General features: G+C 39.7%; 1 long non-coding RNA gene across 2 annotated transcripts; it reads left to right on the top strand.

Annotated features, from left to right (window-relative positions):
- The first annotated feature begins 20,304 nt into the window (after positions 1 to 20,304).
- Positions 20,305 to 44,938, top strand: LOC141798434 (uncharacterized). 2 transcript variants are annotated; one of them, XR_012599156.1, is made up of 5 exons: positions 20,305 to 20,474; positions 43,438 to 43,472; positions 43,731 to 43,787; positions 44,637 to 44,702; positions 44,783 to 44,938. It is a non-coding gene; the product is annotated as an uncharacterized LOC141798434 (long non-coding RNA). The 2 variants fall into 2 exon arrangements; XR_012599157.1 differs by having other exon boundaries at positions 44,761 to 44,938.
- The last annotated feature ends 27,151 nt before the right edge of the window (positions 44,939 to 72,089 follow it).

Below are 72,089 nucleotides of genomic sequence, written 5' to 3'. Positions count from 1 at the left end.
TGCAGCTCAGGAGGAAGAAAATCCACCTCGACACAGATCATCTCAGGGCGCTTCAGTGTGGTGAGTCAAACCGGTAATGTAACATGTATAGTTTATACGTGGAAATATAGGCAGACTTCACCAATAAACCATTTCTATAACAGGGCTCCATCCTGCTCCTTCACTTTTCTCTGTTTTATCCATCATGCTGAAAGTGTAGTCTAAAGATCGCCTCTACCGTCAGTTCCTCACTATGTTAGCACTCAGTCAAGTTAGCCAGAGCTAGTAGGGAGCTTTATTTATACTCGGCTCTTGGTGGGTGTATCCCTCGGTGGCGGTTGTGTGACTAACTGACATCACAGAGGAGGAGCTGCTTTATCAGATTACTCCAATAAAAAGAGAGGATCCTCGTGTCGTTACGAAGGTCGAAATCTCGAAGCCAAATGTCAATGACCTATTTTCAGAGGCATCAAATCTCGTTCTAGGATATCAGAAAAAATACAATATCTCATTTTTGGAAAATTCAGGGGGTGAAAGGTCTTGTCTTCAACTTTATTATTTTATATGTAAGTATTATATCAAGGATCGGCATATGTCCCCTTTAAGAACTCAGGGTTTTTGTTGTATTCCAGTGCTTTTTCACAGCAACTCATGGGTCACGTGAGTCTTGTGCATCATGTGATTTAATCATGGTGGAGCAGTCAGTCGAGCTGGCATTGGGGCTGTATTGGGCTGCAGCACATGTAGTATGGAACCAAAATGACGGGGTCGGGTTTGTCACCCTGTGTTGGCCGGGTTTTTTCCCTTCCCTGGGAATAAATGAACCAGTGAATTTTGATGGCGAGCCTTCCAGATCCAGAACTGTGAAAGACAATCATAATCATGATCATCTTCTTCTCTACCTGTGCAGTAGGAGGTATGGAGCTCATGCCCCCATTGCACTCATTTTACACCCACACTCTGATGAACTCTTATACAGACTCTTGAACAAAAGGCTGACACTCACTCACACCTCTCCCCCTGGTGGGCCATATGAACTCTATGACCTCTATAAACACTGAGAGGGATTATTTATTTGATTGTGCTTTTCATCTGTCCTCGGTTGTTGCTCTGCTAATTTTGGTTTTGTGTCCATGTGCCAATTTTATGATCATGACCAGTTGTATGTATGTAAATATCTGCTGACTGCACCCCATATAATAAAATATATCTTGCTTGCATACACTTTGATCTTGTTTTGTGTTTATAATACTGATCCTAAACCTCCCTGAGCAAACTCCAAGTTTCTGACTCCAGCCCAAATTCATATTAATACTTGTACAAATTATAACAAACACCCTAATTATAATTTGAAGTAATTGCTACACATGTTTGCAAGTTACAAATAATTTCAAATTTAGTTATTTCAGTTATACCTCTTTCTTTTTTTTTCTTTCAGCTATCTTCTGCCTTTATTCACAGAGGAAAGGTCAATGGGAAGAGCAGGAAACAGAGTGAGATGGGGGGTGACATGGGGGGAAAGAGTCTCTAAGTTGGATCTCAAACCCGGGACACCAACTTATGGTTGAAACTCATCGGCCACAATCTAAGCTTTTAGGCCACAAATGTGCACCATAATTTCAGTTTCTGCACCAGTCCTCAATCAGTACTTACTTTTTTAGGTTAACAGGCTTACAAAGAAATTTTTAAGTGAACTTAACTTATTTGTGGATAAAGGTTGGGTTTGCAGGAATTTTTGTTACTTGTTAGTAAACACAAATTCAAACTGGACTCCTCCTCCTTGGCTCAGTGCCAGCAGCAGCGCACACCCACAGCCTCCAACTGTGACTACTGGAACACACTTCCTAGCCTATCAACCACCTGCAGCATCAGCATTTCTTTGTTGGAGAGACTCGAGAGCCATGTATCCGATTTGGCATGTTAACACAAGCTAATCATGGATATTTGACACATACCTGTTCAGCAGAAAGCCAACTCAATTTTTTTTTTTTGTCCTGAGCTGCTCTCCAAGTGACCAAAAGTGAGTGAAAGTCGAGCCAAGTTTCACCCCCATCTAAGAAAAAGCTCTATCCGTTTAGCGCTTTACTTCATTTTGCTTCTGTTTTTCTTTCTCAATGCTACGTCCACTATCGTAGCAGCTCAGGATAGCTTCTTTCACTCACTAATCAACAAGCAAAGTCACTTGCGCACTGGCAATAGGCCTGTCACGATAACAAATTTTGCTAGACGATAATTTTCCAAAATATAATTGCTGATAAACAATATTATTGTAAGTATTATTTTGATTTTTTTGTCTATTTTTTTCATTGATGTAATTATGATAAATGGGATAATAAAGTGGGTACACCATATCAAAAGACAGAAACTTTAATTTCTTAAGAGTATTTAACTGTAATTCAAAGGTCAGGATCTTTTAAATAAAATAAATTAAACAAAAAATATAATAAATTTAACAAACAAGAAAGAGAAAAAAAATTCAATGAAAATGAAATGGACTCTCTAATAGAAAAAGATACATGTCAATGAAAATAATTAATAAAATTAATCAAAAACAATAAAACATAGACCCTGTCGCTAAAAAAAAAAAGCGAAACTCCAAAAAAAAAAACGCAACAATAAAAACCACAGCCTAAATAAAAGGGAGTTTATGCAGTTCCTGAATTGTTTGTAACATGTACTTTTTCCCAGTCAATCCGTACTGTATGTCAAACATTTTGAACATTTCTGGCTTTCAACCGTATTGAAGGGCTGCATTTCTTTGGCAATGTAGCTGTCTTTGAGTGCCCACCATTAGGTGCTTTTATTTCTATTTACTTTGCAGACCAAAAGCCTCAGTAAGAGCGGATTGTCAAAGAACAAGGCTCTGCTGCACCTCCCCTTCTCCTTCTTCTTCATCGCCACTTTTTTCAAACAAATGCGACATATCAGCTTGTTGGTGTTCATGAGCTCACACTTTGTTCATTCTGATAAAAAAACAAAATATTCCCACACTGGGACTGTGGCAGGCGGCTTAATAACCGAATCTTTTGTGCCATCACTCATGTTAGCGTGTGTTTCCTCCTTACCCCTCAGGACGCTCGCTTCAGCTCTCTCCGTGTGTACATGCCAGCAGCCCCGTCTTCACCCCAAAGATCGCATTTTGGACAGATGCTCACTCCGCTATAAATCTACTAAATCCACTATAGAACCTATGCACCCTGATGTTAGGAAAGATAGACGTGGTGAGCCATCTTCTCATTTAGCCTCTTTGGTCGAAAGAGAGAAGGAAAACAAGGTTTAAAGAATTATTTAAAAAGATTTAAAAAAAAAAAAAGAAATAATAAAAAAAATTCTTTAGTTTTGGGATGAGGGATTTTGGATCCTCTAAGCACCCATAGCACCAAAATTTGATGGATTCAGCTCTCTCATAGCTATGAATGATATTTTACAGCTGTTCTCACAGAATGAATGACAAATTAACTGAACTTCAAGTGTAAATTTGTTAAAGGCTCCCTACAGCAAAGAGCAAGCTGCCTCATTGTGTCTTTTATAGAAGTGTCCTCAAATAACTAGCAGCTGAAATATCAGCGAGCAGAGACTCTAAATCCCCTCTGGTTGCAATTATAAAAAAAAAGCCAACAGCATTAGCAAGAAATTCTGGTGAATAAATTTGTTTTTGTGTTCTTTTAGTATCCAGGACGTTGTTGTATTACAGGGAAGTTGTGGGTGTGTGTGCAAGCCCCTCATGAACACTCCTGGACCAGCTGTCATAGCACTTCATTTGACAGGGTGTAATACTCAGGAGTGTTAGCTACAGCACTTTAAATACAGGCCATGAATGAGATCACTTTTTGCTGCATAAACCTCAAGATGAAATTGTCAAAACAACTTAACTCCCTGCATTCTTCATGCATCTTTCTTTATAAAGTGTTAATGTCCACAGTTTATTTCAGGAGAAAAAGCCTATGAGAGAAAGAGAGTGAGGCCAATAAAATCATAGTAAGTGGGAGAAGAGACAGAGATAGAAAAGTCAAGTGTAGCTGCTTTTGTTCCTTGTGCTGTATTGTTTTCCCAGAATATCCTGAGAGAGAGCATACAACCTGCTTTTAGATTAATGAATCTGCATCTGAATGTCCCAGGATGGCCTGTATAAAAAAATAACCACCAACAATTTCTTTCCTCCTCCTCCTTCTCTCCCTCTTCTATATTTAGGGAAGCACACACACTTAAACACAGAGACGGACAGACACGGTTATTGACCAGCTTCACCTTTTCTCTCCCTCCTGCTCTGTCTTCCACTCCTGCTCACTCATGCAGAAAGCAGCACATCCCAGGAGGAGCGTTGCTGTAAAAGCCTTGAAGGAATTTCAGGGGACCTTTTTTGAGGACAGAACTTCTTCCAGAGGGGAGTGTGTTACCTCTTTAAGATTTTTGTTGCAAAGTTTCAGGTCAACCTCTTTAATCTTTTACTTGTAGTTGAGTGCACATGAGAAACCAGGTTACAGGTAAAAATAAGGTTAACATAGGACACCTGAGAATTTCTGGGACTTGTATCAAAACAAGTTATCAGTAGCGGTCACTAACTTGGCAACAGAATTTATAGCCAAACACCAAACTGCATCTATAAAGCATGTTTTTACCCTACATCTTTTGGACGAGAGGAATTTTTTGAGTGTTAGTGTATGGCATAAGGTCACCAGGAAACCAGCAGGTCTTCAACAGGCGAAGCAAGTTGATCAAGACATCTCTCCCCCCAGCAACATTTTCTAGCTCTTCCATCCCTTCAACAAGATTTGGAGGTGTTTCAAGGCAGGAAGATTGCTTAACTTCTGCAGTGAGCTCTAGATCAACCATGCCACCAAATACCAGATGCACAGAAGAGGTTTCAGTTTTAGGTCCAGTGGTAAATAGAAAGCTTCACCCTCAGCCTCGGCTCCCTCTTCATTACAATGAGCCAACAGATCCATGTATTTAAAGACTGAGGCCTCCCCTAGTCATAACCCTTCCTCTATCACAATCCTGCCCATGACAATCACTGGACAAAGAACTGGGCCTGTATTTACAAAGCTTCTTGGAGTCCTCTCAGAAAGCTCCTAACTTAGCTTTAAAATTTCTAGTGAGGAATCTCAACTTAAGAGTGATTCAGGAAGTTTCTGAAAGCAAGGAGGGGAGGGGGTTGACCTAGGTATGACACAGTCTTCTGAAAAGCTGTCATTAGTTGTTACAAAAATGGGAAAAAAGAATACTATACTTCTAGAAATGAATTGACAGTAGAATCAACCCATCACATAACTTGGACTGCATTTAGAAATGTGACCAGGCACTCCACTATGTGCTTTGGGCAGAACTTTTGCATCTCTGGCAGATCTCCTGTATGGTAGCCCTTTAAGCATAAAATTGATATCAGTGATATCAACCATAACTCAGCTCTACTAGTAATCATTTTTAGAATACATGTACTCAATTTTGGTTTACTAGTGCACATGTAGACTTTACTAGTTAAGCAAAAAGTGCCACTAGTACAGCAAGTGAACCGAAAAATGTTCACTAGTAGACTGTTTTAAGTCAACTAGATTACTATTGGACTTAAAATGATCAGTAGTACTACTAGGAAGCCTTATATGCTAACAAATGGGTGGGGAAATAAACAAATTCAGGCTTCCCATTGGCTTTTGAAACTATGACAACCAATCACGGTGCTGTATTCGTTAATAATCCCTCCTACTTCATTTGCATCAGTACTACTAGTGACTCTTTTGGCTTTATAATAATAATAATAATAATAATAATAATAATAATAATAATAATACATTTTATTTATAGAGCGCTTTTCAAGTTCTCAAAGTCGCTTTACAAGGTAAAAGCAGTGTAAAAAAAACAAGTTTAAAAACAGTTACAAAAACAATGAGATAACAGAAAAGAAAGACATGTATAGAAAAGAAGACGAGACAAAAACAATTCAAAGGTGTAGAGTAAAAGCAAGTTCAGTTACCAGGGGTTGTTAAATTAAAAGCTATGCGAAACAGGTGAGTTTTGAGTTTTGTTTTGAAGGCGGTGAGGTCAGCAGTATCACGGAGGTGTTGTGGGAGTGAGTTCCAAAGGGAGGGGGCAGCAACAGAGAAGGCTCTGTCCCCCCAGGTTCGGTGCTTGGTCCTGAGGACGGTGAGGAGGTTTGCTACTGAAGAACGAAGGGTGCAGGAAGGGGTGTAGGGGTGGAGCATGTCAGTAAGGTATGGAGGGGCCTGGTTACGGAGTGCTTTGTGAGTGAGAAGGAGGATTTTAAACTGGATACGGTAATAGACGGGGAGCCAGTGGAGATCTTGAAGAATGGGAGTTATGTGTTCACCGGAACGGGTACGGGTGAGGAGGCGGGCGGCAGAGTTTTGTATATACTGGAGTTTGTTGAGGTGGTTGTTGGTTGTGCCAAAAAGAATGCTATTGCAGTAATCGATTCGTGATGTGATGAAGGCGTGGATGAGGGTTTCAGCAGCAGAGAAGGAAAGAGAGGGGCGAAGGCGGGCGATGTTCTTAAGATGGAGGAAGGCTGTTTTTGTAATTGCTTTGATGTGATGAGAGAAGGTGAGGTTGTTGTCGAAGATGACTCCGAGGTTACGGCAATGGGAAGAAGGTAAGAGGGTGGAGTTTTGAACGGTGAGGTGGAAGTCATTGGCTGTAGAAGTAAGGGATTTTGGACCGATTAAAAGAATATCAGATTTTGAGAGGTTGAGTTTGAGAAAATTACTTTGTAGCCAGGAGCTGATGTCGGAGAGGCAGGTGGAGAGGGCGGACTGGGTCAGAGAGGTTATTGATTCGGTGGATATGTAAAGTTGAATGTCGTCGGCATAACAATGAAAGCGGAGACCATGACGTTGGATAATCTGACCAAGGGGAAGGAGGTAAAGGATGAAAAGGAGGGGACCGAGCACCGAACCCTGAGGGACACCTTGGGATAGGGGGGCAGTAGAAGAGGAGCAGTTGTTGATGAATATGAATTGTTTCCGGTCACTGAGGTACGAAGTTAGCCAAGTGAGGGCGTCGTCTGTGATGTGGAGGAGAGATTTAAGGCGGGAAAGCAGGATGGAATGGTTGATTGTGTCAAAAGCGGCGGTGAGGTCCAGGAGAATGAGGATGGAGAGAAGGCCAGAGTCAGAGGAGAGGAGGAGGTCATTTGTGACTTTAAGAAGGGCAGTTTCAGTGCTGTGGTGAGTGCGGAATCCAGACTGAAACTGTTCGTAGAGGGTGTTGTTGATAAGGTGGGTCTTGATTTGTGCAGCAACGGTACGTTCAAGGATCTTGGTGAGAAAGGGCAGGTTAGATATGGGGCGAAAGTTATTGGGATCGTCAGGATTCAGACCAGGTTTCTTGAGGATCGGAGTGATGGCAGCAAGTTTAAGAGACGGAGGGACAGTGGAGGAGGTAAGTGAGGCGTTGACAATTGTAGTGATGAAGGGGGAGATTGTAGGGAGGCATTGTTTAATGAGGGACGATGGGATAGGGTCTAAGATGCAGGTGGATGATTTCATGGAAGAGACCATTTTTGACAGCTTTACTAGTACTACAGGGTCTACATCTGCACTACTACACCAAAATGGAGTACATGTACTCTAAAACTGAGTACTAGTAGAGCTGAACTATGGTTAATATCACTGATATAATTTTAAGCTCAAACAGCTTTCTATACTCTTAGTTGTTAGATTTTTCTTAGTATAAGCAAAGCAACCATAATCTGAGAGTATCTGGTTAAGAATAAGAATGAATGTCTTTTTATCACTGAAAAAAAGAGACTCTTTTCTGCATCAAGATGTTTTCTTTAGCTGTTTTCACAGGCCTGTGTCCTTTGACACGATTCCTTGTGCTGGTATGATCCATGACCCAGGTTCAGAGTACGTCTTTCCTGTGTTTCCTATTGCTGGATACATAAGTTGACCCTTGTGACTTTTCATGACTTTTGAACCCGTTTATAAATGTTATTTACTTCACATTTGCTTGCACTAGATAACACATTTTCAAGAAAATCCTACAACAGTAAAAATAAATTGTGTCACAGTTTCTCTTGTGTACAAACCTTTACCATTGTTGTTGAAAAATATCATTTCAGAAGTCCCACACCGTTTTGTGTTTGATTGGTCGATGATCAAGCAGTGACTCTGGAGAGTACTGCAGTCTTGTTTTAAAAGTTGAACTATTTTCAGCAGAGCACACTGAGAGTACAGAAACCACAATTTACCAACACTCGGGGTGTTTTCACACTGAAAATAATGAGCACTGAAAATTAGATTAAAATAGGAAATAGGCCCTCTTATCACAATAAATACATTAATTAAAATGGCACAAAAGGATGCAGTGCTCCATGAATTACTTTTATACTTTCAAAAATGTCAATGTGTGACATTTTATGATTTATATTGTAAGGAGAGAAAAAAACAAGGTTTTGCCAAAAAAGATGAAGAAAAACTGCTTGTGCAGAACAAAAAGAGCAGCAAAGAGTTTTAACACAAACTACAGTTCCTTATAGTAGCTTTATGTATCTCATTTGGTGTGGAAAACATCTTCCTTTGTGGTCGGGTGTGCTGATCTTTTATATAAAAGTAAACACCATGTTCTCTTTCCTCTTGTCATCACTCTTGGGAGACAAACAAAGATCAATACAATACCTTAATGTGGAACAGGGTTGTAAACCTCCAAGAAGAACTAGGGGATGAATTGATTCATCTAAATCCATAACTTCCTCTTATTGTTTTGTTTTTATTTTTCCTCTCACGTACACACACTTTGTCACTGTGTTTTGTTCTATCTCCCTCTTTTCTTAAACAGAGAGACTCTCAGCTCGTAGCTCTTGGGGTGTTGAGTTTTGAAAACAGTGGCTGAGAAGCAGGAGTAGACAATCTCAGAGGAGGTAAAGTGTACATGTGTCTGTGATGTTGCTGTAAGATGGTGTTCAGTGGATGTAAAAAGATGGAGTCTTGATGTTGCGATGCCTTTGAACTACCTACCTTAAAAAAAAATTTTTTAAAAATCTTTTCCTTCTTTTCTACCCGCAGGTGATTGATGGTAAAAGGTTTTAAAGTCATTAATCACATCAGAATGTGGAGTAAAGAAAGAATCTGTCAGTTTTTCTTATTCAACCCTTTATTGCCAAACATATCATGTTTGATACATGAGTTGAAATTGCATCAAAATTATGCATATTTTGAAAAAAATAAAAAATCACCAAAAAAAGTTAGCAAAGTTAGTCACATCACATTTAATAGTATCAATTTTGATACTATCAAATGTGATACAAAAAAATAAGCATTTTATAGCATATAAGCATTTTTAAAAAAAATATTTTTATTTTATTTTATTTTTATTTTATTTTTTTGGAAAGGGATAAACATCTCAGTTTCCAAAAAAAATGAATTCTGGTGTGCAGATCAATCTAAAACATTGATATACTGATGCCAATACTGATTTGATACTTAAGTTTCAGTTTCTCTTCTCTAGTACAAATCTTAACACACAAACACAATAAATCTCGCTTTGAACATTGGAAATGTATTGATTTTCATTTTATGTCATTTAGTTTATGTGTAATAGGAAATGTGTTTTAAGACCCCGTGTGTGACGTGGCTCTTTGTAGTACCACGGTCATACTTGTGGCTCTTGGTCTGACTGGTTGGCCACCCCTGTTTTAAAGGGTTAAAGTGGGGGCTGAACAAAGAAAACTAAATGAGTGTTTAACTTTGGCATTCCGAATCAACTATACGGTGTCACATCTGTTTTAGAGCATTCAGATCTATTTACACTCTTTGGTGTCAAAGCATGATACAGGGTCATTGATAATGATAATGATATGTCTTTCTGTTCTTTTTCTGCCTGCCTTCTTCCTCCTTCCTTCACCCCTCCTTCATTCTCCTTCCATCCTTTTTTTGTATTTCGGTATGTAACTGTACAGATCAATACCACACAGAAGTTAACTTTTAAATCAACAGTGTCAGGTTTTTCTCTATGACTTGCTGTAGTTGTTTTTAAAGTGCTTTATAAATAAAGTTGAGTTGAGTCTTCTTACCTCATCTCACCTTTACTGTTCTAAATTGCCATAAAATAAAATGGAAAAATGTATATATATTTATGTAGGCATACTTAGTAGATGAGATAAATTTAAAGCTACCAGTGCAGCCCGCTGATAATCCCATAATCTACATTGTTCAATGGTGCCCCCGCAGAGCCGTTTTTACTCAGAGGATTATCTGTTCTGCCTTGGAATCTGTTTCTTGATGCTCTTTTATTTTTTGATGCTGTTGTCTTCACACTTTGTGAGTTTAAATAAGCTCAGAACATCACTGTTCATACACCTACACTTGGGGTATACATTCTCTGTTCTCCGTGTGTGTCTACGTGTCTCAGTGCTTACAGCATTTTTGGGAATTGACGTCAAGTGTGGTAAAATCCATTTTAGGAAATTTTCTCAGGCATGCAAGGAGTTGCAGAAAGCTGGCGACTGTCTCCAGCAATGTGAATGTCCAAGAAGAAAGTATCATATTGGATGTAATGGGCTGTAAAATGTAACATCATGAAAAGTAGTAAAAAAGATATAAGAAACCTGACACCTTAAATGACACAGACTTGTTTTTATCTTACTCTATATAAGCTGTTTTATGAAGCATCCCTCTGAAAGAAAAGGCATTGAACAACTTTTTAGGATATCCAGTTAAAGCACAGATGTGACCAGCACTTACATGCAAACAACCGTACGAGTCCCTCTGATACGAGACCCAAATGAGTAGCAAGTGATTTGGCCCAAATTTCAAGCAAGTCTCAAGTTTTCTGTTGTGGGCAAGTCAAGTTAACCTGGCACGCCAGATGAACAGTTTCATTTAACCGCCACAGAAATATTTCACTAGTCCATCTGGGTTGCAGGTCTTTGGATTGGTTTTCAGAGGCGGGACTTTAAAAAAGAATCAGCAGCTGGTGATTGACACACTCACCACAGACCAATCCACATCAAGCCATGGTATGACGTAGCTTATGCGCACCGCTGCTGAGAAACAATAGACAAACAACTACAGGAACACAAGATACAGCTGTAATAATGGCGTTAGACAACTGCTGACGCCACGTCTGTTCGTTACTCCCACTGCTCCTGCAGCTCTTCCCTGATTGGGCCAGTCAGAATTCAGCTGAGTGAATTTGTTGGTCAATGGAGCCTGGCAAGATGGATCTGCAGGATTTCAGAAACTGAATCAGGCAGGTTCATCTGCTCTGCAAGCTTAAAGTCGAGTCAAGTCGAGTCACAAAGGTTGTCGAGTCAAGTTTAGTCAAGTCACAAGGTTTCAATTCAAGCCGACTCAAGTCACAAGCTTGTCAAGTCGAATCAATGGTTATATCTCAGGTTTATATCTTGAAGAAAGGATCTTTATCCGCCCAAAGTAAATGACAAAAAATACCATGTAGATTAGTCTGCAACTCTGCATGGATTAAACCATATGTTCTAACATTATAATGGAGAGGTATAATTATATTTTAACATGTCATTTATCATCAGGCACAAATTTAGCTGCCTATAGTGCCTTGCACGGGGTATTTTATCCCCATTCCAAAATCCCCATTACTCTGCTGACGAGTCACGACTGAATGTGTGTTATGAGAAGTGATAAAGTGGAAGACAGGGGCTTGCTACCATGGATGGATATTATTAATGCAGTCACATAGGCTACAGTAGCCCTTATCAACATTCCTGACAGTGGTGAGTGAAATTGTCTTATTATTAGCAACAATGTTCAATACAGGATCAACAAACATATCACCAACACACACACATGCACACTCGTATGCACTTTGAATGTATATGCATAAGAAGCAGCTGACAGCTCACAGTGTATCTGCCTGAAAATAAACAATGAATTCATATCCCATGTGCAGCCCCTCAGAATAAAACAACTACGAGTGAAAAGACCAGCACTGAAGCTATAGCTGTAGTTTAGCATAAGTAGCATTTGCTTCAGCTTGCATTAGCATCGGCTAATGAGAAGCTTAGGGAACATGTTTTTCTCTTAGCAGCATTCTCTCAAACTTTGACACAGAGACATGCAAACTCAGGGCACACATGCATGAACAGCCGATTATACTAACAGGTTATCGTAGTTCCAATTGGACAGATCTCACATCGTACAAAGATTTAATGTCAGCTAACGGCATGGTTTGTAGACTGTCACCTCCCGCAGTACAACACACATGGTGCACAGAGGACAGGCAGAGAGAAAAGGTGAGGATCCATTATTCTGTGTATATCAATGAATTTATATATCAACCAATATATTGGATATCGGCCGATTTATCGGATATTGGCTTCTTTTTGCCCTCAGTATTGGTATCGGCATCGGCCCCAGAAATCCCATATCAATCGGGCTCTAGTAAATAACCTTGTGAACATTGCAACACTGTGTGTTATAAGGAGCCATTTAATTAATATTCATTTTAAATGCCTGTGAAAGTTTTTTGCCACCTTGGCAATGCAATTCCACATTCACCTTTAAGCCCTGAATCATGTTTATTTCTACTAATATATACTTTGCAAGGAACGTTACTGCAGCCTGGCGTAGGGCACTTTCCACCCTGGGGGGCATTACCTTGTTCATCACTGACTGGTATGCCTGGAACTGGGGAACATTCTGTTTTGCAACAGTGAACTACGATAAAATGTGTCAGTTTTTAGACACAACACTTTATCTGTAATTAATTCATATTAATTGCATTAATCTTATTTTAGATAGTTGAACAAATTATCTAGAAAGTCTTTGTATGTCAATATACTTCTTAACTAAGCAGGCACGGAAAAAGGAAATGTCCTCTCCATTATCATCATCATTAATTTAATTGAATCTTTGAGAATTGGGTTGAAGGGGGGACTTTAATTATGAGTTGTAGCGGAGACACAGGCAAAATTCAGGTAGTTAAAAAAAGAAAAACATCAAAGAAGGCTAGAGGGTGGAAGGAAAAATAGTAAAAAGGTTAAGCAAGGAAAATTCAAATGAGAGAAAACTTTAAAGCTCCTTAGAGGAATTCTGAGTATGGGTTAATTTTACACCCCCACCCCACCACCCTCCCTTCAACAAAGTGGTATATAGATCTGTTTCTGGCTCGTGTGTCATACTGCTTTCTTTTGACAGGCAAATGTGAATGTTTTTTGTGAGAGATTAAGAAAAGGCAGTTTCTTTAGTTGTATCTCTCCTGACACATACCCTTCAGCAGAAATGAGAGATAGCCGTTCAGAAAAAAAAAACAAGACAATGAGGAGAAGCTGCTTTGTCCAAAATTGTCTTGAGCAGAAAGTCCCACAAAGCTTTTAAAACTATCAAAAAGTAAATCTTGTTGTTCTGGTCTTATTTAGGGAAGCTTTTAAGTTTTCTTTAGCTTGTGTCCTTCCCTGGTTTCTCTATAATGGTCAGATGCTCAGCAGCAGTAGTTCAGTTTTCTCCTTATCTTTGTAGAGCTTTTTAATTAAAGGAACCACTCAGTGTTGGTCTTCTTTGTTCCCCCCTATCTATTTGATTTATTGCAATTTTTAGTGATTAATCCATTTAGAATAACTTTTAGAACCCTGTGGTCCTCTGACAAATCAAGCTGCAAGTGCAGAAATAATGCATCTTTAGAAATAAATGTCAATGATAAATGTAGTGTTAAACAACAGCAGAAACATACTGACAAAAAGCTACACCCACACCAAATGCACCTCATGGTGTAAAGCAAAAAGCAAACTAAAATTTAAACATCTGCAAAAGAAAAAATGCATTTGAAAACAAAAAGGCCCCAGGCCTGCTGGGTAAGACTTTTTTATTGTTGAATGGACCGAAAAGTAAAAGAAAACTGTCACAAATCAAGGCTTAATATGTCTTTTTCTCAAGTTTATTGTTCTAAAACCTATACACATGGGTTCCACTCAGCCCGGACAGACTAGAAGCTGTCGATGGTGACACTGTAGCTGCAGTACCTTGATGCAGCCACACCTCTATAGGCACAGTGCATTCCCAAAACTTTGTCTGACTCCTGGCTAATCCTTTTGGCTCTTTCATCTTATTTCCTAGAGACTTAATGTTGCTCATAAGGAGAGATACAAGACACTGCTTATGTCTCCTCACAAAAAGCCTATGTTGTCCTTTCACTCACTTTCCCCTTTCATAGTTTTTTGCCTTTTCTAAATCTCCTGTGTGTCAACTGTTCAGAGTTCTGCAAGGACTTTCAGTGGTTTGGCCGATGATCTGGCCTGGCTTCATTTGAGGACAGGTGTAAATATTGCAGTGTTTTTGTTCAATTGGATTAATAATGACAACAACAACAGTGAAAGTTTGTTGAAGTTTGAGATTTAATTTTGAAACTAGAAAAGCACTCAGAGAGCGCAGACCTCCGCCAAGCAAATTCTGATTCTCACGCAGCACTTTAGTCCGACTTTAATGTTATACTCCCTTTCAGCAGACTGTCTGCTACAATTTGGTGTTCGTTGCATGTCTGTACAATAATTTCTTACCTGACAGTGATGAAAATTATAATGACCTGGCAATGATTTGCATCGTACTTTCACATCTGTCAGAAATTATTGTGACCTTGTCTTGTATTGCTTCGCAAAGCAATCCGACCATTTATCATGAAATTATATACATATATGGTGAAAATGGCCCTATCTCACAATGATAAAGAATCCTTTAAAAAAGTCCTGGATCCAGACTGTGATCTGGATCACCCCCAAAATTTAATCACTTCTTCCTTATCCCATTTTGAACATTTCCTGAAAAGATTCATCAAGTTCAATTTGTTACTGTTTGAGTTATGTTGTTCTCAGACAAACAAACAAACTCTCCCAAAAACATAACTTCCTTGGCAGAGGTTAAAAGTCTACAACTCCCCCAACCCCATGTCCACATGACACACATGTCCAGAGAAAAATCAGCAGGACCACAGGCTGGTACATGCATTATCATGTCAGTTGATTGTCAAACCAAATAAAGCTTGGATTGTGTGTGGTCAACAAAAATTTGCCCAGAAACAAATTCTTTTTAACACTGTATAAAATCAGAAAACTGTTTTTTCTCAGCAAACTGTTCAGAAACAAACCCAGAAAAAAAAACCCCACCTCTCTGCACCACATGCAGGACAGCCCTTAAACATGTGTAAGTTCACTTCTCATATTTTAACGGTAAGCTCAAAAAACTACAGCTGTGGGTCATGGAAGGATGTCACAGGCTTCTTGTTTCAGTATAAATAAAGACAAATACAGAAACACAGAGTAACAGACGTACACTCAGTAAGTACAAACATGGGAACAAGTCTGGCCATTTAATGAGCACTGCATACAGTTATTTTTGTCCACTCTACACTCTGCTTAGACCCCTGCAGACTGCAAGCTACACTAACTGGCCATCAGTGATATCAGTGTGTTTTATGCCCGCTTGATGCAATTTAGATAGCAGCACAAGCAAACAAAATAATCTCCACAGCCAGTCCACCGCTATCCAAAACAAACAAACATATCCTGCAACTCATTACTGTAGCTGCGGATAAATCAATAAACCCAGCGCACCTGTGGTGTCAAACCCACACATTGAGGTCCTGCTGCTCAGGAGTATGAAAGGTGCCGCTTCTAGGCTTTCTGTTTAAATGAGCATCAACAGGCGGATTTTCATACAGGGTAACAATGGTATGCAATTTAGCTGTTACTACAGATGCCCAGTTAACAAACTACAGCTGCCGTCTATGCATGTATGTATGTAGCATTATTATTTTAGGAATCCTCTGCCCTAAAATGCTGATGAACCTGTGTGAGTTTCTGTGTGTGCATGTGTGTTACAGCTCCTAATTTTTTGTGCATATTCCTTCATACACTGAGCAATAACACCACAGGTTTCATGGACCCCTTGGGACTTGCACACTATGCAGGTTGTGATTACTCTTCATGATGGCTCTAATAAAGCGCCTCTGCTGATTTGCAGATTTCAGGGTCAGGGTTATGGGTGTGTTTTTTGTATGTTAGTGTTAGTGTGTTAGTGTGTGTGTGTGTGTGTGTGTGTGTGTGTGTGTGTGTGTGTGTGTGTGTGTGTGTGTGTGTGTGTGTGTGTGTGTGTGTGTGTGTGTGTGTGTTCGAGTGCATCCTCCTGTGATACTGGAAAACAGTGCCATGATCTGGACAGCCAATTAAAAACAATCTGCAGCTAAAAACCTCCATAGAATACATTTACTGCCAGCTAAGACGTTTCTGTTTTTTTTTTTTTTCTTTCTTCTTCCTTTAAGTATTCGTATTTTAACAAGATGATTCCACTGAGGCTAGAGTCTCCTTTGCCAGCCTTGTGTGAGAATAAATGAATAAAAAGTAGCCAGAAGGATAAAAATAAATCACAAAGACAGAACAATATTTTATAACCGGGTGGTTAGAATGATATTCTCTGCGGAACACCACTTTATTTAAAAATTCAGACGTGTTATTTTCAGGGCCTTGGGTAGTTGAGGCACTGTGAAACTTGTGTTTAACATAGCACACTTCAGAGAGTTTAATGTGAGAGTAGCACAGGATCAACAGCATGTTAGGCTGGCATCTTCACATGGAATCTACTCATTTCAAATTAAGCTTAGTCAAGATTGTAGGCAACAGTGTTTGCTTCTTGTATCTCCACTCGCTACAGTGCAGAGCTGTGCTGTCAGAGCTCATCCTTAAAATCGTTGCACATTGACTCATTTTTCATCAGATTTTGATGCTCATTAAAAAAGAAAATTGGTCCGAAAGTTTTGTCCGTTTTTTTTTTTTACGGAGCAGGTTTTATTTATTTTTTTTGGCATCTTTTCTGCATCTGCCCAGCTTGTTTCCAGATTAGCTTGGCTATTCAGGGACACAATATGCTCCCTGCAACATCACATTTTCTGATACATTTTCAGTCATTTAGGGCTATGTTTAGATGAAGAACGTGTGTCTGTGTCTAGGTGTGTATGTGTATGCACTGGCACATACCTCAGACATACTGACCAGCACTGCTCAGGATCAATTAATTGATCACTGCTTGATGATTCTATTTTACTTGTACCGCAAATCTTGCATTTGATAGAATATAAATGTATCGGATTCAGAGTGCAAAGTGTCTTTGCGTGACCTTTTCTTTTTTTTAAGATTATGGATCCACAAAACGCATCTGAGGAAAATGGACTCAGTGTGCAAAGACCCAAACCATGCTGAATTCTGTTTACAATGAGTGGAATGGAGGCAAGTGTCTTAGAAGCTTAATGTGAAAGTTATCCTTAATGTTTGGAGACAACAGACATCACAGTGTAATTCCAGATTAAAAGCTGTGTGTTCATATACATGTTCTATTAATATCCTAAGCACCATAATTGTGTGACTCCTGTTTTTATGAGCGTGGTTAACTCGGTAATGCAATGTAGATAAGCTTGTTTTGGCTGATACATACTGTTTCATTCATGAAAAATGTCAGTGTAGTTATAAAATGTACTTTACTGACATAAAAGGTCACATATTATGCAAAAATCTCTTTATTAAGCTTTGTAGTGAAATTTGTGGGTCTTAAGTTTTCCTCCCATCTGACAAAATGTGATATTTAATGACAACACCTGTACTTAGTTGTGCTTGTGAATGTAAAATCCTGACCTAGAACGAGCTGTTTGGATTTTGGGGATTTGCTGATGTCATCGATTCTCTATTTTGACCAATCAGGAGCAAGTCTGACCCACTCCTCTACCCGCTGCTCTCTCCAGCAGTGGAGAGGAGAATGCCAAAGTCAAAGAGCCATCACAGCTTTGTTTTTAGGCTGTAAACAGCCACATAGTTCCATGCACAAGCTTCCCATCTCGGGAGAAAACAAGACTAAGTGGCTAGAGTTCATTTATCAAGGAAATGTGCCAGCTACACTCAGTAAAACTGTGCATATGTGTGCTAGTCACTTCACTGCTGACTGCTTTTCCGACTTTGGACAGTACAACAGAGGGCTAGCGAATAGACTGGTCCTGAATCCAGGCACATTACCAACCATCTGCCAACAAACCTCGGACCCTGGAAATGTGAGTATTTTAAATGCTGTGTGCTGTGGAGCAGATGTAAGAGCTTTTCCTCCCCCCTGTCTTTGTGTTAGCTTCAAGATGCTAACTTCAGCTGTGGTTAGCCTGTTGTTTTAGCCTGTAATGTTACAGTAAACAAGCTTCGCTGTTTTCTAAACATTGTGCACTCGGAGCTTGTGGCACCGCTTTCATTGACACGGAAGAGCGGGGCGGTATCATCAGTGCCTCATTTACATATGAAGGTCACGCCCACTAAATCAGACCGTTCTGAACAGAGGGGCTATGAGAGCCTGGAAACAATGCTGCTGTGCTTGATTTATTGGCTTTTTGGACCAAAACATGTTACTACCATTTCGTGAAGACATCAATGATCCATATTAAACTGCAGAAAAGGAGCATGATATGGGACCTTTAATAATGTGAAGAAAGAAAAACAGTCAACACCAGAAATTTCAAACGAAGTGCAATATTACTTATTACAGTGTCAATTAGTAATTAAGCCATTTTCAGATGTTTCAATTTCCCTTTTTTAACACACCCACTCTGCTTTGTTTGATGCCACAAGAACTCCAGCCTAAGTATTACTTCATAAACTGTCATACACACCAAAAGAATTAATCAGAGCCAAAAAATCAGCTGAAGAGATTAAATTGTAGTTATTACCATCAGATCTATTGTGCACAAATGATGTGATGAAAAGATGAAATAGGTACTAATCACCCCCCATCCCCTTACCACTGAACAATCACTCTTACATTGTTCAAATCCAACATAATTAAAGTCTGGATCATGTGATTAACTTGTTCATATTTTCTTTTTTTTTCATATGTTACGTTGAGTGTTTGAAATACAATGGTCTGGTTATGGGAGACTCCTTCATGTGTGCTATTCAGATGTTGCTAGCACTGTCAGTAAATGCAAGCAGGACTTTGAGATGCTTACAAGTGAAGCAGTTATACAACCCCATAAGATTGAGCTGCGTTTACGGGTTCTGGCAACAAAAATATATGGTTGTCCTAAAAAAACATGAAACCCTTGAAATGTAGATCCAGAACTTCATAAAGTTTTCCTGCTGTGATGATACTACTGCTGCCAAAAGCAAGTAATACCCAAAGCGATGTGGATTTGGTCATATGCGCAATTCCATCCTCTAAAAAAACATCTTTCCCTAATCTTTGTCACTCCAAACCTTGCCTCCATTTTCCTGATAATCTCTGTCTTTGTTGTTTTACTGCTTCCTCTCTGGCTGTATTTATAATATACCTCTCTCTTCTTCTTCTTCCTCTCTCACTTTCTCACTTTCTCACACTGATGACCTAGATTTTAAGTCCCCAGGTTCTGCTGCAGTCCCTCTCTCCTGACACACATGCACATTTATGCTCTGCAACGCGCCCTTACCTATTGCTACACATCTTTTATTAATCACTGGTGTGAGTTAATGTTGATGAAAAACAACCAGCCAGTGCTCATTATCACTAAAACCAACATGCAAATAGGCAAACTGTGAACAAGCACATGACACAAAATCAAAACCATATTTTCTTTCCCACTTTCAGCATTTATACAGCTTTATACATTAGAAAACACTTTGGGGGAAAACATTTATACAACAACACATCACTGACTTCTCAAACATCCTACTAAAGATGATTAGTGATAAAGCACTCACATGTTTCCTGGTTATTATTTTAAAAACAAGCTGATGACAGGAATCAATATAGGCATGAAATAAAACTTTAACCCACAACACAGACAAGATATTCAACCACACCATTTGAAATTAAATGAATATGGGAGGAGAGACACTTCTTAGTCGCCAGGAGATGAAAACTATTGGTAAACATGGAAACAATGTAGTCTCTGGGCGTCACCCGTTTGATTCTGGTACAGAGTTTTGAAGTGCATCCAGCCATATTGGAATGCTAAATTCTGCTCTGTTCAACTTTGGATGAAGCAAAGAGGTGGCCCTTGTGCTTCTTCACAGAACGCTATAGGGTGCCCACCAAGCAGCAAGCTCTGTCTGTGAGGAATCTAGATAAATCAAAAGTATTTTTCTTTTCTTTTCTTAAATAACTAAGCAGTTTAGAAGATATCAAGATCACAAGTTTGCCCAATCAGAAGCACAGCTCACTTGACTAGACAGTGTAGTGCAGTGTTTTTCCACTCACCTTTCCTCTGCTGCTCTACCTGTGGGACACGCCCTCCTAATCAGACAGCTCAGTGCACCTGAGCACCCAGCTGCAGCCCATCTGCAATCAGGCCTGCATTTAAATCTCCCCTGTTCTCCAGTTCTTTGGCAGATTGTTTTTAGCTTCATGCAAGACTTTCCAGCACTTTTCATGTTGTGGTTTCCCGGTTTTGATCTTCTGCCTGCCTTTGACCTGCCTTCTGCCCTTGCCCTGTTTGGACTATTTTGCCTTTCTGGACTGATACCTGGTTTTGATCCTGCTGCCTGGATGACTACGCTCTTTGTCTATCCCCTCACGGTACTGTTGCTTGCTTTTAAACTTTTGTTATTGAAGTTTCTTCCATAAAAAGACTTCCCTGCAGTTTGTGTGTTGCATATGGGTCCAAACACTTTCCGTTACAGGTGTCCACCTGTTTGTAAGCCATGCCCCTACATGGGGAAAATGTGTAAGTATAATAACTTTGAAAACAAGTTATTTAGAAAATCCCCCAATATACAGTGTGTGTAGAAAGAAAAATCAAACACTTATACCAAAACATTTTTTTGGGGCTACTCTTTCTCCATAAAAGAAGTGGAAAGACACCTTTTTGTCTGTGCTTTCTGTTGCTGTCTGCAAATTTTACTCCTTGTAATGCGCTGATTAATTTTATCGAGACTGTCAAAGGTTTTATACTGCATCTTGTTTACCTGGATATTCAAACTGTTTTGTGAAATTTATTGACATATGAAGTGTTTTATTGAAGAAACCTTTGTGTAGTTGAAACTCTGCAGTTCGTAAACTGGTCATTTACATTTTCATTCATGTGATTTGCCAATGAGCTTCACTTGTTTTTTCAAGCCTGCATATAGAAAGTTAAATAATTGTGATTTTGATAGGTGAACTGAGGACTAGAGATGTAAAAACAGAATTTCTCACACACAGTGCTTTCTTGTATCTGTATGCAATCCTTTTACAGTGACCTATCAGCTGGGTAGCATGTTTTAAGTGATGACCTGAGCCCTGACTCACTGCACTGTTGAAGGATGTCCTGTTAAATTCAAACAGTTTTGCTTTTACACTAAATGTATGCCAGGAGGTGCAAAATGTTATAATTTATGTGTTTTATACTTTCTAACCCATCTGTGTATCTTTATTTAAACTCACAATGCTGCCTTTGGCTATGTGATATTTCAGTGGGTGTGTATGCTGCTGTTAATGTGTTTGTGTGCACATCTGTGAGATTACGTCAGCTGAGGACTGATCAGAGAGCTTTTGTTCAGAGAATTAGCAGACCAGCTCCACAGAAAATGGGCCTCATGTGATAAGACACTCTTTATCTGCTTAATGAAACATCTGGCCTCAAAATCTGTTATTTCATAGCTAAATTAATAATTAGAGTTGGCTGAATTCTGCGTTTATTCTTATTATTTTAGGCTCCAAATCATTAAATAATTTTACAAATGTGCTCTTCCTCAATTTTCCTTTGGTAAAGTGGTCAGAACACTTTGGTTGAAGACAGCCTCAGAAAATGTGTGAGCAGAGTATTCAAATTGATTCCAGAAAGGACATTTGTTGTGGATCATTGAGTTTCCCTCTTCCTGGCTCCTCATAATTGATGCGGCACTAGAAAGACAGGCTGTTATAAGTCTGGTGGAAAGCCATAGTTCACACCCATCAATGTAACCGCTTCAATTATGGCTGCAATGCTCTCATCTGCACCCTTTGTTTGAATCCTGTCCTGCCCCATTAGGCATTACATGCATGATATTATATTAAAAAAGGTCAAGCATCACAGCTGCTTGTGATCATATTACCCTTTCTGCTTGAGAAGTTGTGAAATCCCCCGAACGTCATCTGACTGTCAGTGTTAAAATGGCTATAGAGTGTTAAAAGAAGGATGTAACAACTCCTGACAGTTGCTTCAAGTTTACTCAAGTAACACCATTATTAAATACAATATTCATCATGTCATCATTATCTTTCACGTATGGTTTGGTTTTATTTAAATCAGTCATCATGTAAGATGTGATGTGCAGTGAGCGAGTTATTATACGGGGAAAAAACTCTAACAGGGTTGATGAAAGGCTAATCTTACATCAGCCCTCTTACAGCCCACATGGTATAAATCACTCGCTATTACCCAGCGTCCCCTTAGAGAATCATCAATACCGTCTTCAAATATTATTTGTCTTTTCTTGTTATTGATTAAAAACTGATTTCACTCTTCTGCCAAAGAAAGATGCCTTGGACTTTGGCAGAGTCTGTTATGTGACCACTGTTAAAATTCCTTATATTCATTTAACTTTGTGGTTATAAAGGTATAATCACATTTAAACAAAGTCGTGTATCATGGATTTTGTTAAGTTTGCACCTCTTCACATCAGTCTTGTCTTTGTTTAGTTTCATTTTGTAGACACGTCTTTCCTATCGTTTTAGGTCACATCACTTCCCACCCTGGTGTTTTTACCCTCTTTGTGATTTTCATCTCTGCTCTTCATTGTTTCCACCTGTGTCTCTTTTGTTTGAAAGTCTGCTTCTTCCTCTTGTCGTGTGCCAGATCATCTTGTTCATTCCTGTGGTAACGTTGCTGCCTTCTTTGTTGTCCAAGCCTTGTGCTCCATTTGTTTTGCTTTTGGTTTACCAGTATCTTACTGTGTTTTTTGGTTGTTAATTTGCTTTTCTTGTTTATACCAGCTTAGCTGTGGCTTTCCAATGATTTTGCCAGTGTCGCTGTGATTTTTTATTACCGTGTTATTTCGCGTCCAGCACACTGGATGTGATTTTGTTTTGAATTTTGCCTCTTTTTCTACTCAAGATAATAAAAAGCCTCTTTGCATCTTTTTGACCAGTCCTTGCCAGGCAACGTTTTTTTTTGTTGTTGTTGTTTTTTTGTTTTTTGTTTTCTGTTTTATTGTTTCATTCAGTTCTGGATCCCAAACTTAATCTTGTTCTTCATCCCAGAAATAAGCGATTTAAGTGTGAAATAACTGACCAATCACAATTTAATATCAAAGACTTACAAGAAATCAAACTTAAGCCACGTTTTTTTCTTAAGGTGCAAGGTAGGAGAATATGCCAGTCTAGTTTTGCAGTCTCGGTATAAAGAAAGACTGCTTCTTGGTGTGATCTGCTAACCACCGGCTCTGAGGAGCTTGACAGCTCACTACACTTGCGTTCTATCAAATTGTCGGCACTTCATCTGCCATCAGCATATCGATATATGATATGAAACGTTCATAGCATTACATCCACTTCCTCTTTTACATGCCCCTTCTTATTTTCACGTCTCTTTTCCATTTTTCTTTAACATAAGTTGGCATTTGATCACAACAGTGCTCTCCCTGCTCTGTGATCCGTGCTATGCTGCAGGCTTAACAAAAATAGGGCTTTTGTATTTGTCTGTCATGTCTGAAATGTGCTTGAGACATTTAACTTTACTGCCTGGAGTGGGACTATTTGCAGCTGTACCCTCTGGGTAGATTTCATATGATACTGTGATGCAGAATAGTACAGGCTTAGTGGAATTTCTTTGGAAGACTTCTTTTTTTCCAGATTGACAGCGTCTACTGAAATAAAATGCATTTAATGATGTACTGGAGTTAGAGATTTTGACTGTCATAAACCACTGATAACAAATGGAGAACCATTTCAATGGTTCAATGATAACAGAGAAGTTAGGTTAATTTGGTTTGGTGTCAACAAAGGAAAGTATTTGGTCATCCTGACGGGGAAACTGTATGCTTGTACTCTGATTTGCTTCCTTGAAAATTAACTTAATAGGTAACTACAGTTTAAGGTATCCTCAAGGTATAACACAGCTTCAATGTTTTATATTTGCATGTTAAAATAAGTTGCATCTTAAGTTATACAACTTTTTAATTTATGATTTTGATGTCATAAAGGGTTCGACAATTTTGGTGTAGCTTTATCAGTAGTGTTTGGTATGTTTTTCTAAGCAGCTATACTTATAGGTAATGGTGGTGACTGCACTAGATGTAAGATCGGGCCTTAAAAATCCAGCCCGACCTGACCCAGGCCCGCGGTATTAAAGCCCGACCCGGTCCGAGCCTGATCAATTAACTTGATTTGCAGGCCCGAGCCCGGAACAAACCCGAAATTTTTTATCGCAAGTTTTCTTAATATTAAAATAATCAACATATTTTTATGCTCATTATAAATGCATTTACACTGTGGAATAATGCTGGAAAAGTTTGTTAAAGATATTTCTGTGTGTGATATTGTGCTCACATGGACGCGCCTCTCTGACAAGGAGAGGAACAGCAGCAGGAGCAGGTCTCTGGGCTTCATTAGATCACAAGGAAAGGCATCTGAGATAAAGCCTCCAGAGCGCAGCAGGTTCACTATAGTCTTCGTTACGAAAGGGGGAAACAAACAGACTTTAAAAATCCTCCGCTGGAGACTGTGCGCACGGATGAATCCATTCATACATGTTTCTGGACCAGCTACTGTTTGCAGAAGTCAGACCTGCTGAGGTAGGTGGTCCAGGGCGGTCATCTCAGTGTAAAGTGCGTATTGTGCGGGTTTTCAGTCTCTGGTCTCGTCCTCTTGAACATCTGGCATTGAGCGCTGCGTAAAGCGTGCACGTGCTGCTCCTTTTAGTAGTTAAATAGCAATTACCATACAGCACCTTCTCAGTTTTATCCCAATAATTTATTTTATAACGAGTATTCTTTTAGGTTAATATCCATACATTGTTTTAACATACGATACATAATATATAAATATATAATTATTTTAAAAAAATAGTGAGAGAGAAGGCCAGCCCGACCCGCTCCAACCCGACCCTAAGTTAATTATGATAATTCATTTAAGTGACAGACCTTTAATTTGTGCCGACTTCTGGGTAAAATATGTTGACAGTTTTATGCCTCCTTCTATATCTTTTGTAAGTTAAGTGGTCCCACAGATGTATAGGAATTCACCAACTTGAATGAAATAAAGGTATTATAATGTGACTAATATTTAAAATTTGTACTGTATTTGTTGTCACTGCCCTTTATGGTAAAGTTCTCTGGGCAGTGGCTTAAGGGGAACATTTTAGACATTATTAAGTTCTCAGAGCACCCAATATCAGGGCTTCAGGATTAGAAAACACTGTTTTACAGGCCACAGAGAGTGATCAAACCAGAAGATGAGGAGCTCCACTCCCTGAAATACCTCCTGCCTTTGGCACTCAAAACCCTTTCACTTACAGGAGATTTTCTGCTTTAAAATACTGCTCCTATTTCATTTTTAAGATGACATTCCTCTTCAGTTTTGTTGTAAAAGGAGAGATAAGTATTTTTTCTAGCTTGAGTTAAACCCTTTGAACCTTTGAAACGTCTGCAGTAAAAGCAACAAGCAATAGAAAGTAAGTTGAGTGCAGAGTTGTCTCTCATGGATCCCACAGTCCTGGTCCCCTCTGAGCCCTTTGACATCCAGGGCTGCATCTGTAGAAACGCAGCGTCATCTCTGCACCACCAAAATGGACGCTGAGATAAAATATCTAGCAGAGATCAAAGCCAGGTCCTGTCATCTCTGCTCTCTGAAAGGTCACATCAGACATCAGTACATAACAGCTGTCGGAGGGTATAAAAGGGAGTTAGATTAGGAAACGGAGATATGAAGAGATTGTGGAGAGAGTGTAGTAGTGAAAAAAAGAGAAGGATGGGTGTTACAAAGGAGATTCAGGGAGGCAAGAGGAGGAAGTGTGGAGGGTACAGTTTTCCTGACAGTTACTACGACAGCACAAGAATTATGATCGGACTCTGAGTTTTCATGTTTGAGGTGTCAGACAAGGAATTTAAAAAAAAAAGGAAAAAAAAGACCATCTGCATTTCACCCAAGTGCTGTCAGAGACTCCTGTCTTCCTCGGCTCTTAGCCTGACTTCTGACCAGATTAACTCCTGCCAAGTAACAGAGGAGCAGACTGCCAAGTGGGGCCAAAAACACCCCACTCCATGAAGAAATATGTTAATTGCTTCTTAAAAGACGGCCAAAAACACTTTTATTTTACCAAGCTGTGGACAACAAAATCTTTAACAAATCATTTAATGTCTCTTAAAAGTCTGAAGGCCATGTTTTTTACAGCTTGCAGATGGCAGAGTGTCTGGAAAAATGTAGACCACATAAAAAGAAAGGGACTGGAGTCTCATCCAGCTGCCTTGCTAAGTCTGTGGACACATCAGCACTGGATACAATCTCTGCTTGTCAGATCTGACATGCGTGAAAAACTTAGTGCCAGGTCGGGCAGACATTGGCCAGTTATTTCCCCTGATAACTTAGTATGGTACTTGTCATTCAGCCTGGCTTTATGACATCTTACTGAATTTTGGGCTCATTGCAGAGAATATGTAATACTATAAGCAACAAGAAAACACCTCAGCTAGTTGTATAAAGGACAAAAAAATGCGTCTGAAACATCTGTTTGAACAAGCGGTAGGTTGAAGTTTCTAACAGCTTTAACATTTTGCTTGGTAATATTGTATTGACCTATGGCAAACAAGCCATCTCAAGTCATCTCTGTCAGCTTTTCCCTGATTGAAGGGTTACCACAGCAGATCACTTGTTTCTGGTTTGGGTTCCACGTGTTGATTCCCAGTTTTCCCAGATGCCCTTCCTGACACAACTCCCCACAATTTCATGTGGATTAGTGCAGTGACGATTGCTCTAAGACTGCAAGGGAAGCTCAGCTTCCCCTAAAATGTCCCCAATGGACTAGAATTCCTTCATCTTTTGTTCAGAATCAGCTACCTATCACAGGTAACTAGCTTGACCTCCTTCTCTTTTGTCCCCGCAGCATCTCAGCGCTTTAACACAGTCAGACGCTGAGCATCTTCTGACTTCAGCGGGAAAGCTTAGAATGGGTTGTTCCACTGTGGAAACTGGACGGTCATTGGATGAACGCTGGGCTGTGTCCCACCCATCAGACACTCAGTGTCTCTGGGGGTCTATGAGACAGTGGGCTGGCCTGGACGCTTGGCTTCTGTATGATGATTGGATGATCTGTCTGAGACAGTGGTAGCAGCACCTGTAAGAAGGAAGAAAAAACTTTCAGCTCTTGGGGAGCTCTTCGAGGATGAAGACCAAGCAGTGCTTCTACTGACTGAGGCAGACATCAGTGCACCTTCGTTGGCTGAAAAGGCCAAAAACAAACTGCAGATCTACCAGAGCATTCCAGCAATCCTCTGCTCAGTGCATCCACTCTCATGGTGGTGGCAGAAGAGAGATCAAATGCCTTTGCTGGCCAGCTTGGCCAAAAAATATCTATGCGTTCAAGCGTCCTCCACTCCATCAGAACGAGTTTTCTCCACAGCAGGGGATGCAGTCAGTGTGGAGCGGGCTCGACTCTTGCCCGAGAAAGTTGACATGTTAGTGTTCTTGAAAAAGAATTGCACAGAGAATGAAGAAAAACAGTGGATGTAGTTCACTGTAGATGATTCACTTTCATTTTAAAATAGGGGTAGATAGAGTGAGTTCTAATTTGTGCATTCTGAGGAAAAAAACCCAATGCATAGGTGCTGTTTATTTAAGTTGTAGTTATTTTTTAGTGAAGGATTTTGATGTAACAGAAATTTGTGACACAACTACGATGTTGCAGTACAAACAGTTGAATGTTGTTTTGATATATTTGTTAACGTTTGTATATTAACAAATGAATATGTTAAATAGAAACATTTTGAGAATTTGTTATTGAAAAAAACATTTATTATCGGAGAAACACACAAAAGTACCGAGAACTGGTACCGTTGAGAACCGGTATTGAAAAAGCTTTAAGAGAAGGTAGAAGGCTAATTTCAGCAACACTCTGATTACTAAAGGAGCTATTTGGAATCTGCTTTGTCTTCCTTTGGCCTACATGTCAATAATGGATGGTTTTTAATAGCACAGTAAGAGGACTTATGCCAGACTCCTCATTAAAAACTGACAGCCTCAAAGATTGTTCAGCTGTTGGTGGTTCAGTCATATGACAGATGTTTCCTGTTTTTACATCATTTTAGTAGTACAGGAAAAATAAATTAAATGCCTTCATTCACAGCTAGATATCCAAACAGGAGAAATAAGAAATGATAGGTCAACCTAGGATGGCACAGAGCTGAGAGGTATCTTTTAATTCAGCTTATAGCTGAGGATTTAAATAGAAGTAAGACAACTGCAGACACTGACATGCTGCTGAGGCAAATACTTCTGATCTGTACGATAAAGCTGTGAGTTCACTAAAAGTCTTCTCGCACTAACGTTCACACTCACTGCAGCCTAATTGGCCAGTTTTCTGGTCTATTCAGTTAATGGATTCTTTTCTCTGCTAATTTTAATAAGAGCATGTCTCATTGCAAAGAGGAAAAAAAGACAAGACGTGACAAGTTGAAGAAGAGTGTTAGGAGGGATTAAATATAAGTGCTGTCAATGCAGAGGAATTTCTTGCTGTGGGTTATAAGCTGTCATCATCTTGATTGTTCTATGTCTTCTTACTCGTTTACTTTTCTGGGACATTTTGAGACTGTCACATGTGGATCCTAAAGAAATGTAATACTTGTCTCTCATGTTTTAATATTTCACTCAAGGATGAAAAAGCTCTGGAGATGCTAGATGTGTGTCTGATGGTAACCAAAGTTATGTCACAGGATTTCTGAATGGCACTCTATATTCTGAGGTCAAGATCCCCAGACCTTTGACTGTCCTTCCTCCTTTCATTACTTCATGTAAATGTAAACTGTATCTTGAAAAAAGTAAGAGTGGCTCATGTGTAAGTGCTTGTCCAGTGGTCTTAGTGGGGCTGTGAAGATCATGTAGTTTTTCACATAAGTAGCTTGTATTCTATGCCGTATTGTCAGAGACTTAAATCTCACCAGACTACAGTCCTTTCCCTGAAAGAGGGGATATTGTGTATTTTTAAAGCCTTTATGCTGTCCCTCTGGTACCCTCAGTGTTAGAAAACTATAAACTAGGTTCGTTAGTCAGAAGTTTTCATTCTTGGAGAGGAACTGAAGGAATGTTGTAAAGCAAAGTGTGGGGGTGCACAAACTTGAATTCTTGAAACAAACTGAGAGATGTATGTCTCATAATGACGCCAAGAGTTTTATTATTCATAAAGTAGCAGAGCATAGGAGTTTATAGGTCGAGCCCTGCCACGGTGTCACAACTCTTGGTCATGTGTTCTGTGTTGCGTACCTTCGCTTTTCTCCTATGTCTTCTGAGCATGTGCGTGGGTGTATGTGTGTGTGATACAGGTGGAGAAGAGTGATTGGCTGCAGGAAGCGAACAGGGATTTGGTCCCAAGGTTCTGATTGGAAGAGCTGCGGAAATTACCCCTACTTAAGCAGCACTTGGCTGTAGCCCCGCCCCTCTCTCCAGCACCTCTGCTGCTCTAAACAAAATCCACCCGTCTATGCTTCGATATTATCTATGGTAGAACTTGTGCCTCAGTACAGCAGTGTTATTAAGTTTGTTACTTAGTTTTTGTGTTAGTTCATAGGTGAGAAAACCTGTCTTTTGTTCGCATGGTTTTTGTTTGGATAGGTAAGTTAAGGGAGCATAGAGTTCGTGTTTGTTATTTTAGGCATGGCACTCAATAAAAGAAAATAAACAGATTCTTATTTTCCTCATAATCTTGTTTCATTTGCCTTTGTTGGGAGTGGGAGAGTAGAAAGGGCTGAACATGCTGTGCTCTCTTTTCCCCTGGACTGGGGACATAACAACAGTCCTGGGAACCAGTATAAGGGAGAGACAGGTTTAACCACCTTGGATGAAGATAGCAAGGCTGTTCAACTCTACATTAGAGAGCACTTCTGTGGGTTTGGGGCTCAATGTCTGGTGTTTCAGAAAATCCTTGTTTCAGTTTTGGTCTGACACCTTGTTTGAAATGTTGCCTCTTTAAGGGAGAGACCCACTTACTTCTGATTGGCTATCCCTCTCTAATAGGAAGGCCTTAGTGTTTGAAGCCCCACCCTTGCAATGTGTCACAAACCAGTCAGTAGATCCTTGTACAATGACCTTATCATTTCAGAAGTCTTGTGAAGATTTTGTTAAGATTTTGTGAAGATCTTGTTGAGATTTTAAGCCATTTGTTTTTAGTACGTACCATTCTGATTGGTGGACAGTCAGATTGTGGGTGTTCTCATATGAAAATGGAGCCATTTAAAAATCTGCACACATTTAGCATTGACATCCAACATTGTTACTTTATATCCATGTTTGAAATATTGGAAAGCGTAAAAACCCCTCTTTAAAAACAATATTCATGCAACAAAGCCATAAATAGGATAAACAGGATTAGTTGTACTCCTGTTTCAGTGCCACACCTGAAGGATAAGTATGGCATTAAAATCCAGAAGGGGAAGTTCCAGGCAGAGCTGTGAGAGGACTGAGCCAACGAGAGGAGCAAGGAAAAAAATAGACCAGAGAAGAGTTTCAGCCTTGAGACAAGAGCAGCAGGGGATTCTGGCAGCTAAAAGAGAAGTGTCCAACAAAATAAGCTGCTAGCCTGGGAGACTTGACTGTCTGCTGGTTACTTCACACTCCACCTGCGTGTGCTGATTTTTTGACACCTTCTGTCACGACGACTGCTGGTGCAGTCCAGAGCGAGAGAAGGCTGCATTTTTGAGGAGAGCTGCTAGCCAAAAGCCTTGACCTACCAACCTGTCATATAAAACATGGGCTCCTTTCCACATGAGAGCAAATTCTCAATGATTTATCTTCTTGATCTGTGTGCTGACACAGGAGTTAGTGCAGACCTGTGTAAGACCCAGGGTTCATCATAGTTGGTATCTTCCAGCTTTTTGCATCATGCCTGATTGCTCAGCAGATAGGGATTTCATAACCAAAACGCCTGTTAGAAAAGAAGTGCTAAATAATGACTGATGTTGCAGATAGAAATACATGTTGAAAAATAAAAAATGTATCTATTTTTCCCACTTACAGGATATCAAATGATGTAACATTGACTTTAACAACAAGTGTGTAGATAGCCCTACATGTCTGAAAAGAGGGCTACATTTGGTTTCTCTCTATTTGTAGCAGTATGTTATTGACAAATCTTGATTGATCAAATCAATAATGAAGTAAAAAATGTAAAACTGACATTAAGTTTGTTGGATTTTAGTGTTAGAACCAGGTGTGGCTGAATTACAAGTTCTTGTGATACTAAAATGTGACAAGCTTTCTGCTCAATGTGAGAAGCCATCTCATTAAACCAGTATGTAACATCATTTTTTGACCACTTTTTAACTACAAGCCTGCCACCTCAGCCACATTTCTGCACTTTCCCCTACCCTCATCAGAGTCTGAAGGCATTTTTCTGCGAGGACAGAACCAGGTGAATTCATTATTTTAACAGCAGTTACTGCATCATAGGGATGTGGTGGTGCAGCTGTATTGAAATCACACAGCACTGAACATTTTAATAGTGCATGGGGATAGGACGAATACAGCAGAGTTTAAAGTCACTAAAAAGCGAGACAATAGAAGTGACTTTTTACAGGACTTTTAAAAGAGAGACCTTAGTTTGAATGTCTGACATTCTCAGGCAGATAATTCTACAGCAAAGGTTAAAGGCTAGAAAGGCTAGGTCGCCTCTTATTAGCAGTCTAGATTTAGGAACAATGATGCCCTGCTGGAAGACCTCAGGTAGCTGTCTGGCCTTATAAGAATTTGGCAGTTCACAGATATAGGCTGGAGCATGACTACTTAAAGCTTCACTTCCAAGCGTTTAAAGCCTAGCAGCAGAATTTTAAACTAACTTTATTTGTTGGATGCTGCGCTCGCCTTTGCCACATAAAGTGCATTACATAAGAAAAGTGTGAAATAAATCAATGTGATGATTAAGAAATGACCTGTTGTAAGTCAACTTTCTCAGTACTGCTAGATAGTTTCAGTCACAGGCGACAAAGGAAAGGTTGGAATGAAAATGCCTCCTATGCTGTAGGTCCCTTAACCTGACAGGCACTGAGGCTGGAAGTGAGGTTCTTATTGTGATGGGGGCAGAAGGGTTAATAACTATGACATCAGATCTTTAACAATTCAGCCATAGAAAATATCAGTCTCAATCACAATCACATTGAGTTCTTTGTTTCACTACAATATGGTATAATGGTAGAAACATCAGCGAGGCCAGGTTTTGATGAAGCATAGAGCTGAGTATGGTCTGTGCAGCAGTGGAAGTCTATTTCCTGGATGTGCCCCAAAGGGAACATGTAAACAGTAAATAATAAGGGACCCAAAATAGATCCCTGTGGGACCCCACAGAAGAGAAGAGAACAGCACAGGTGGGAGAGGCATTTCCAAGCATTACAGGAAAAGACCAGTTTGATGTGTAGAAAATTAACCCCTTGCAGCATCAAATCACTAATTCGAGTAGTGCTACTTTATCAAAGGTTGAGACCATAGACTGTATATAGAGTGGACAGCGTGGCTCCACCATTTATCATTGTACGGTTTTGAATCCAAAATACCCCCGTCACAGGCGCAACCATTGGCAGCCAGAGTCTGCGCAGTGGAGACGAGGGGGGATTCTGGGAGAATCTGAGTAGAGCTGGGTGACAAAAATAATATATATTTTTTCTTTTGAGAGTCTAATCACTTCTTGACTCTACCTCTCAACATATTTTACTATCCCTGGAAAAAAAATACATGAGAACGGCAGCTGTCAATCATCGTTAAACATTTCGTAGAGTTTCGTTTTTAACTTCGTATAACTAATGAAAAACTAAACTTTTCAGAAAAAAGAGGACTTGAATACAAGGCAGCCAAATGTTATCTTCAAATCACCACAACAATCAGACGTGAGGAACATTTCTTCAAGGAGTATAAATTTTTTTAAGTTTGAGCATAGCCCATCTGGAATGGCTGGAAAGACAGATTTTTTAACCTATACTGCAGCCAGTCACCAGGGGGAGCAGTTTTGGTGGAGACCTCACTTCAAGCAGAGCAAGTGGATGTCCATTTTTTTTACAGTCTATGGTTGAGACGAGGTTAAGAAGAATTAAAATAAAGTGCAAGCTAAAATCAGCAAACAACTAATCATTGGGAACTATAATGAGATAAGAGACTTTCCGAACCACAGGGCAAGGCAAGAGTAAAAAAAAAAAAAAAAAAAGAAAAAAACAGGAGAGAAAGACCCCAGACAAAAGTTAACAGTTTATGACAGTCAAACTATGTAGACCAGTGTCAGGGACACAACTTTTAAAAATCAGAAAATGAAGTGATCTGGCCTGAGGCTACAAATACTAGAAAGTAGCAGAAATAGTCTGAAATAGCCTCTAGTTTAAAGGGCATATTGTAGCAAGTTTTTTTGTGGGTTAATACTTGAAAGTAAATAATATGGCTACAGAAATAAGCAATTAATTATTGGTCAAGTGTTCATGGATGATTAAATCTAACTGAGAATTTAAGCTTTTGACAACAGACCTGACTTTAACATAAAAGGTTTCTCCCTGTTTGTCTAAGCTGTGGAGGTTGAAGTGTGCAACAAAAGTTTGATCCTACTGAGTGTTTCAGCTGTGATCAACAGACCCAACCAGGATGCATCTACTCAACACAGAAGCAGCTGGACATTAAGGGTTTCTCTCAAGTTCCTCTAAGCATGATTGTAGATGTTTTCAGCAAAAGTAGAATCCTGCTAAAAACTTAAGCTGTGATCAACACAAACATCCGACAAGCTTCTACTTGATTTCTCAGGTACCTGGACATCAAGGGTTGCTCCCAGTCTGCCTTGTCTTGATTGCTAAAGCTCGCAATGAAAGTTGAATCAAACTGAGAACTTGAGCTGTGATCAAGAGGCTCGCCTGACAAACTTCTACTCAATTTCAGAAGGAGCTGGACTTTGAGGGTTTCTCCCAGTCTGTCTCAGCTTGATTGCTGAAGTCTGCATCGAGTTAAATCCTACTGAGAACTTTAGCTGAGAATAACAAACCCTTCCATGAAGCTTCTACAAAGTTTAAGAAGCAGCTAGACATTAAGGGTTTCTCCCAGTCTATCTAAGCCAAATATGCAAGTCTGCAGAAAAATCTGAACCCTGGTCAAAACCTAAGCTTTGATCAACAGACCTGTACATGAAGCCTCAACACGATATCAGGAGCAGCTGGACATTAAGGGTTTCTCCTAGTCTGTCTAAGGCTGATTGTTGATGTCTTCGGCAAAAGCTGACTACTGCTAAAAATCTCAGCTTTGATAAACAGACCTGTCAGAGCAGTTCCAATGTATTTCAGAAGCGGCTGCCAGTTTTGCATTACTCCCTTTTTGTTGAGCTGGCCTATTGATGTCTTCAGCCAAAGTTGATTCCAGCTAAAAACTTAAGCTGTGATCAACTGAACCATCAAAGAAGCTTCTACTTGATTTCTCAGTTACCTGGACATTAGGGGTTGCTCCCAGTCTCTCTCGTCGTGATTGCTGAAGTCTGCAATGAAAGTTGAATCATGTCAAGAACTTGAGCTATGATCAACAGACCAGTCCAGGTAGTTCTTCTCCTTTTCAGAGAGAGCTGGATGTTGAGGGGGGCTTCCAGTTTGTCTGAGCTAAATATGCATGTCTGCAGCAAATTGTTAATCCTGCTTTAGACCTCAGCTTTGATCATCAGACCCGTCCAGGAAGCTTCTTCTCAATTCGCAAGCACCTGGACATTTAGGGTTGCTTCCAGTCTGTCTAAGCTTGATTGTTGAAGTCTGCTTTGATGTTTGAGCTTGACCCTTTATCTGAGGTAAAGGTCACTGTGACATCACAGTGGTTTGGAACTGTTTTGAAGAAGGTTCAAAAAATGCCTCAGATCTTCTCACCATGATCAAAACTAACAGGAAGACAGTGACTGATGCCATGACAGTGCTAGACCCAAAACCTGAGCTAAATATGCAGGTCTGCAGCAAATTGTTAATCCAGCTTTAGACCTCAGCTTTGATCAACAGACCCGTTCAGGAAGCTTCTTCTCAATTCGCAAGCACCTGGACATTTAGGGTTGCTTCCAGTCTTTCTAAGGGTGTTTTCACACCTGATAATGCGCACCCTGGTGCGGCTTGGGATGATAAATTAATACTTTGTCGTCATTTTGCAGTTAGTGCGGTTCCTTTCACATCTGCTTTTTGTCACTAGGAGAGCAAACGCCGCAGCATTTTAAGAGCGTCATGTTTCCATGACGACAACGGCTGGAGCGCGTGCAGCGTACTTTCAGCTGGAAGCTGGAAGCGCCGAGAGAACAGTTTGCTTAAATCAGAGATGATGGAGAGTCAAACAGTCCTACGCCGAGTTTTTATAGTGCTTAAAAATTCATTTCTATATTGTTTGTGTGTATAACCATCTGCAAACTATAGTGTTTGAAAATGAAGAGCAGCTGCGGCTTGAAAAAAGCATACAGATGCACTGGAGACGCCGAATGGAAATATCTGCCCGATTCCGGAGAATGCGAAGATTTATAGAGTAGAATAAAATAGAAAATACTTTTTTTTAATCCCCGAGGGGAAATTCAGAAATAATGATTCTTACCATGTACCATGAGATCTTCATCAGACGCAGATACAGACGACCAACAAGGTAATTAATGCCTGTTATATGATGATGCTATATGATCAGCCATGTTATTTTGACATGAGGAGTCAGGGGAGAGCTCTGCTTTTTAGATGAGTAGCCTATATACGGGTAGTTAAGGATGTTGGAGTGCGCAGCTGTCCTGCATCACAAACAAAACTCCATGGGAGCCCTCTAATGTCAAACTCGCCGAGTTCGCCTGACAGTTGCATTGCACCAGAGTGCGGCTGTTTCACACCACAGCTGGTGCGCACCAGAGTGCGGCCAGAGCCAAACTGAGATCACCTCCTCTGGCCGCACCAGTTTGGTGCGCACCAGAGTCTGATTTTGGTTTCACACCAACCCAAACGGGACCAAATATAGGTCGATCTAAATTTGGGTCGACCTAACACTGTAGGTGTGAAAACACCCTAAGCTTGATTGTTGAAGTCTGCTGTGATGTTTGAGCTTGACCTTTTATCTGAGGTAAAGGTCACTGTGACATCACAGTGGTTTGGAACTGTTTTGAAGGAGGTTCAAAAAATGCCTCAGATCTTCTCGCCATGATCAAAACAAACAGGAAGACAGTGACTAATTCAATGACAGTGCTAGACCCAAAACTTAAGGTCAGCATTCCCTGGTTTCTGACTCACCTCAATTTTAGCCCTTTGTACTTTGTTCATCTGACACTGTGTGTCACATCGTCTGATGTGACTCGGTGTGTTGCCTCATTACTGTGAGTTGCAGGAGCCTCCCACTCCCTCATACTTGTCTGTGTTTGGTAAACCAGACTGGCTGGGACACAGTGAGTCAGTGAAAGTGAAAGAAGCTAATAAGCCAGTTGAGACAGAACAAAGGAAGACGCTTAGTACCAGGGGGTCTGTAGTTGCCTGTATTTGAACTTTTTATGAGTTTCTCAGTTTCGCCATTTCACAATATATTTAGAACTTAACTTAAACCAAACTTAAAATCCAGATGGATTTCTTTACTTTGCAAAGGCAACTTTTCTTTTTAACAGTTACGTTGACACCCAGAATCAACCTCAGAGTAATTCTGTCAAAAGCAAATTCATTACAACATCAGCATCAAACAAAGGATTAGTAAAATCTCTCATAAAGACCTGATAAGACAAAAACTGATAGAAAATATAACTGTGCTGCTATTTCATCTGGCATTAAGGCAAAGGGGTTCCTTACAAAAACTTTATGAAGGTGTTTGACAGGATATGTAATTGAACAACAGCAACAATCAGTCAGTTTGTAAAATACTTACATTAAGAGAAACTTTATTTTTAAGTGCTTTTTATTTGTTGCATCAGATCTTTTTTAAAGGACATGGCTCTAAGGATCACCCAGTTGTTTGGTTGGGGTGATTAATGAGACTGACTAGATTTTTTTTTTAAGCACAAAAATGTCTGCAGCCACTAAGACACCCTCCTCAATTTGTCCGCTGTTGAGCAATATTAACATCTCCTGAAATGATAGCAATATTTCCTCTTCTTGAATGACAATGTTTCCAGTTCAGAGCTTCGTGTCAAAATAAGCAAAAACCTCTTCATTCCCAACTCTATTTATTGAACACTGACATAGAGCTGCACTGTTCGTCTGTTTTTAGATCAGGGCCCTGTTCTACGAAGCAAGTTCAGTCTAGTGAGATAGCCTTGGAGCTACCTCGCTGAACTGAGCGCGGTAGCCGGCGGTCTCGCTACACGGTTTTACGACGCTGGTTATCAACCTCATAAGTGGATCCAGTTTGGTAATGAACGCGTGCACACATATAAGGCGGAGCCCGCTGCATCTGACCAATCACGAACATGGAGCAGTCTGGAGCGTCAGAGCAGGCCGGAGAGAGAAGGAGCGCATACTTCACACAGGAGGAGCAGGAGGTGATCATGAGGAAGTATGACGAGCTGAAACATGTAATTAACGTTAAAAGCAGAACCGTCGCTGCTGCTAAAGCACGGAAGGAGTGCTGGCAGAAAATTGCTGACAGTCTAAATGCGTAAGTGTAGTGGTGTAGTGCAAATAAAATATTTTGTGCCATTATCATCCTGAAATAGCACTGTTCACCATGCACTTTTACTGTAACATGCAACATACCTAATTTATTTCTTAGATGAATTTATTCATTTGTTCATTCCTATAGTGTTTATATTTTTTGTGTGATATGTAGCCCACATGAGCCCTACATGAATTCCTGTCACAATTTTAATATGGGCAATAAAATATTGTCATGGAACAGAAGTGTTGGCATTGAAGATCTTATTACGGCAATGAGAGTTTTTCATTCCCTTTAACTACCTGTAGAAAGTGTCATGTACTACCAACCCCTCCCTGGAAAACCGGTAACTTTCATAAAGGTGGTCATCAGAAAAAGAGAGTGGGTCGGGCTCCGATGTCCACGGGATCCTCTAATAACGGACAAGCCATTTTTTCGTGAGCGCTCATTGGTCAGTGGGCGGTGTTTTAATAGTCCGCGAGTTCGATCTGTAACCTAACCTGCCCCGGAGCAGGTTAGCCGTTCAGCGTACGTTGCCATGGAGACTCGCCTCGCTGAGGAGTGATCCCGTGTCGTAGAACAGGGAATCTGAAACCTATCCTCAAAGCTACCTCGCTAGGCAGTAATCCTGCTTCGTAGAACAGGGTCCTGGTGTCGCAGGGTGCCAGGTTGCCGTTATTATGGATGTCTGAAATGACAATACATATGACACTATTCTTCTTGGCCTTTGCAAATCAACCAGCTGTAATTTCTGTTGTTATTTCAGGTGGCTGAACAAGTTAATTATATGCTGTGCCATGCACACAGAGATTTTGGGCTCTCTTTGCATATTAATTTGTACTGCTTAACATCGCTCTCCCGAAAGCTGAAATGATTGAAAACAACTGTTGACAAGCCATTCCAGGGGACCTGCTCTTGGTTTTCTGTTCAAGACTTTTGACTTTGTTTTTCCTGGCCAGCTTCGGTTGTTTATTCTTCCACTTTAAACTGCCACTGCAAACCAAAACATCTTGATAGCCTCCCAAGGGAAGAAGCTGTTAGTTGAGGGAGCACTCTGGAATATTTGAAACAGACGCTACAATAGCAGGAGCTTGCACTTAAAACCTTCATACCACCATCAGTCATGTTTACTAAATCATAAGAAGGCCAAACTTGTCATGGTGATTAATATTCCATTAAGTGTGCAGCACTACACCAGGGTGTTTGTTTTGGGAGTCTGAATCAGACAAAAACAAATAAAAGAATTAATGAATATATAATTTTAACTCACATCACCTCAAGTGGTGTACCTCTGTTTTACACATTTATGCTTTTACTTTCATTAGGGCGTGATTTTTTAATCATCACTATCAACTTTACATTGGGTTAGAGGAAAATCTATTATTTACCAAAGACTGAAAAAAAATCGAATGAAGGGTTATTTAATGTGGACAATCAAACTGAAACACGGTATGTTGAGAAGACATTGAATCTGATCAGACTGCCTTGTGAAGACATTATTTTCTACCTTGAGTTTCTATATAAGTGAAGCTGATTTATGAGCTGATTTTACCCTTATCGACTCCATGGCCTCATGTAAGTGAGACTAATGCAGGGCTCTCACTACGTTTTACATCAACATATTAATGTCAGTGGAGTGCTCTGTATTCAGGTCATTAATCTGCATTGCTTTGGAAGAGATTGTTCAGGCCTGTACTCCCTGTATTTATAGCATCATTGGTAGGAATAATTGCAATCAAGCTTGCTATAATAAGTCAGGCAGACAAGCACATGCTGTAATTTACTAGCGAGAACAGGGGGAGCAGACACACTGTTTTAAACTCAGATGGTGCTGCTACCACAAAGTGCTTTCACCATTTAACTGTATGAATAATTGTCAATAATGATAGCTGAGGGATAGTCTCAGTGTCTGACTTGTGCTGCCTTCAGTCATTCAGTATGTCTTTATTGTAAATTAATCAATTTTGTGTGATTTCAACTCAGCCAGTGGTTGATAAGTACCTGCAAACATAATGACTTCTGATGACTTACTGCTGTTTCTTGCTATTCAAAGGAAAGTGACCTAGAGGCTTAAAGAGGCTGTTTTATGTCTCACCATATTTTAAATAGACGTATGGTATTATAATGTTGGATGTTCATACTTAGTGTTTCAACCATTGTACCCTGCTGTAGTGTTGTGCTGCAATAATACAGTGTTGTGGAAATCCCTGCAATCCCTATTAACTACTCAAAATGGTCTGATCTAAAAACAGCTCAAGATCTTCAAGAGATTTGGCAAAATGATGAAACCATGGGATAAGGATCCATGAACTGGCCATTAACTGACACTGGACTAGACAGGCGGCCTCAAACTAGAGCCTACCAATTATGCCTGTCACCCATTAATCAACATCGGCCAAAATGTAGCAGATTATAAAAAATTTTGCTCCGTGGACATTCTGTTGCTCCTGTTCCTGTGTGTCTGTGTGTTGGGCTGCACACTGCCCAAGTGCCCGCCCCCTCCGTCCACCATTATTTAATGTAAGACTATAGAACAGCGTTTTAAATGTCGCAAAAGTAGCTTTTTTGTGAGATAAACAGAGATAAATGCTACTGTTAATTCACACGTCCACCATTATCTAATGTAAGACTATAATACGGCGTTTCAACATTGTGTAAGTTGCTCATTGTGTGTTTACAGTTTGACTTTTTTTTCTACTTACTGTGTTTAAAGTTTGACTTATTTATTTATTATTGTGTTTACAGATTGTTCATATTTATCATTGGTTTGCACTACAGTTCTTCTGTTGACAGTTTTTAATTTCAGTTCCTTGTTTCAATTTAACAGTGTTCTGTCTCTGTCTTGAATCTTATGGGTATTATAATAATTTGTGTTCATATACACTATATATCCTGTGCATATCAATTAATTTATTATTATATATATCAGCCGATATATCGGGTACTGGTCGATATATCAGATATCGACTGATATATTGGATATCGGCTTCTCTTTGCCCGCGGTATCAGTATCGACATCGGCCCCAAAAATCCCATATCGGTCGGGCTCTACCTCAAACACCAAGGTCTGCCCATAGCTCTGCCCCTGACAGGCCTGGCCATTCAGAGGAGAAGGGGTCTGTGGAGTGTGGAGCCCTAAAGAGACATCAGCTAAAACAAAGAGTTCTAAAACTAGTTTTCCAAAACACCAGCATCAGAAAAATAGGGATATATATATATATTTTCTAATCTTGGAATCATGCAGAACTACTACTAAGTGGGTATCAGAGGGACAGTATAAAGCTTTATAAATGCACAATACCTCCTCTTTAAAGATGTGCTGCTGGGCGCATTATAAATATATGTATTTATTTTTCTTCATCTTAATTTTATTCTACAAAAGAAATGCAGTCTTAGAGCCTACTGCACGTACAACTTAAAAAAAAAGGAGAGACTGAGGTCGGAAAGAATAGTCTAAAGTCAGCTCACATAAAGACCACAGTGAAAGTACAGAGTGGCTACACTTCGATGGATGCACTGTGTATGAGGCACCAGCCTTTATCTCTTGTGATGTTCAGTGGAAAGATAAGGCAAATGAAGTCAAAGATTGTGTCCTGACTTTCCCATGAGACATGAAAAAGCTCATGTCAGACCATGACCAGTATTTCTTGACTGACACACACTCTATAGGTGATCAGAAAAGAAGTTGAGATAAATTCACCTCTCTATTTGACAGCATCAAAGTTGAATGTTCTCTGGTGTAAATGAGAATTTGTGAATGAAAGTGAACCACTCTTTTTCATCACCCTGTGCTATTTTTCCCCTTTGTTTTTTCTTATTGAAGGTCCCATATTATGCTCCTTTGCTGCAGTTTAATATGGATCATTGATGTCTTCATGAAATGGTAGTAACATGTTTTGGTCCAAAAAGCCAATAAATCATGCACAGCAGCATTGTTTCCAGACTCTCATAGCCCCTCTGTTCAGAATGGTCTGATTCAGTGGGCGTGACCTTTACATGATATCTGCTCCAGTGGACCAATCAGGTCAGACTTGCTCCTGATTGGTCAAAAAAAGGAATCGCTGACGTCGGCAAATCCCCAAAATCCAAACAGCTCGTTTTAGGTCAGGATTTTACATCACAAGCACTACTAAGTACAGGTTTTGTCATTAAATATCACATTTTGTGGACTGGGAAAGACAAAGACCCACAAATTTCACTAAAAGACTTAATAAAGGGATTTTTGCACAATATGGGACCTTTAAGAGGGAATAGGGTGACTTTGTGGATGTGAAATTCAGATGTTGGGTTTTTAAAGCTACACTTACAGGTACGGATACATCAGTGTCATTCTCCTGCTGCGCAGATGTTAAGATATGGTAATGGTTCACTGGATGAGATGAAAAGCCATTTCTCCTCGTTTATTTTGTTTGTTGTTTACTGTTCTGTTTAGAGGAGTTCTGTGTGCATCTATGAGTAGAAGTCAGAAAACCTGACACAAGATGGGACGAAGAGGAGGAAAACATTTTTGAAATGTGTTTTTTTTTTTATTCTCTACTTTAGGCATTCCAGATGCTGTATATTTTCTTTGCAAAACCGCACAGGATAAATCACACACTTGTCATGCATCATGCTTGTTCTGTAGCTGGGTGTCTCAAGGTATCATTGAGCTGAGACTGCGTTAAGTTTCAAAGATGATCATTTGGTTTGCTTTCAGCGAGTCAGAACATACAGTTATTTTTTTAACGTCATGTATTTTGCTGATGGCGTGTTGTGACTGATAGAAGTGTGTTTAGCTCCCAGGGCCACAGCAATCACACATACAGTACAACCCATACTTATCTTCTCCAGCAGTATGGGTGGGTGTGTTCTGCCTGAAGGTAGAAAGCTGACTTTTTATTTTTCGAGTGCCAGCTCAGACACCTGTTTCAGGTCGTATTAATTACCTCAGGACAAAGTAAAACAAAGCTACATGCTTACACAGATACACAGAGAAGGGAGAGGGAGAGAAAGTAGGACCTCTGCTCCCTGCAGTTGTCCAGTCCATGTGTTAATGAGCAGGCTTTCTCCCTGTTAGTCTGTCCCTCACGAGTCTTTTTGGAATCAGCAGGGTCAGCCTCTCGCCCACATACTGTGACAGGGTTGGCGGCCCGTTTCAATTGCATCCTGTGCTCACGACCTCGTCTGGGATGTCCAGATTGTTATCAAACTGTTTGATGCTTATGTCAGAGGCTTTTCTGTGGGGCTGTCAAACGAGCCAAACTGTCACTCAATAAAAGGAAAAGTCTCACACAGTATACTCCTCTCTTTTCACAAGCCTACATTTTCTGACAAGCAGCACTCCAACAAAACATGTTCCTTCTTTTTCTTTTTTAGAACTAATTATCCTCAGGAGGAGAGTAATACTGCAGCTGTAACTGACTCACTAATATGCTCATTAGACTGCTCATCCATAATTCAATTCACTACTTTATATACACGATTTTTAAAAGTACATCCATAGATCTTTTGATGTGCCTGAAACGTGGGTTCAAACACATTTTGCGTTTCTTATGTTTCATATATTATATTTCTATACAATTTTTAATCATTTCTTGTGCACAGAAAAAACAAGCAGCCCAAAAAAGATCCAGCCAGAGATCATTTGTCACTGACACTGCATAGAATAAAGTACGCAAAGATGTCTCATGTAATTGCCTTGACATTTAAGATGGGAACCTTATTATCTAGCCAATCATGTTCAGTAAAGTTCAAGCTATTCTCTTCAGCCAAGTGAAGCTTAAAGTTTACTGTCCTTTTTTTTTTTTTTTAACAGACACTGAGTGCATCCACGGCTGGATTTGAATTAAGGTAAGAGTCAGGTTTGACTCTGTGAGGTTATCCTGATTCGACCTGTGAGTTATTCAGCTTTAAAAGTGCACACAGTTGAGTGATTGCCATGCTGTAACAGCTTCTTTCACTTCTCTATTTTTCAACCTCTTTTTGTTTTGGTCTGAATGAATCTATTTATTAAAAACTTGTTAGGGCCATCATTGTGCATCAATTTATACACTCTGACTCTGTTTATTTACTCACATTCCCATTTCAGCCATCTGTCCTTTCCTTTAGAAGCTGCTCTCCTGTCCAACCGCAGCCCATCTGACTGAATGATTCATCAGATGCCAGGTGAGACAGGTCAGAGGTCTCAGGGTTAAGTGTGGTTATAATATCCTTTCATGGCCGTTTCGCTTCACACCTCCAGGTGATAAGGTCCATCAATATTTAAGACTGGCAGTATGCCCTTTGCACCACCTTTTATTGTAAAGCAATGACAAAGTCTTATTTTACTTTTTTCCCACACAAAGAATCTACAAAAACACTTACTCTGACATTTCTGGATTGTTTTTAAGTTAAATGTTTTGACATCTGTCTGACAGAGATTGAGTGAGCGCAGCAGGAAGCAGGGACAAATGAAAGCAAAAACTGTGAGCGGTCCTGCTGGGTTTATTTTCATGGCAGTGCAAAATAAGTGTATTGCGTGCTGGCTTGAATAAGCTGTGATTGACACATGCTTAGGTAAATACAAGCTTTTAACAGTAATGTATTCTTTTTTTTCTGTCTCGGTGCATTTATTCACTCTGATCTAATGTTTTTGCATAGAGGACAAAAGGATGACATTTCTGCTCTGATTAGGCAAATTCATTCATCTTCACCTTTTCACAAGACCCTAAAATAACTGTGCAACCAAAGTAAAGCTTACAGAAAAATGCTGATTAATTTCCACTGTAAATGTGATAATCTTCAGACCTGTGGTGTGGTTATCAGTGTCCAGAGCAGGTTCAGGATATTTGTGATATTGATTCTGATTTGTTGGTTTTCCTACTGAATACAAACACTGCTATAGCATGATTTAAGGTCAAGGAAAACTACTTTGGAGCAGAGCAGGTTATTGTTGGGCTATTCTCAATTTTGATCAGTGTTCATAAAAACAGGATTTCTAAATTTATTTTTGATTTTACTATCTCATAATAACAGGATTTACGTCATATGTATGCACCTGCAGTTGGGCAACGGAAGCGGCATTTAGCTCCATTCATTCAAGTGAGTTAGCATTCTTTGAACACTAAATTAAAACTGTTGTCTGCATAAAAATGTCCAGTTTGTCCGTGTTTAACTTCCAGGTACAATACTACATCATGAAGTCAGCGCCTATTGTGTTCTGACTGTTACAGAGCAACCGGTGTTTTCGAGACAAGAATGACCGTGCTAACTGCTAACGTTTCATTGATTGCCAGCTGAGGGTCACCAATTAACGGGGACACATTTTACACTGAAGAACCAGCCAATGCAGATATTCTAAATACAGTTTTTACTTTGTGTTTTTAATGTTATTTTTTTAAATGAATGCAATGTGCCACTGTATCAACCGTATACGTACTATTGTATACACTCTTGCAACTGCCCAGTCTCTGGTTTTAACCTTAACACTTTTAGTATGAAGCTGATTCACTGGTGAGGCAGATGCTAGTTTTGTGTGATGCTTAGTGAAAGATGAAAAGTTGAAAAAAAAGCCTTGTTTGAAGAGTTAAGTCCCTACTGTAAGGTTGTCAGATGGTACAAAAATATAACCAGGGCAGAAGTCTTTTATAGTAATATAAATTACAAGAAAGAACAGAGATGAAGCACTACAATTCTGCATCCAAATGTATGCAGTGTCGTTGACACGACAACATCCATTTCCTCCCTTTATGCCTTTTTATGCAGCTGTTCTTTTCTTCACACAGAAACCGTCATCCTACTGAACAACCCGTCTCTTCACTCTCGATACAGCCTTAGATTTGCTGCCTTATGTGGTTCTTGTGTGCTGCAATGACTGGCCCACATTTGAAAATGCCACATCAAGTCTATTGTTGTTTGTCAAATCTATTTGAAATTCAGTGGAAGTCAGCCCACCCACTGCCTGTGTCCGCCTCTCTGAGCTCACAGTGCCATCAGCCTGAGTGTTAAATGCAGGCATTTTTGGAGGGGGAAAATGGTATGTTTCTTATTTTCTGTCAGTTCACTTCCCTCATAGTGAACTGGGCTGACAGTTTGAATGCCCTTTCGCTCTGCACGCCTCAGTTGTACACATCCAAAGCCGAAGACTTCTAACCCTGTATTTTACTCTGTTTTGACAAAAAAAATCTGTATATGCAACCAATTTTCTCACAACTCGAAAAAGCAGGAACATGCAGCTTTCCACACAGGTACAAAAAATACAGAGGCACCTGGAATTACAAGCCTGAAACATGGTTTCATGGAACTCCAACCAACTTACTGGTTGTGTGTGTATGGACATCTGAACACAGACCATGTAGGGAACGCTTTGAAGTAGTGGATCCATTAGCAGGCTAGAAAAGAACATTTAATACAGCTTGACTGTGTAAGACGTTCAGGGGGTATGTTTTATATCCTTTAACATTGTTTTCTTAGTTATTCACAACTAAAACAATACCTGGGAGTCAAATCTGAATTCAATAAAAGATGGGCATGGACGAGGAGAGTGGCCTTTAAACAAAATTATACAATCCAACAGTCCCTGTATAGTCATGAGTACAAAAAAAAAAAGTTTATTATAAGTAAGTGAAGAAAATCATACAAGATAGGTAAAGTGCATTTATCTGGACATCAAATGTTCAATCATCCAAGCATTTTTTTTTTTTTTTGTCTATCAGTCTCTGTTTTTGTTCAGTCATCCTTCTGACAGCTGCTCTGACAGGAGTGAGTCACACAACAGTTCAGCTTTTGTGCTGCAGGTGCAGACACTAAAAGTAAACACTCTGTGGGACACAAGTCCAATTACCAGCCCAGTTGTGTGGCTGCAGGGTTTTTTTCTTTTAGCTTTATTTTGGGGCTTTTTGCCTTAATTGGAACACACAGCATGAGAGGAACAGGAAATGTGGCAGGAATTTGAAGAAAAAGGAATTGACCTTTGGCCAGTGCAACAAGGTCTCTAGCCTCTGGATGTAGGGCAGCTTCTCTACCATCTGAGCCAAACCTGCTCCCCATGCGAGGCTGTAGTGTTAACCATCACAGGGGCAGGGTGCTGATAATAGAAGGCACCAGCACAAGCCATCTTCTTCACCAGCTTTGTACCATTCTTCTTTGATGTTGCAAGTGTGTTGTGCATTTACTCTGCATTTCTCAGCGTTTCTCTCCTATCTCACCGCACTACTCTTAAATTTCCAGACATTCTTACTTCAATTTCACATTCTTTAATTTAAATGCACCAGTTTTCTTATGCTACATAAAGCAGTTAGCAACTTGATTATATCAGGGTAAATGCTGAAATCCTGATGTTAAATTCAATACCTTTTTAAGACTTTTTAAAAACCTTTCAAAAAGTCTTAAGACCTTATCACAACGTTAAGCTGTTGTCGGCAACCGATCTTTGACAGTTGTAGTTTGCATTTACTAAACTAGCTGCTGAAGCTGGGAGGCAGCTTTCTCTAAATTGTAAGAATCCAAGATCCAAGGTTGTCAAAAGTCTGAGAAATTTTCTCAGGAGGCTTGAGAAACTCTTATGATCTAGAGAGAAATATTTTGAGACGCTAAAGCTTTTTCTAGATCCTCACGCTGGTCTGTGGTGAGTGTGACGAGCAAAATGATCGTCCAATCACCAGGTGTGGTTGTTTTTGAAGGTTCAGCCCCTGGAAACATTTTCAAACCAGATGGACTATTTCCGTGGCGGATATATGGACCTGTCTGTCTGGCGTGTCAGGTTAGTTTGTAACAGTTGCAAGGAGGAAAATAAATATTCATGGATACGTTTGGAGTCAAAGCTTGACTACCAATAAAATTTAATACCTCATAACATTACGATTAAGACTTTTTAATACTTTTTAAGGGCCTTAATTTTCCCACAACTGATTTATCAACTTTTAGTACTTTTTAAGACCGTGTGGACACCCTGTATATGCTACAATCACCATCCTCCACCAAAGTCTGTTTTAAGTTCCATAAATTAAAAAAAAAAATCATGACCTATCCAGATTGACAACCCTTCCCTCAACTGCTAGGTATATAAACCGGTCAAAAAGTCAAGTGGATGAAGAGAGAATTCGGAAAGCTGGACAGATAGTTAAGGGAAAACCTGGTAGATTGTCATGTGGACCAGGTCTGCACTCGCACACACTAGCCTCGTATACATGGACCCAAATATTCCGCTTGCATTCGGTTTATTTGCTCAAACGGGAAGAATTTAACCTTTCTATACACCTCATTCCGAAAGAAAAGTGCCAATCCGAATGGACATTTAATCGGTTTCACAGGGGTGGAATATTCCTTTCCCCAAACCAATTGAGGTATCATGTATCCACTCAATTGGAAAGTTGTCAGGGTGCGTTCTTTCAGCGCATGCTCAGATATGACGGAAGACAGAACTAGAGACGCTCCTCAATTTTAAAAAACGGCGGCGAACAGTCAGCACTGGAGGAAAGTTTGCTTTTAATCCACACTTTGAAGAACTGAAAATAATTTCAAGACTGGACGGACGAGAAACTCGCAATACGAAGTATTGTAATACCGTGATAAAAAACTGTTGTCCTCCAGCTTTGATAAATCACGTGATGTTTACGTTTTTCTGCGCATGTCCCATTGACTATTCTGTTTGATTATAGCGGCGCACGTAGACCAGAGATTGGAATATTCCTTTCCATGTTTACTATTGTTTTCGGAAAAGTCATTCAGAAAGATTCCATTTGTAAAGACGAAAAACTCCTCATGTAAACGTGGCTAATGACTAGGCTCTCTTCATTATCTAAGTGCTTGCACACAGTCTTAGTAGCCCATAAGTGCTGTATTAAAAAGGCTTTGCAGAAAGTAAAACACCACTCTCTTAATTTTTCTTTATCTCTTTTTCCTGCCTTTTTTCTTTCATACTCAAACCACGCTCCCTCCCGTTTCCTTCTCTTGTCTCACTGTCGTTCACTCTCACTTAACCACACAATCACATACGGTGACATTTCATCTTTCCTACTTCATTCAAATGTTGAATTATTAAGAGAGACGATTTTAAGGAGGTCTGCTCTGCATTGCTGAGAAAACACAATCTCTGTTTCAACTGCGAGTGTGAGAGGAGACACAAGCAAGTGAGCCAGAAAGGAGAAGAGGGAAGGGAAATTGGGGCAGTGATTTAAAAATTCCATTTATGAATAAAAAGAAGGTTTAGAAAGTTATTCAGAGGCATTACACATTCTTAGTGTATACGTTCTTTTATGTGGTGCTGCATCAGTAAGCGAGTATTAAACTTGTATGTATGTGTGGATTCAGCGTGTGTCTCTGTAGGCTGTGGCTGTCTGTGTCAATACCGTCTTCTATGTGTCTGTTTTTGAGAGCATGTGCCTTGTATGTCTATCACTTTACAGCAGCTGTAACTGTACACCCCAGGTATGTGCTCCAATCCCTGACCTTTCTGTTTCACAATGTTTTATTGACCTGCTCCACATTTTTTGTCCCTGTGCCAACATTTTTTACTTTACTTATTCATTCTGTTGTGACTTTAAATAGGCTGTGTTGTGTTTTTATCCTAGAAACAGCCCAAAAGTGCCAGAACTGCCAACTCAGAGGTTGCAGCAGGGGCTGGGTACCAACACTGTGCTGTCTTCAAAAGTATCCTGTTTTTTTTCTGCATGCAAAGATGTTCTGCACTGCTTTTCACAGTAAGACACACAGTTCGTACTCTGTAAATGTGTGGCTGCAGAAGCAGGAATTCATTTTGTGAATGTAGAAAAACCTGTTCACAGATAAAAAAGGATTTTGAATTCAGAAATGTTGGCCCTCTGAAAGTATATTTGTTTTTATGCACTCAAATACTTGGTTAGAGCTCCTATTGCGTGAATTACTGCATCAACGCAGTATGGCATGAAGGTGTTTAGCCTGTAGCTAGGGTTGCTAACTTTCTCACTACTAAATAAGGGACAGGTGCACAGTGCCATGGTGGCGTGAGCATGATGTGTGAATTCAGCATATATTCATACTCTGATTCAACTGAAAATGCAGAAAATGTGCATATACTGCCCAGTCGTTTCTTTTTTGCCGGTTTATTCACATTTCCTCAGCCAAACAGACCAGACAACACCTTACAACAACAATTACCTTATCTTAACAGCTTTAGTAACTGTTAGCGTTATGGGCAGGTGTCAAGTTCTTCTGGGAAATGAAATCAGCAAATCCATAAAGCCTGTCAGAACAGGGAAGTAACCGTAGTAGCCGACCTCATAACACTTAAGCCACGTTTCCACCAAACAGACCGTTTCGGTTCGTCTCGGTACGGCGCGCTTTTTGCGCCGTTTCCACTGACTCATCCCAGGATAGATCCCCAAAAACCGGGATGAGCCGACCTACTTTTTTGGGATTCTTTCCACACTGGGTGCCAGACTGAACCGAGCCACTCTTGGAAGGTGGAGCAACACACTACAGACCGTTGATTGGTCAAAAGAATCGTCACTTACCCCGACAGCGAATGCATTTCTCCTTGCGGCACACAGACTTCTCTGAAAACAAAGCTTGATTGCACTTTGTAACAGAGAGCTACATGTCAATCACAGAGAAGACGAAATGCTGCATGTCTTCCATCAGTGCTCTTTGTTTACTGTGTCGCGTTTTTCTTCTTTGTTGGATTTGATAGTGGGGTAAGCCGCTACGGCGTCACGCTTTTGTTTAACAGCTGCGGCTTCCGGCATCCGGCTTACACGCCGCCCACCACGAGAGGGCACAGTTTGCTGTGGAAACGCAAATGAGATCAGGCTTAACTGTACCAAACCGTCCCAAACCATACTGAATCGACCCAGACTGCTTGGTGGAAATGCAGCTTAAGATTCTATGCAGCTTAAGATTCTATGCTTCTTTGATCTTCCTTTAGACTCTGGGTCCTTGATTCCCATGTTGTGCAAAATTGCTTTCGCTTCTGACGATGTCCCAGGTTTAGGAGTTGCTTGACATGAGGAATGCAATAGCTGTAGCCAAATTCCTTGAAACGTCTATGTGGTGGCTCTTGATGCATTGCCTCCATCCTCACTTCTTGTGAATTTCCCGTAAAAACTTGAATGTGTTCTGCTTGACAATCCTGTTAAAGTGGAGGTTACCCTTATTACTTGGAAGGTATATGTTGACTACTTGTGTGCCAAATTGGCCCAAAGATTTCATTATTTACGTAGGCTCAGACTTTTTGGTGTGAGTAAGGAAGTTATGTCAACCTTCCATGATGCAGTGCTAGGCAGTATCATTAGATATGGCATGGCAGCTTGGTTTGGGACTCTCTCTCTCTCCAGCTCAAAGCCAGACTAGCCAAAATGGAAAAAACTGCCATGAAAGTAATGGGCATCAAGGGCTCTCCATTTCTTCAATCTATGTTTGAGAAGACAGTGCTCAGTCTGGCTAACAGAGTACTGTCTGATCCTTCTCACACTCTTTTTTCAGAGTATGAACTGTTACCTTCTGGTTGATGCTATAGAGTGTGTCACACTAAGAGCAACCATTTTAAACTTTCCTTTATTCCTGCTTCTATTGTTAAATTTAACAGCCACCATATAGTGAATACTTCTAACAAGGGTGTCGGCTACCAGCTATAGCAGGACTGATATTCCTGCACAAACTGTTCTGACTCGCTTAATGGGAATGTGTATCCTACATGTAGGCCTGTCACGATAATCAATAAATCAATTAGCCAAACGATAAATAAAAACTTCCTCGGTAAGTTTACCAGCCTCGATAAACTGACACGTGCATCCATGTTTGTTTTCCTCCTCTCTTTCGACCAAAGAGGCTGAATGAGAATATGGCTCACTACGTCTATGTTTCCTAACATCGGGGTGTATAGGTTCTATAGCGGATTTAGCAGATTTATAGCGGAGGGAGCATCTGTCAAAAATGCGATCTTTGGGGTGAAGATGGGGCTGCTCGCGCGTACACGTGGAGAGAGCTGGGGCGAAAGATCCTGACCTTTTAATTACAGTTAAATACTCTTAAGAAATTAAAGTTTCTTGCTTTTGATATGGTGTAATCACTTTATCATCCCATTTATCATAATTACATCAATGAAAAAATGGAAAATGAAATGGGATAAAAAATGGAAAAAATCAAAATAATATTGACAATAATATCGTTTTTCGTCAATAATATTTTGGAAAGTTATCGTCTAGCAAAATTTGTTATCATGACAGGCCTATCTACATGTCAGTGTTCTTCTCAAAATGCTGTACTTTGCTGCTATTTGTGTTTTATGTTGTTCTGTCTCTTATATATCGGATGTAGCACTTGCACTTTGCCCAAGACAAATTTCCCAACCGGGACAATTAAGTTTATCAATCTGTCTATCAATCTATCTATCTAGCTATCTTTCTATCAATCTATTTATCTATCTTTCTATCCATCCATCTATCTATCTACTTGTTCATCATTGTTTAAACAAAAAAAAAAAAACAAACACGTAGCATGTAACATGTATGAACACAGCACTTTGTTTGCATTACAACAGAGAGGTGATGGCAGCATACGACAAAATCCGTCATCTTTAGATGGTCAGATTTTATGAATAGTGAACCATAAGTAAGTGAATGTTTCTTGCATCATATCATACATAGCAGATCTAACTCCTATTTATTCATCTCAGTTAACTGATCCCAGACATGTATTCTTGGTGGGATTCAGCACAGTTCACTTAACGCACAAGCAAGCAGTCGGTGTGTGTGGTCCATGACGTATGATTGCTCCTTTAGACAATCATGTTCAAGAACAGCAGGTCTTGTTTTCAAGACTGTCAGACAGAGTCTTACAGAACTCAATTAATATGACTATTAACAAAGTCTACATTTAAGTTATTAGTCAGCACTATCCCTACGATCTTTTATTCTGTTTTCACACCTCAGTTTTTTTCAGCTCTGCTACGAATGTTTTCCTACAGATCAGACATTGATGTCTGGGGAAAAGTGTACATGAACTACATCTTAAGATAATTGGCAGATACAACATATCCATAATAATGTTAGACACCTCAACAGTGTTTTAAGATGACTCCTTATGCTTTCTTTATAATTTTCTTCAGCTCGATGTTAGTTGTATTAATTAGTTACAACTTTGTTTAAAGTTTTCAGTCTTATCCTTTATGGTTTTCTGACACAACAAACTTACAAACTCTAGCAATTTGTTTTCAAAGTTTAGCTTCAGTGAGACAGCTGTTTGAGCTTCAAAACTCAATATTATAAAGTTGGACTGAGGTTGAATGACGTGTTGCAGAGAAAATAAGAAATGTGCTGCCCTTTTCCTCACTTAAAATGGGTACACACAGAAATGCACACCATACATATTTTTGAGAAGCACAGTGAATTTGTGAATCATGGTTAAAGGGAAAAAGAGCATATGGTTATCAAGCAGAACAGGCATGTCTATCCCATTATCTCCTCCCTTACAGCTCGCCCTTAACCCTGCTCCCTGCCTCCTCAAAAACCTTTTTAGAAACGCGTAGATGCTCAGAAATGGAAACAACGCCAGGAGTACAGCTTTCATGAAGGGATGTGGGTTTAAAACACTGGGATCACACAGTTCGCCTTAGAACACACAGGCTATTAGAAGATATTTTGGCAGCTACAAGAACCCCTATAAATGACTTGGAAGCTGGGTTGGGTAAGAAATGCAGATACAGCCAGCTTATCAAAGAACTGATGTTGTACGAGCTCCAAATATTCCCAGATGGCTCATCCCCAGAGGGATGGGGGAGCAAGCAAAGGTCAAGTCTAAAAGTATCTGCACTATGTGTTGATCTTCTGTGTCATCTCACAGACTCCTAAGTAGAAAGCTAACAGAGTTGACACTGACTAACAGCACAGATATAGCTACAGGAGATACAACTGCTGCTTTTTCACAGCATCTCTCATTTGAAACATTTTGACACCCCCCAAAAAATCAACAAAACGCTTTAGCCACAATCATTTATTGAAGACAAATGTTAATGGCAATCACTACTTAAGTGAGTCTGTTAAACTGGAATCTTCCTCTGTGCACTGTCATAATCTCTAAATATTGCATTTCTGAATAAAAACAATCGCTTCAGGTTGCCAAACAGGATGAAATGATACAGCCAACTCATTAAACACAATTTGGCCTCATATGATTCACAGCGGTTGATTCACATGGAAATCAATCGCTGTTTCGTTTCCATTTATTTATTATTTTTTCCAGGGTGTATGCTATCCTGATTATACCCCAAGCTTTAGAGGAGACATGCATGATTAAACTCAATTTTCAAGGTTTTATTTTGCCTTACTGCTTCTTTAGAGGTCTGCAACTTTATTTCCCATTTTGAAAACATGTACTTTTACTTTGAAAGGACATCAAAGGATTTGGATCGCAAAGGCTTGGGAATTAATGAACCAGCTAAAAGAGCAATCAACAGTTAAAAATCTTAAAGCCAAGCAGTTAGGTTGTGCACCCTGTAGGGTTAAGCCCCCGTTTCCACCAAGCAGTCTGGTTTAGATCATTACTGTTTGGTATGGGTTGGATCGGTTAAAACTGATCCCGTTAGCGTAGCCAACCATGCCCCCTCATGGTAGGCTGCATTTAAGCCAGGTGCTGATAACATGTCATTTGCATAATAGATTGATGCCCTAGCAGCGGGGCAGTGTACCCCGCTAATTTATTCAATGAAGAAGGAAAACATGACACATCAAACAAAGAGCAACAATGGGAGATATCCAGTAATTTGTCTTCTTCGTGATTGACATGTGGCTCTTTGTTACAAAGCATAATCAAGCTTTGTCACAGCAAAGACTGTGTGCAGCGAGGAGAAATACAGCTGCTGTTTCACGTTTAGTGACAGATCTTTCGACCAATCACAGTCTGCAGTGCTTTAGCTCCAACCTCTGGGATCTAATTGGTTTAGTCTGGCACCCAAACAGAAGGGTCCCCAAAAGTGGGATGGTTCGTTTCGGTTATTTGGGGATTTGTTCTGGGATTAGTTAGTGGAAATTAGTGCTGCACGATTTGGGGAAAAGGTGCGATTTGGGATTAGGTGGACAATATTGTGATTGCGATTGTGCTTGCAATTTACTTAAATAAGTTGTGTCATGATGAGTCTACAGACTTGCTTGGTTATCATGGAGAAAAATCTGAATTGCATGTGCTGACATTGCGAGTGCGATTGCGATAATCGTGCAGCCCTAGTGGAAATGCCACACAATGCATGCCATACTGAAATGAACCAAACTGAATGAGTCAGTGAAAACGAGGCTGGCCGCAGTTGGCCGTAATCAAACCTGTGGACTTTACCCATGTGTTCTGCCCGACTCCTTCCCTGATTCCTGATTTAGTCAGTGTCGGTGTTGCATGTTGGCCATCTTATTTTTTATCTGCATTTTTATTGTTTTTACCTTTTTTTGTTGGCGTATGTTTGTTTTGGCTTGTCTGTTAGTTTGGTATTTCCTCATTAAAATTGTTTATACATACAGATTTTCTTTGAATTAACAAATGTCTTTCCTTTTTTTTTAATTGAAAATATATATAACAATGTTTACATACAAAAAAACAAAGCTCAAGGCTCAAACTTCATGTTCAGAATAGAAACGTACAAAAATAAAATACATATATATTTTACAGTTCATATTCTGTGCATACATTTTTGGTCTTCTGGGCTTTGGCATTTGTGCAATAATTTAAGGAGATTAAATACGAGGATAACAGTGACTTAAATACAATAAATTTTGGCTTTTGATTTAAATGCTTACAGCTATGAATGTGATATTTGGCTAACAACAATATTAAATTTAACACAAAAACTTTTTTTGAGGGGAGACTCTTCGTAGCAATACAAAAAATAATATCTTTACTCTAAATACGTACTTCTATAGAAAGCTTTCCATTCACAAACAATGTCATATCTGTCCAAAAAATCTTTGTGTGGGCACATTCCCAAAAAAGATGAACAATTGATTCTTCAGCACAATGACAAAAGGTGCAAAGTGGGTCAACATTTACAGGATATTTTGAAATTACCCTGTTAACAGGATAACATCGATGCAGGATCTTAAGGCATACCTCACAAACCTTATTAGTCACAAAAAAATTCTTAGGGAGAAGCCAAACAGAGTTCCAATCAATATCAGTAAATAAATTGTCCCAAAAAAATACAGCTGCGGGTTTACTGATAAAGTCTCTTGTGATGAGATCTCTAATACAATTGTTATTTGTTTTGACACTCAAAAAGGGATCAGAGTTACCAATATATAAGTCTGTTGTAACAAATGTCTCCCATAGAAACATAAACAACGGTTATATTTGATATTACGTGAATTGTCTGAAGAAAGCACGACAATCACATTAAAATTACCAAGTGTCAGCTTTCTGTTGATCTTCATTGCTTTTATAGGTCATGAGAATTTAATTTTAGTCTGTGCTTTTATCAGTTTTCAATGAGCTACAGGAGCTTTAAGGTGAGTGTAATTCATTTCTTATCATATTGCAAAAAACATCTAAAGTGTTTTCCAAATTGCTCTGACACATCAGACATTTCCCAGTTTTACCATTTCTGCTGTTTGCGCTTGTCAGCCAAAAAAACAGAAAAGACAGATTTTCAAGTGAGGAAACTTCAGTGATAGAAGTGAGGACTGATTTAAAATGCTGACTGATGGTGTCTCATGAGAAACAGTTTGCTGCTTCAGTGATGTTGAGACGTATAATGCAAAACTCTACTTCAAATCTGTTTTGAAAAGGTTTCTCATAAATATGTCTCCAAATCAGCCAGAAGTGGATAAAAGGACGTTGGCTGTGCAATAGATGCAGGACCTTGTGCTTACAGATTTCTTAGCAACAGACCACACATAAGTGCAGAGGAGGCTCTCCGTGTCTCTGTCTGATAAAGTGCACACAGCAGTGGGAAATGCTGCTTTGCATTCTCTACCACCGACTTGTAATCCAATGAATTCTTTTTTGTGAGTGTTCACTAAATGAAACACACAAACTCACACACACACACTCTGTCATTTAATAATCCGCATCAGGGCTAAATGAGTCTATTTCATTTGCTCCTGCTGTAATTGCTGCCTATACTGATTTAGTAACTATACAATTGGCTTTCTGTTGTCCTTGATTAGTCATAGTGAGATTCATTGTTACATCTGTAAATGGACTAAAGTAGGATGAAATGTGAAAAATGGCTTTAGTTTGCTTTCTGCAGAGAATTTGTCAGCTTACATCAACTCACGCCAAATGAAAAATGAATACACAAACCTTAATGTCTTATTCACCCAAGTGCCTAAATTTGATATGTGGATATCTATAGAGGACACAAATAGACACATGCAGACACTCTTTCACATACACACTAATTCATTTGGTCCCCTCCCTTTGGCCCATAAAGATTTTATCAACGTGTCGAGAGACAAAATCATCCTCATCAAACATTCATTCTCACATGGCAGGTAAGCCACTCTGTTCCTGCCTTCACTCACGCAACAGTACACCCATTTCCTGGTATTCATCATGTGAAATTAAAGTATTACATCCTCCATGAAGCCAGGCGAGGAGACGACTATAACATACATACTTGAATTTGAGTATGCAGAAAAAAAAATCTGTGGCTTCCTTTTTCCACACACACACACAAACACACGCACGCACTCAGTGAATGTAAACGCTAAGAGCATCTGCCTCTGGGGAGCGTCCACATGCACTGCAGCAGTCACATGCACAGACAGGACTGTACACGCGGTCCAAGTCAGGTGCATTGATGCATTTAATGTGTAGGAGTTCTATTTACTTGTACATCCTCTCTCGCCTTCTCTCAACAATGTGTGTGTTTGCAGATCTTTGCATTGTTTGTTATGTAACATTAAGCAGCTAGGGTTCACATGTCTTTTAACAATGGTTTTTCTCTTTTTTTGTCTTTTTGCAGTTTGGATGTGCATCGTGAGGATGTCCTTTTTAGAATACTGCAGAAGAGGGAAGATGAAAGGAAAAGGGGGGAACAAGTAGAGCAGGGAAGGGAGTGAGAGAGGAAGCAGAGAGAAGTGAATGAGAGAAGGAGAAGGCAGAGGAAGTAAAAGGATGACAGAAGCTTGAGGAAGGAAATCTGGAGAGACAACTTAAGAGGTGAGGATAGAAAAAAAGAAGGGGAGTTGAGGGAGTTACAAGAGTGTAAATGTTTGCTTTATATCAACAGCAGCTCTTATCTAACACCCTGCAAATACACAAACAAACACATTTTCTCTCTTTAGTGTTAGATAATACAACAGAATAATCAGCAGGTATCTGCCTCCTCTCACTGGCCTCTGGATGAGAATAAAACAACACATGACATACTGTTCCTCCTCCATCCTTCCCACTGCTGTTCCCCCCTCCCTCCCTATTCCTTCGCTCTATACTCCCACCATCCTTCTATCTTTCCTCTATCTCTCCCTCCATCTTCCCTACATTACACCCGCCTTCCTGCCTCACTCCCACCTGTCATCCATCATCTCTCCATCACTCCTCCTGCCCTCCTGTTACACTCTGTTCCTCACCTCCGTCACTGTCTCTCATTGTTTTTCCTGCTGCCTTCATGCTACTCACCTCCATACTCTCCCCCTCTCTCTTACTGTCAAACTAAGCTTCTTTATCTGCAGATTTCTAACAGCAGTGAAGCAGTCCTCTCTCTTTCACACACACACACACACACACACACACACACACACACACACACACACACACCGCAACAGAGCGATAGAGAAAACAAAACATCTTCCCACAGATGATTCGAGGTTACATAAATGTTTTCACTGGATTCCTTGACATTTGCTGTTTATGTTTATTGTCTCTTCACAATAACTCTATTTGTCATTGAGAACAAGAGGATGATGTGAACCAAGCAAGCCTATATTATTGAAAGTAAGACTATTTGCATTTCTCGGTCTGAAAAGAATGTAAGCAAAACAACAGTAAGCTCATTTTACAATAAGATTAATTGCAAACAGTTTGAAATGTCTTCATGAACAGTCAAACTGCTGCATCTGTTGTGGGAGGAGGAACAAAACCTCTAAGATTAAATTTGCAGTGGAACCATATCTAATACATTCCCATATCATAAAATGGATGTAAAGTAACAGTGCTGCATTTTTATGAATGTGTAGATTCCAAACCATATATTAAAGAACACATTCCTTTAATGTAAAAATTCCTGAATCCATCTGTAAACTGTTGAAAATGGTCCATTTTGAAAATAACATGAGATCTTCATGAGACTTTCAGAAACGATGGGGTCATCACATGAGGATTTTCTTACTGGTTAAAAATACATGACAAAGACATGCCTTAAACATCAAGGCTGACCCAAAGCTCCACCCCAGAGGGCTGGCCAATCAGGGGGAAAGAGTTGCGTTAAGCTGGAAGCCTTAGAAAAACAGCAGCTACAATCTTTAAGACAGCGGCTAAAGCAGTGTTACCCAACCCTGGTCCTGGAGGACCCCTGCCCTGCATGTTTTAGATGTTACCCGACTCCAACACACCTGATTCAAATGAATGGCTCGTTATCAGGCTCAAGCAGAGCTTGATGACGAGCTGATCATTTGAATCAGGAGTGGAGAGGGGTCTACTAGCGCTACTGGCAGCCTAGTGCTCTAAGACATACCTGTCATGTGTAATGTTAGTGAACCCTGGTTATGTCCAGTCATCTACTGAGCAAAACTAATGTAACCTCACTGTTCATTTTATTGATAGACTCTCAAGTTTGAACAGACCACTGCAGAATAACTGCTGCTTGTGGGTTAGAATGGACATTATCACAGTTTAGCCTGTGTTTTAGCCTTTAACCTGTGCTTTATCACTCTCCTGTTTAGCTTTCTTCTGCTCTTCTGTCCTTTTTCTGTCTGACATTTAGGCTCCTGTCTCCACCATCACTACAAAATTAATCACAGAAATAGTTTTCAGCAGAGAAAAACACAGATTTATCTTCTCACTACTAAACTTAATCAGCTGGCATGGTATTGTCATAGAGGCTTAGATGTGCTATAAATCAATCCAGTCCGGCTTGACCCAGTAGCTTTTAAAAATAACCTATGCTGACGCTAATAATGTCAATTTAAAGTGTGGATTATGATCTGGCCTATATCTAGAGGGCCACTTTTTCAAGATCACTTGGAAATTCCTCACTGCTCCTTTAAATTTAGAAAATCATGATACTGTTTTTCCTTGCTTTATGTTTGTTCTGTAATAATCCTGGTGTATTTTTCAGGTAACATCTCCTGACATCTCTGTCACCTTTAAAATCTGCCCATATTAGTTTCACTCGTCCCCTTTCTTACCCTGCATACTTTGCCTGTCTTCCTCCCGTTAATCTTAGTCTTATGTCAAATGCTCCACTGCTTTCTCAGCGTTAAAGCCTTGTGTTGTTTGGATATTCGCTTTGTTATCCTTGACCTTGCATTTTTCCGACTCCTTATCCTTACCTTCTTCTTGTTGATTTGTTTTTTGTTTTGACTCTCTTTCATGGTTTTGACACTTACCTGCCTCACAAACACTGAGCTTTTCATTTCATGGCCTTTTTTGGCTAATAAATCTTTGACCTGTGTCAGCTCCCCCACAAAAGTCTGTACTGGGTATCATCCTTTGTGCTCTATCTCCCTGCCTGCACCGCTCTGACAGAGGTTAAGGACCAGTGAATTGTTGTCCTTCATGAGTTTTTCCCTCATACTGTGTGTTGTGTGTATGTGTGTGTTTGTGCGTTCATGGCAGCAGGAGCCTGAAGGTTTGATCCATCAAAATGATTGAGAGGACATGACACGGAGTTGCTCTCCATTTTGTCCACACCTCGAAAAACAAAAAGAAGCTATCGTTGACCAGGGACTTCTGTATTCAGGGCAAACTGAGAGAACTCACAAAAATCTGTCTCCGGAAAATTTCAATCTGCCATGGAGTCACAGATCCTAAATCTTGTCTGGCACAAAATCACTGCTGCCTGTAATCTGAGAAAACATCTTGTCAAAAGATGTTTTTCTTTCCTCTTGGCCTTGACAAAATCCTCTGAATACTGTGTGTGCTGATTTAACCATGACTACAAGGGCCTGTTACCGCAGTTTTTCTCTATTAATGCTTGAATCCACGAGTCAGACTTGTGCCAGGTTTATAAATGGCTCAGATGCAGGTTAAGAATTCATGAATGAACTGCATCAGTCTTATTTGTGATTGTCTTAGCACAGCATTTTGATTGACAGCTTTCACACCGACACAAACAGAAAAAAAAAACAAAGTGCATTTCATTTTTGGTTGAGCCAAACGGTTAGCCAGTAAGGAAATTTGATGGAAAGATCATCCTACTTTTTAGTTGCTGATGAATTCCTCTCATGTCTCACTGAGTGAATACCTACAAGAATCTGACCTGTGCCAAACATGTATGAACGTTTATGCCCCCCAGGAGAATCTGATGAAGTGACACAGAAAGATAAACTTTTTCAAGTAAAACAGAAGACTTTTCAAAAGGCTTCAGGGTGGACACTTCTCAGTTTTGGAGAAACCTCTTTTAACAGGATACAACGCTACTTTTTTTACTGGCCAGTCAAAGCTTGGAGACCGATTGAAAATGACAGTTTCTTGCTGCTGAATCTGGGATGTGTCTGCTGATAGAATTGCTTATTCACAGTGGACCCACTTAATGGACCTGTAAAGCCAAAAAGGATTATTTTTGGTGGCTGGCAGTGTTTCTTAAGGTATTGTGTCACATTCTGCACCTAATATTTTAAACATGCATGACGAGAGAGAAGATAAGTCTGCATCTGTGTCAAATTAGTATTTCTCTTGGGGCTTTTTTTAAGAGAATCAAGAGAATAGCTTCTTAAAAGTTAAGTGTGTAGATATGGGAACATATGAGGATACTGCTCGGCCCTTTATCAGTGAACCAATAATGGCTGAAGAATTGGCTGACAATTTAGTGCCTTAGTAGAACCATGGCTGTGCAAGATGGATGGCTTCCATGGAAGAGCTTATTATGGAAAATTAAACTGAAACAAAATTATCTTAAGGTTCAGGTAATAATACTCTAGTTTTCAATAGCTTTAGGTATTCATTTGTCAAAAGTAGTGTAGTGGTTACCTAAAGACTGGCACACACTACAGGATTGTTGAAACCTTCAAAACGATTATGGAAAAAGCCATGGAGACGGCGGGAATGTGGGCTGTATGCATTGCAGTGTGAGTTGGTGGTGAGTAAAGTCATCACAAATATTACCAATGCTTGTAAAAATAATATCTATTGGTAATACAGATAGATTTTCTCTCCCTCTTTGGTCAGTCAGCTGATTCATCTTGGATTGACGTTGCTCCGGTACAAATGACATTGCACACTGTGCCTGCTCGGCTCCTCTCTGGGCCCCCCCACACACTACAAGATTTTTAGTCTGGTTGCAAATATTAAACATTGTTATATCAAACGTTCATTATCCACAATCTGTCTGTCTTAGGCCTTTAAGTGCCTCAAATTGGACAAAATCACTCTTAACACACCCCGCACTACACAAAACGCACACATGATGTTATTAGGAAACATCAGACAATCAGGCCCTTGCTGGCTTTGACCTTCAGGGGGAGATCAGGACAAAAATCAACCTGATTATCCTGTAGTGTGTTCCTGGTTGTAAGCCTGAAGGCTAGGGGTTGGAGTGTGGGTAACAAACATTAAAGGTCCATTTATGCTAAATGTTACTGTACAGACATGGATGGAGCCTTCTGTCTGTGCTCTGCGTTCATTTTGTTCGTATATCTGCACGTTTCCATGAAGCTTACAGATACAGATGAAACAGTGCAGTATCATCGGAAACCGTGGGGGTAGTGTTGCTATTACTACCTGATACGTAGCTTTGGTGAGACATGAAGAAGAAGAAATACTGCTCTCTTTATGCTACTGTGTAAAAAATCCCCAAAAATCCCAAGTGTCCCTTCAATGTTCGAAACCCACTCTTATTACAATCCAATCTAACATGCAGAGAAACCAAATCACTGTCACACACTCTTGGGATCAGATGAAATGACCAAACTTTTAAGTTGAATGCAAACTTCCAGTTTACTGAACATTTAAAAAATATACATTTTAACATGTAGACCAACAATAAATCATCATTTCTCCTGAAATCTGTCTTTTCTCTGTTTCTTAACTTAAAATAAGAACCTGTAAGGGGCCCTCTTACCATTCACACACACACTCACACCAGCCAGCTTATGAAACTTAGAAAACCCTATAGTTGTAGTCAGTACTCACAGCCTCCAGTCCTAGTTCACGTGAAGAGAAACCCAAACCGTGTCCTCAGACGGCGGCTCGATCCTCCTTCGGCGAATGAAGGAATAGACTTTAGCCGGCGATGTCCAGGAAAGAAAAGATTAAATCCACACTTGGCACTTTTCCAGCAGTCAATTAGCACTTCGACGACCAATCTCCATATCCAGTCCGGAATTATGAGAAAGAAGTCTTCATAGAAAGCTGAGTGAGCAAAACTAGTCTGTCAGCAGCGTGACATCCGCTGGACCATGCTACATGCTACGGTGCTAAACTGTTTCAGAAGTTCTTTAAACAACCCACTGCAGGGCAAACATCACGCAGAAATTGTTCATATGCAATCCAAAAGCAATAGACGTATGTTCATAGTCAACCATTGAGTTAACAGTCCAGGAAACTCAGCAGCCACATGCTGTATTCAACTTACGTCTCTACGAGGTCAAGCTAGCGCATCCTACTTCCGGTATGACTCAGTAAAGCTAACAGAAAACTGATTGGCAAGGGTTGTGTACACAACACTTCCTGTTATTTCTTTCACAATAAAACCAAAATAAAATACATGAAAACATTTTGTATTTCACTCGTTTTTAACTGATACTCAGGTTCTTCTAGGAGCTTTTAAACCTTTTTAACACATACATGAAATACAATTCAAAACATAATTATACAACTTAACTTACTGATTCCTTTAAATCGTTTGAATTGTAACATCCCTTTTGAACTTATGAACTATTATGCTTATTTATTGACATATTTGTCTGGATTACAATAACCTCTCTCTGGGGTCTCTGTGCAGAACACAAATGAATGTTTCTTTCAATGGGCATATACATGACCAAATATTAAGGAAAAGGAGTGACCCAGCGGTGATTTTTGAGCACTTATAAACCTTATAAACCACTGCTAATATATAAGAGGTTAATGACTGCATGTAAATGTAGCCACTGTTCAATGCTGAATGAAATGGTTTCTAGAGCAGACCTTCCCGGGAGAGAAAGGCTGAATCTCAATGTCCCCCACCTTAGGCCCTTACAGACTAAATTAAGATCACCTGGAAAGTGGTTGAGTGCATGGGTCTGCAAGGGCTCAAAATGCAACTTCGTGAACTGCATTTTAACATGAAGCTTTTCTGAGAAACAAGTTTTAATATAAGATGATCTAATTTTTTTAAAATACACTTTTATTACTCCAAACAGTTTATTCACAAAATCAAAAGAAATATGAATATAATAAATTTGTATAATTAATTAAACTGTGCAAATGCTTTGTGTTCCGTTAGAAAGATCTGGGCAGATTAAGGCTGTTTCAAACATTAATTCATCAAGACAAGTGGACTTATATTTCTGGAGCATCAACATTGGTTTTAATTTTGTGGTTTTTGTCCACGTCACTCTCTCTTTTTTTTTTTCCTCATTTTTTCCTCATTCCTGTGTTGTGGTTTTATGTCACACTGCAATGAACTGTCAGCGTGAGAGCCCTTGTGCACTTTGCAGTTTGACAGTGGGACAACACCGAGCCCTCATGGACTTAGCTTGGACACGCCTCAAAGTCAGTGAGTATGTGAGTGTGGACATTGAGATTGGGGCCATAGTGTCTTCACAAAGATAATATTGTTTATCATGTAACCAAACATTTAAGGAACAATTAATTAGAGATTTAATTGGAGGGACATGGAGGGATGACTTCCAACAAATATGAACAAAATGTTAAAGCTTGGTTATCCAAAATAGATAAATAAATGAATAAATAAATGATTAAAAAAAAAAAAGAAAACTTAAAAAAAAAAAAAAAAAGGCAAATAGAGTTAAGAAGATTTAAAAAAGTGACAGTTCAGCATTAAGCTAAACTGTTGTGAACATTTACATCCAAATTAGTATTGGCATCTGTACCTGTATCCGTATCTGTATCTGAATCATTATAGACATTGGCTCTGATGGACCACACTGTCTTAAATGCGGTTTTAAGCATCTCCTCCCTGTGGCATGGTACAGAGTGCAGTGCAACATAACACTGTCTGTTAGGATCTTCAGAGATAGAGGAAATGCAAAGCAGGCGCAGAGAAACTGTGACAGATAAAGAAAAATGCCCTCCAAGAAAACACTGCCAATTGTGCTAAAATTACACACGTTTGCCACAGCAGAGCCTTCATCAGCTCCTGTGGCTGATGACAGTGGTGGTGGTGACGTCGGTCCTGGCAGTGGCTCTGAAAATAATTTCTCATCTCTTTTCTTCCTCTTTTTCTCTTTGTCTTTTCTTTCTTCCTATGAAACAGGTACAATAGGATGAATGCTGCTGTAAGATTCATTACTGCAATGGAGTGGTGGAGAATATACTTTAATAGTGTGAATAAATGACAGTTTTTGGAAGTAGTCAGTGTGTCCCCTCGCACTATTTTCTGCCATTGCATGGCATAAAGTACATGGATTTAAAGAGTTCCACATTTGATATAGTACATGTTAAAGAGACTGAAAAGACTTTAAAGATGTGTGTTATTGAATGCGGTTGGCCAGTATGTTCCAAAATGCCAGGGGCTGATTTTGTTGTTGTTGTTGTTGTTGTTGTCCCTGTCTGCCCCTGCAGTAAAACTAGAACAGAAAATGGTTCCAGCAAAGTAATCAACAACAGAAATATGCCTTAATTGAAGCCCCACAACATCTTAAAAGCTGATATGGGACTGAGCTCTCAGAGCTGTCCGAGATAGATACTAGTTTAAGATGTCAGAGTCGAAAAATGTCGTGTTGGACTTTGTGGATAAACTATCGAGCCAATGTTGCCCTAAAGTCAGTGATCCAGCTAAGTCCTGAGTCACTTAGCTAAGAGGGTCACCGTTTTAGCCCCCTTATCCTCCTCTTTGCCAGCACTCTGTTGACTGGGTCAGTACACACAGAGACACACACGTACAGCCCATTCATCACTGACTGCATTCTTGTCAGATGATATTATTCTGCTTTTTGGAGCCCTGGCAGATAACTTCCTGCAGCTTATTGTGGCTGTTATTTTTATAGCTACGCTCTCTCTGTCTTATAACTGTCCAATCTTTTATCCTGATCTCAAAGGAGATCTCAAGTAAAAATAGTTTACAGGGCTCATAAAACGACACCCTAACACCACAGTGAACACAGAGAAAATGCAGCTAATGTTGCTGTACAGTGACCAGCATGCTGTTTAGGCTCGAATTATGGCACATGTATCTCTTTGTTAGAGCATAAACTTAATGCTGCGTTGACACTAACAGCTCTGGCTTTATAGACACTGACTTTATTTACACCTACAGAATGATGAGACTGCACTTCAGCAGAGGTGGCATGCTTTTTAACTGTCCGCTACAAATCTGTAAAACAACCACTTCATTAAAGTGGAGTCAAGGTAATGCAAAAGCACTGCAGCAGGAGGACAGGGACTCACTGGTGCACATATTGCTTTCATTGCTCGAGTCAAAACAAACCTGTTAATTTAATATTTTGGAATTATGAATCGGCTGCCCAATGGCCCTTTACAAAGTGGACTGTCTGTAAGTTGATAATATGCATTCAAATAAATACATACAGAGCTCCTGTGTACCGTTGGTGTAATGATGATTCCTCAAAGCACTCTTGCAACTCTTGTTGAAGTAGCTGCTGATAAAGTCCCTCAGAGTTAATTAAATGAAATTGTAAGAGGGTCTGCTCAGTGTCTGCTGAAAAGCCTTCCCTGAATGTACTTAAGATAAAAAGTCTGTTTGTCCTTGAATGAAAAATCCTATTCTGTTCAAGAGTCAGCTGCAGTGGGTGCTTTTCATTGCAGCTCAAAATTTGATTTTCTAACGGGCACTGGACTATGGAACTGTTCCTGCTGAAAATCAATCAGTGGAGCACAGCATAGCGTGGTCTGTGCACCCATGGGACCTTTGCATTGTCAGAAGCATTTGTTTTAGCTGCATTCAAACAGGGACATTGTTATAGTGTGTTTCAGTGTTTCTACTGCACCAGAATAACTCATTTTACTCCACAGTCTGAGCAACAGTGTGAGCTCCTCGAAACCTTAGACCGTTGCATCACAAATGTTTGTGTTTATTCAAGCTTATTTCAATCCAGTGTCAGTTTATATCCTGCCTTGCTGCTCTCTGAAAGCCTGGGAACAAACATCAGGGAGTACCGTTCCATTGTTTCCAAACAAAGAGTAAATAATTTAAAGTTAAATCGTGTGTATCTATAAAAAATTAGCTCTGGCCCAACAATCTGAAACAAAGAGTGTTGTGAATCACGCAAATCTGTTATTAAACCCCCTTTTTACAGGAGCCTTTTTTTTTCTTTCCAGAGTGTGTTACAAAAAGAGTTTTGTTTAATTATCAGCCATGCAAAACTCCATAGGTCAAAGTTGAGGTCAGGTTCACACTGTTTTAATTAAAGGAGTCTGCTTGATGAAGAAGTGCTGCATTGTTACGTGATGTTTCTGTTTTCTTGCTTCATGTGAGACACACTGCATAAACTAAACCATAATCCCAAATGTAGTTTTCTTTTTCATCAGTCTGTTTTAATAGCATTCAGACTTAAATATAAATGCCACAATTTACAGGTCATGGATAATTCTTTCCTCTTGAGTTTCCTCTCTTTGCTTTTTTTTTCAAAGCTGTTTACCTCTTTTATGCTCTCTCTTCAGTCCTTTCTGACAGCCGTGTGGGAAATCCCTTAAATCATAGCCTCTCCAGTAAACCAAACATTTACTTTCTCTCACTCCCTTTCATAATGCATTTTCTCTGGAGCGGTGGTGTTTGTGTTTATTTAGTCAGTGCACACTTAGCATTCATATTCCAAGCAGTGCAGCAGTACTAAATGCTCTACCTTGTTATATTCAATGACAGAGAAAAGAGTGCAACTTGACAGGTTGTTGGTTAATTTATGGAGATTAAAAAGAATTTCAATAAACACATTTTCTTTATTGAGTTTGTTTATGTTTTGGTGCTGACCAAAATCCACAGAGAATTTAACTCCTATCTGAAACTTGTGTTTTCTAAACTCTTCAAACATTATAATCTCCAATTAAAAACCAGCCCTGTCACAGCAAGCAACACGTTTTTAAAAGAAAAAAAAAGACCTAAAAACAATGCTGGTGTTTAAATGCTATAACACAGATTTCATTGAAATCATGCAGTTGTAATTGTCACATAAACATGAGAGACACCTCTCCTCTGCCTGTGCAATGCAGCAGGTGGTTGCTAGGCTAGTGAGTGTGTTCACATAATCACGGTCAAAGGCTGTGGGTGTGTGCTGCCACTGGCACTGAGCCAAGGAGGAGGAGCCCAGTTTGAATTTGTGTTTACTAAAAAGTTAAAAATTCCTGCAGATCATACATTTAAAGATAGAGCACTACTTTTTATTATGTATTTCTTTACTTTTAAATTATTTATTGGTTTATTTTTGCCTCTGTACTGTCCCTTTGATACCTCAGTTGTAGTTTGACATGATTTACAGCTATAAAACTCTTGTGTTTCTTACACTGCTGTTTGAGAAAACCTTTATATCAGCTCTGTCCGTCCAAAACATTTTAGCTTCTGTCTCTTTAAGGCTTCCTGCTGCACAACCCCCTTCCCTCTGATTGGCCAGCCCTCTGGCGACCTGTCTGGGGCAGTGCTACAAGCAAACCATAGTGTTTTAAGTCTCGCCCCTCCAACATGTCACGAACTAGACAGACCCCATTGTTCCAAAAAGTCTTCTGAAGACAACATTAAGAGTGCTTTACCTATTCGGGGATTTCTAGAACATATGGCTCAATAGGGTCTTGAAATTTGCTCTTTACATCCATTGTAACTTTATTTCTAAATTTAAATCACAATATCAACTCTTTAAGCTTGACTTCATCCCTTGTGAAGCAGCCAGCTTTTTTCTTTTGATGTCTCCTGAATGATGAAATGTCCAGTCTAGTCTACAAACACAGTGTTAACCGAGTGACACCAGCATGATTGATTGTAAATTCGATGTTCCACTGAAAACCATGTCCCCTGAGATTTGGCTGAAGTGTATCTGCCATATGAAGGCAAACATTGTTCCAAACATTCCACCAACCAGAGACTGGTGTGCATGTAAAGGTCGCAGTGCTGTGACATGCTGAGATTTGAGTGTTGTTTATAGAGCATTTAGTAATTTCAAACCAGAGCCATCTTTTTGTACAGTCTTTAGTTTTTAACCAAACTGAAATGGTTTTGGTATGAAATCTGTCACATTTGACACCACATTTAAATTTATAAGGCTTTAAAAAAAGACCAAAGAAAGAAAAGAAGACAAAAATAACTCACCTTGTGGACTTATCCATCCAAGTTTAGTGCAGTTGATGTCAAGGTAAGCCATGAAAAAAAAAAATTAAGACAAAGAAAGGGAAAAGAAAGTTAAGCGATTTACTGGCTTGCCAAGATGCATTGGCTCTGCTTAAACCTTAAATTAGGATCTATTCATGTACAACACTGCCCTTCAGCTGCAGCTCTGCAGGGAGGGACAAAGTAGCAGTCAACAAGAGCTCACATTTTCAGCACTACACTCCCTCTTGTCTACCACAACACTCAGGGAAACCCACTTTTGGCAATTCTCCATCAAATTGTCAGCCATATCAGCTCCTCTGCACCAGCACTTAGAGCCAAGAGACTTATCAAGGAGAAGAAGAGAGTTTACCGCCTCTTGGAGAATTGGGCTGTACAGTTTGACCTTCTCTCAAAATGCTTCCAGATTAAGCAGCAGGGGGTGATGAAACCTAAAAAAAAGGATTGTATAACAGCTGGAAACTGGGGTTCTCTTGAAAGGAGAAGTTTGGAAGCTCCATGTGTTTCAAAAATTGACATTTTAGTTTGGTGGTTATCGTTTTCAAAAGCTGTGAAACACATTGAGCATTAAAGTTTCTTGATTCAAAGTGTGGAGGTTTTACTCATGGGAGGATGTGCTGGATGTGCTCATGATAAATGTCTGCTGTTTAACTCTGAAAAGGTGAAAGAAACCCTCTTACTCAGCTGATTTGGTAAGTTCTGGCAGAGGACAGAATCATGATATTGCTAAATACACAAACACACACATAGTAAACAAACGCAAACCCTTTCAAGCTCTGCCAAGGCACTGCTGACTTAAAGAAGGAGAGTCTCCTCTGTAAATTGAAGTAGACAGTGGTATACTTCTTTATGCTGCCTTGTCCTCTTTTTGACTCGGCGCAGTAAATTAAAGTCGTCATCGTCAGGCTAATCAACCAAATCAGCTGATCAGCTTCTCCCCGCTTCACTCCCTCTAATCACAGGATTTAGGTCGCAATTACACTCTTGTCTTGATTCCCATTCTTCCTTGTTGAGTGTGTTTGTGTACTGTGCATATGAATGTAAGTGATTGCTGGATGTATTGTGTGTGTGTTCTCTGTGTATTTATGCATGCTTCACAGGGGTTTATTCTTGTCTTTTTTACAAGGTAGAGGATCAGGGGAAGTAATGTATTCACAGCTTAGGTCAGTTTCTTTTTTTCAAAACCCAGCCACGCCACAGTTAGGAACTTACTTAAGTATAAACCCAAATGCACAAATGTTACAGAGAAGGAGCAGTGGAGAACACTGCCACGTGGCAAAGGAGTGCATTACGAGCTGCTTCAAACGCCCCTTTGAATGATCAGTATCAACAGAGAAGGAAAGTAGAAACACAAATCCATCTTCTCCTGCTGTTTGTGTTTCCTGACAAAACATGAGCCTGATATGTTAAACTGCTGTTAGCTAGTGTTACCTGCCCAGCAGGTAGAGACAAGCTGAATAAGAGGAATCAGCCCACCAATCGATCCACTTACAAGAGGTAATGCATTGTCAGTAGATAAAAAGAGCAGGGTTTTTCCTCTTACTCACTCCTTTCAGATACTCCCATTGAATTTCCTGGAAGATAGTCAGGACAAACTATCGTCATACCGAGAAATGAGACACCTGATATCATATAAGTCATACTGTCTGAGCAAGGGTATGCAGCTGTCTTTTATGTACCTTATTAATAATGTTGAGTGTTCATTGCATGGCTGTCTAATTAATGCATTAATTTTAATAAATATTGAAGTAAAAAAAAAAGACAAAAACATAGAGCTGCTCGCTTTCTCTCTAAGCTTTGTGTCACAGATTACTGGACGCACACACTCCCACTTCCTGAGGTGTGCTTTGGAAAATATGCTCCAAATATTCTGAGAATAGAAGGGACTAATCACATTTTTACCAAACTACTGTCAGAGATAACATAATGCCATCATTGCAACAACGATTTGATAAAGAAATACAAAGAAGCAGGAGCAGCAGCTAACGTTAGCACCAAGGAACAATGGGTGCTTGGTGGTAGACTGGTAAGTGCCACTGCATCACAGCAAGAAGGTCACCACTTCAAATCCCGGTTGGGGCTTTCTGTGTGAAGTTTGCATATTCTCCCTGATGGGTTCTTTCCAGATACCCTGGCTTCCTTCCACATTCCAAAAATGTGCTCATCAGATTAATTGGTGATTCTAAAATTGCCAATGAGTGTGTGAGCATGAAAGGTTGTCTGTCTGTGTGTCAGCCCTGTGGTTGACTGGTGACAAGTCCAGGGTGTACTCACTCGAAAAGACAGCTAGGAGAGATAGGCTCCAACACCTGCCCTGCTAACAAGATATGCGGTAAAAAGGATGAATGAGTGAATGAACAGAGAGCCACTTAAAGCAGGGATTTTAGACCTGCTGAAAGTTCTCCAAAGCACAACCTAAAAGCCAAAAAAAAGGAATGTGAAAAAATCCTGGATTTACAGAACTTAATGACCCACCTTTATCCAAAGTAAGAGAACAAAGATTTCACCAGCTGACAGCATTTTTAGAACAAATCTCTACTTCACCTGTCATGTATGGTTTGACCTTTACACACAGTGTGTCAGTGAAATATGTTTCATCAAAAATCTGGCATCAGTAAGTAAGCCTCGTTTGAATGCTCATCAGTTTTAGTTTGTATACAGCAAAAGTTATCTGCATAACTTTGAGGTCCTAGATGTTAAACAAAGCTTTTATCTACACTGTGTATCCTGTCCAAGGAGTTGAAAGGCTGACCCAAGCTGTCATTAGGCATGCAATAAGACACACATCGCACAGGCTGTCATTCATAACGTGGTTGACATATTTAACTTATTGTTCATTTAGTTCACAACTTGAGAAGCTGATTTTTTTTACAATGTACCTGCAAGGTCGCCTGTAAATAACACAACCAGTGCGGATCCCTGTTTTTGTGGTAACA

This window comes from Halichoeres trimaculatus, unplaced genomic scaffold (genome assembly GCF_033239565.1).
Source record: "Halichoeres trimaculatus isolate MK-OKI-2021-1 unplaced genomic scaffold, fHalTri1.1 fHalTri1_scaffold_9, whole genome shotgun sequence".
NCBI lineage: Eukaryota > Metazoa > Chordata > Actinopteri > Labriformes > Labridae > Halichoeres > Halichoeres trimaculatus.
This window is presented reverse-complemented; position numbering and strand designations above follow the sequence as displayed.